Source organism: Cibotium barometz, chromosome 2 (genome assembly GCF_041138505.1).
Source record: "Cibotium barometz isolate CiBa-2024 chromosome 2, ASM4113850v1, whole genome shotgun sequence".
In the NCBI taxonomy this organism is placed as follows: Eukaryota; Viridiplantae; Streptophyta; class Polypodiopsida; order Cyatheales; family Cibotiaceae; genus Cibotium; species Cibotium barometz.
The window spans coordinates 64,201,468-64,273,556 of NC_141047.1; the positions used below are offsets into that span (position 1 = coordinate 64,201,468).

The following is a 72,089-nucleotide window of genomic DNA, read 5'->3' on the forward strand; positions in this document are numbered from 1 at the left end:
TGCCTAGACCTTCCTCAAATCAACCTTCTATGGCCTTTTCTTCAACCACACCACCTAATGATTCACACTGCCTCAATCCCAAGTGCTCAACAATGCCAAATCTCTTGTGCCACAAAGACTGCCCAACCCCATTGCAATTGTGGGCACATCTATGAGCAAGTTCCTTACCATGCCTCAACCAATCTAATGATCTTAGCTCCTTAAGAAAAGGGATGTCTAAACGAACAAAAATGATCTCCTTGTCACATCCATCCTAAGCAATATATCCCTGATATCAAATATAACTCTCTCTCTCTTTCTCTCTCTCTCTCTCCTTATATATATATATATATATATATATATATATATATATATATATATATATATATATATATACAGACACACACACACACACACACACACACACACACACAATATAAGGGCACTATATATAAAAGCAATCCAAAAACAAACAAAGACTGCACTTGCACATCTTCAGAAACATTCTCCAATCAAATGCTTCCTTCATTGCACAAAGATAGGTATAAATGTAGTCTCTTAAATTTGCAAAATGCCATTTACATTTAAATTCTTCGACATGCCATTTGCAAAACCTCCTTGTAGACAACATTGGTTGTGAAGAGTTCATTTGAACATGGTGTGCCACTTTCATATTCCACAATATGCTTTACACACACTTTCACTGCATTGGATGATCTAACATGTGACACAGCGATGTACAGTTGTCCATGTGTGAATACTTGCGTGGCGAGATAAAGTTCCAATACACTCAATGTTTATCCTTGGGACTTATTTATTGACATACCAAAAGCTAACCTGACAGGAAATTGCCTCCTTCTCATGTCAAATGGCAATTGAAGCATAGTAGGCACAAATGTTATCCTGGGAATAAAGACTCTGTCTCCAATGTTTGTACCTGTAATGATTTCTGCTTCTATCACCTTTGTACCATTACAAAGTCCCCATTCGAGGGTCCAAATTGCGGAGCAAAATGATAGGTGCATTAATCTTTAGAAGTAAGCGGTGAGGAGGGTAACCACCACCTAAGTTCAAACTATTCAAGTACTCAATTGGATATAATATTGCGTCATTCTCGCAAGAAACAACAGAATCTGCACTAAGGTATTCTCTTTCAAGACCAGGCAACGAGCTCAAGGCTAGTTCATTGATCTCATCAACCTTTAAATTTCGTGGTGCAAGAATAGCATGGTCTTTGAAGAAGCATGCAGATCTTTGTATACCCATTCTACTAAACTCAAAATAGAGTTGCCATGGATCAACATTTGCGATGGAATTACTACTCTACCTTCATTGTTTGGCTGACCTATAGTGCCATCCCCAATTTGTAATGTCCATTTGACAAATTCATGTTCTATACCACAGTAAGCACTCTGTCTAACCCGCATGTTTTGGGTGAGCTTTAAAACACTCACATATCTCCAAATATGTGACCGGTATAACGTTGCATCAACAATGTCTTCGCGCGATCCCTTTGGCACAACTGGTAAGATTTGCCTAAAGTCACCACCAAAAAGCATAACTTTTTCACCAAACACTATATCACTTTGCATAATGTCCCTCAATGTCCTGTCCAGTGCTTCATATGCGTACCTATGCATCATTGGAGCCTTGTCCCAAATGATTAACCTTGCAAGCTTCAACACCTCGGCCAATGGGCTATTAGCTTTGATTCCACATCTTCTCAAAACTCTTTACCATTGAGGAGTAATTAGAAAGCAAAGAAAGAGGGTTAAAGGGTGATTAACAATGAGATAAGGGTGGATTAAGTTTAAGTCAAGTTAGAGAATCTCTAGATTAGTTGACCTTTAACTTTAGCCTCTTCCCACCTACTTGTCATTCAGAGGGAATCTTAGTTGTCCCCCACTTAAAAATTAAAATCCCAAGCCACTCCCCAAGTTCAAAATCATGCACAAAAATTTTAGGCAAGTGTACAAATATACCGACCTAAGCGTATAAACTTACCTCTTAAAAAAAACCCCTAAAAAATATTAGCACTCATAAGCATACGAATGTACCTACCTGAAAAAAATTCTCAAATTTTTTTTTTAAAAAAGTCGAATGACCGTTCATCACACTGACAAAGCCACAGCCGTTTACTCACTAAGCCACGGTTGTTCTTTCATCAAGCCACGGCCATTCACTCATAAGCACGGTCGTTCAGTCCTAGATATACCTAACTAAGCATACAGACATACCTACCTAAGCATACGGACAGACGTACCTACCTAAGCGTACGGACGTACCTACCCAAAAAATAATAATCAAATGACCATTCACTTTGATAAATCCATGACCATTCACTCACTAAACCACATCTGTTCACTCACAAAGCCACGACCGTTCACTCACAAAGCCACGGCCGTTCACTCACTAAGCCACGGCCGTTCACTCACAAAGCCACGACCGTTCCTTCACAAAGCTATGGCTGTTCACTCATAAGCATATGGACTTACCTAAGTAAGCGTACGTACCTATCTACCTACCTAAGCATATGGACGTACCTATTTGAGAAAAAAAAACTCTTTTTTTTTATTTTTATTTTTTAAAATCTTTAGAGGTGCTTAAGGTCTACCTCCGTAACCCACTAGCGTGGTTTTTACACACACAAAACACCTAAAACGACCTTATTTCACCTTGCAAGAGCGTTCACGTGCAAGCAAAAAGACACCAAAAACTTATATTTTTTTAATTCGCACACGTACTGTTGAAGCTTTTCTAAGCCTCAACGCACACCATGGACACCTTTCGGTCATGGTTGCATGCCACGAGTACCCCCATTCCATTAGGTGACAACCCGAGCATTGTATATTCACATGTGGTTGACATGTTAAGCACATTTGCCCATGAGGGCAAAGCGATTTATGAAGAGCCCTCATCTAGTGGTGCACCAAGAGAGAGAGAAAAGAAGAAAAGAAGAAAGAGAGGAAAATAAAGAGAAAAGAAGCGAGAAAGAGAGAAAAGAAGAGAAGCGAGAAAGAAAGAGAGAGAGAGAGAGAAAAGAAGAGAAGAAGCGAGAGAGAGAGAGAGAGAGAGAGAGAGAGAGAGAGAGTAGTGGGCCCATGAAAACCTCCCCTAAGAAGAGAACTAGCAAGAAAGAAAGAGGGTGATAGTGGGCCCATGAAACCCCCCCCATAAGAAGAGAACCAGGAAGAGATTCTAAGTGGGGAGAAGAGCCAAAATCAAAGCTGGAAAAAGCCCAAGAATCAACCGGGCTTTGCATCTGAATCCCTCCAAGACACAAAACATGCCTATAACCATGCACAAAATGAGGTAGAGTTGCCTAGAGGTCACTATAAAGCCGCATCCCATGGTCAGCATTGTCTGGCAAGCCACTCATCGCTCAGAGTTTACCAATGTATATGCCATATTGTGTGTTCTAAATTCTTCCATTCTCATGGACAACCTAATGTTAGTTACACTAGCCCTATCGGTTAGCCTCATTATAAATTGACATTCAATCCCCAATCTAAAACCATGTGTAAGAGTTGAAGAAAGTAGACAAATAAGTATAAAGAAAATGGTATGTTGGAGATTTCATCAGAAGGAACTTCTACATGGGCCCACCTGTTGTCCAATGCCCATGTGTAAGAGTTGAAGAAAGTAGACAAATAAGTATGAAGAAAATGGTATGTTGGAGATTTCATCAGAAGGAACTTCTACATGGGCCCACCTTTTGTCCAATGCCGATGCACAACAATAGCTATCATATACACACGAGCTCTGCATCTAGTAGACACATCAATAAAGATTGATATCCCAAGCACCTACATAAAGCTTCATCGTTGATAGCCATCAGGGTACATTTTTAGATGGGGGGCATCCATTGATATAGATTACCTATATCCCTAATCCCTCAAGCCACAAAGGTCACCTTGCTCCATTATAGCTATATACGCAAAGCTAGTTGGTTGCCATGCATCAACAATTTAATGATCTTTGCTCACTAAGAAAAGGGATGTCGAGAAAATGTCGAAGAAAGCAACAAAGGGAGTTGAAGAAAGCAGTTGAGTTAGAGTACACACATAGGGACACACCTTTTTACCCATTGCCCATGCACATCACCTGCATATTTCACTACCAACAGTACATTTTTTTCATGTCTTCTTGCATCATCTCACAACACAGACAAACACATGCACTTGCGACTAACCTCATCAATAAAAACCATCCATGTACATCTCTGGATATGAGGGACCATGGTGGGCGCAAGCCTAGCCATGATACGACCAATCACTTGGAGAATGCTCCAAAGAGCTTTAATGCATGTAACCCTTTCTTTTGACTCCAATTCAACACCAAGAAAACCTTGCCCTTACCAATGTATTTGACATAAAACAGCCCAATCTCTAGGCATCATGCTATGAGCTCAAGGTATAATATCACGCCATGCCATCTACCCATGCAAATCATTCCTTGTTGGCCTTGGCACTCATTCCACCAATCATAGTGAGAAAGGTAAACTTTAAGTCAGCTTACACTCTCCTCAAATTACCTAGCCAAGGGATAGGCCAAGTTGCTCATTGTAGTCAATCAACCCAGTGTTCAAGTTAAGAGCTTACCTTAGCCTTGCCAAATCATGTGTAACTCCATGATTTGGGTGCACTAGCTTGTCCGTCACTCATCATCAATCCATTATCACACAATAATTCTCCTTTGCTAAAGGGGTAAAAGTAAAGCTCTCTAGGCCTAGATGGAGGAAAAAAGAGAATGTACTTCGTGGTGGTTTTCTCTCATAAAAGGCAAGGGAAGAAGAAGCTAATCAGAGGGAGCAACTTATAAGCAAACTTATTTAGCATACATGCAAGCAAGAATAGAGAAGAGAAGAGCTCACAAGTATTCTATTGTAAGGGAATGATTGTATATTGCTTAGTGTCAAAATTGACTTATATACAAATGAGTAGTTTTCATACTAGACCGGCTAAGACTGACTTATATGAAAGTGACTAGTTTTCACACTAGACTAACAAAAATTGACTTATATACTAGTGACTAGTTTTCATACTAGGTCAAACTTAAAAATGGTCACTAGTCTTAAGCAAGTATGTACACTAAGACCTACCTTATCAACATTAAGCTCATATTAATGCCACTTTATATGTTTTGCTTTATATGTTCCATCGATGTCTTATAAAAGATAAGTACCATGTTCAAGTAGTAAAATGGCAAAAAGCACTTTATTGGGCCAGGTTGGTGAAACCATATCCTCACGTCACCCGAGTCTGTGATGAAGTTGCTACTAGGGTGAAAAGGTGTTGATGGAGTCGCTACCAAGGTGAAAAGGTGTGGATGGGCTATATACCGTGAAGTAAGGTTAAGTGGTAAATTGGGACCAATCCAGCATAGCCGGATGTAGGGCCTTTTTGGTGATTGGTGATTGGTACTAGGTAACTCTAGTGGTAAAAGCAGCTTGTGGAGGCTACAAGCATGAAAGGTAGATGCAAAGTAAAAGATTTCATTTAAGGCCTCCTTCTATTATGGAAATGGCTTGGAACCTTCAAAATTCAGGTGCTTGTTAGAAGCGAACCATGCACAGTTTTTTGGTGGAATCAGCACTAGAACCACCAATGTAATTTGCATGGGTAGATGGTGGTGCACAGTTTTTTGGTGGAATCAGCACTAGAACCACCAATGTAATTTGCATGGGTAGATGGTGGTCCAGACCTTCTTGGACCTTATAGTGCGATACTTAGAGAGTGGGCTTCTTTGTGGTAAATACGCGAGTAGCTAGGGCAAGGTTGGGTTGTGTTGAATTAGATTCAAATCAAAGGTTACATGTATTCAAGATATTTGGAGATACTTGCAAGGTCGATGGTTTTCCATGTGATGTATCCACACCTATGTCCATTTCGATGGTCGATGTAAGCCAAGCCTATAATATAACCCATGGTACGATGACCACCACCTGGACCTTCCTCAAATCAGCAAGAGCCTTCCATGACACCTTCTTTGACCACCAATTATTGCTCCAAATAGTCTACATCCCCAATTCTCGATAATGCCAAATTAAGACGCCGCCTAGCTCCATTGTAGATATAGGCAAGTTTGCTGCTATGCATCAATATCTCACCGTCTTGAATCCTTACAAGGAGGAATGCCGAGTAAATGTCAAGAAAATATGTAAAGAGAGTTAAAGAAAGTAGTTAAGCATCTTTGAGTTTGGAGGAGTACACAAATAGGGCACACCTTCCACACATTTTCCATGCCCATTATCTTGACACTATGGGCATCACAATTTTTTTCATGACTCGCACCTCATGATACTACACATGAGCACATTCACCTATAACTAACCTCATCTATGCTAACCCTCTAGGTATATCTTTGGTTAGGGGGACCATTGTGGGTGCTAAAGGTGTGCCCGTGAAAAATATCCTTCTAGAAAAAACTCTAACAAAGTGCTTTCTTTGACTCTTTCTATGCAGCAACCTTGGTTAAGCATCTTGTACCAACTTTGGGCCCATAAATGATTGGAAAGTAGTGGATGGGGTTGGAATAGGGACTTACTAGCCCACATTTGTTCCAAAGGTACCACTAGTCTTATAGAAGGACGTGATGAAGGGCTTGTAGGAAAGCCAACGATTGAACTGCCATATGATATTAAAGGGTTTCTAAAATTTGGTATATGTCGTGTCTTCAAAATGGCTGTGTAAATATTTAACCATGCCATAAAGATCAATTTGATGGTGGAAGTTGGAACCTTCATCGAGTTTAAAGACCAAAAGTTCTTTGGTTATCCATTAGGTCTTGGGCACCTCCTCAAGGGTGAGGATGATGAGCTGGAAGAACTGACATGTGGCTACTATAGCAGGTTAGGGACCTTAATATAGTAGATTTCATAAAGTTCTTTGTTTGGAGCCACATCTCCATGGTGTGGGGGCATCAATGTATGGGAAGTTGTAGATGGGCCCTTTGCCTTCCATACACAAGAACTTGCACTGGGACCACCTTCTTTTGACTACCATAAAGTTGGGCTCAATGCGGACTTGTCTTGGAATGCAGCTATGTACTTTTGGTATGCATCCATAAAGTTGGGGTCAATGCGGACTTGTCTTGGAATGCAGCTATGTACTTTTGGTATGCATCCATGTACTCTTGGTATGCAGCCATGTACTCTTGCCATTTACTCTTGGTAGGGTGGTGCCTCATTGAGATCTAGGCAATGATGGAATGATTATATAATGGGAGGCTCATATATGCAATTGATGAGGTGGTTAATGGTCTAGGATATGTGCAATTTGTACACCTCACCCTCATGTCCGGGAACCTGAAAACCTTGAGGTTGTTCAACATACACCTCTTCATGTAAGTCACCATTAAGAAAGGGAGACTTGACATCCATTCGGTAAACCGGCTGCTTATGAGCAGAAAGAGCAAGAACTGTGCGGATGGTGGTGTATCTAGCTGGCAGCAAAAGTTTCCTCATAATTCACACCCTCAATCTGAGAGTACCCCTTCACAACCAATTTGGCTTTATGTTTGTCTAGAGATCCATTAGCATGAAACTTGGTCTTAAAGACCCACTTAACCCTAATAACTTGTCGATGTAGAGGCCATGGTCCATGATCTCCCATGTATGATTCCTCTCAATGGAATCAATCTTGGCCTCCATGGCTACCTGCCACTCAGGAAGAGCAAGAGCCTCTTTAGTTGTAGTAGGCTCATATTACTATATCACTGTACTCATTAGGGTGAGGTTACAAGAACGATGAAGATGCTATAATCTCCATGCCCGTGTCAAAGATTGTGCCGAGGAATCATCAGCAAGTTCCATATTAGAGAGATGAGAATCACGAACAATGGTTTCCAACCATCGTGGAATCTTGAGGGCAATCCTTCGTTGGACAAGAGCAGGAGGAGGAGGAGAAGCTAGCAAAGGAGGAAGTGGGGGTGGAGAGGTAGGGGTAAAGAAGGTGATGGTGGAGTTCGGGTGGCCGAGGAAGGAGGAGGAACCTTGATGCTAAGCTTGGGAGAGGTTCGAGATGAGAACAAGAATCATCTAATGAGGGTTCAACAAAGTGAACATCGCAAGAAATCACCAAGGATCGTGACTCTAGATCCCATAATCTGTAAGCTTTGGAATGAGAGCTATATCCAAGGAATTTGCACTTCCTAGACTTGCGATCAAATTTGGATCTTTCAGAATCAAGGATATGAACATAGGCATCACAACTAAAAACCTTGAAATGAGAGACGGAAGGTTTTCATCCAATAAAAGCCTCCTTTGAAGTCATATGAGAAACCACCTTTGTAGGAGAATGGTCGATGATGTAAACATCAGTGCTCACAACTTCTCCCCAGAAAGAGGAAGGAAGATTAGAAGAAGAAAGCATGGTATGTGCCATCTCGTGAATAGTCATATTCTTGCGTTCAACCACACCATTCTGTTGAGGAATGTGAGGTGTGGAAAATTGACGGCTTATACCTTTCTGTGAGAAAACATTATGGAAGCCTTTGGAGATGAAGGCAAGAGAAAGCTTAATATTTTTTTGCCAAGAGATAAACCTAAACTTTGCGTGAGTAATCATGAATAACAAGCATAAAGTACTTGGCTCCTTCTTGGGTAGTAGTCCACATGGGCCTACACAAGATCCATATGAATGAGCTCCAAAATATAAGAAGCCCAGTGAGTAGCCTCATGAGGAAAGGCATCTCGCTGTTGCTTGCCATGAAGATAAGCCACACAAGTGAAGTGTGAGGGTTTCAATGGTGGAAGGCCCTCGATTGTCTGTGCTAAGAAGATAGTAGCTGTAGAGAAGTATAATTCAGATGCCCATAGTGAGCATGTGACAAATCTATATCCACATGAGCTACCAAGGCATGATAGCTGTGAAGAAGTTAGCAGATGAGATTGGGACTCAGTCAAAGAGCCTCCAAAGTCCTTCAATTGATAAAGACCACCTTCTTGGTGGATACCTATGGTGGCAATAATCTGCAAGGTACTGGGGTCGATGATCTCGAGGAAGGAATTGTTGAAGTAGAAACCATATCCTTTCTCCTCAATCCAAAAAACTGAGAGGTGATTGCTGGGTGGAGAGCTTGGGAACATGAAGCACATCTCGACTAGCCTGGGGAGGAGTTAAGTCACACATTACCAACCGAAGAGGCCTCCAAGTTGGAAGCATCACCAATGGACACCGTCGAAGATCTGGGACAAATGCCATGAAGAATGTTCTTGTTAGGAGTCATGTGAGTAGTACACCCACTATCAACTTCCCAATCCGTAAGACATGAGGTGGAAGGAACATGAGAGTCAGAGGGAAGCTCCTCAATACCGATGAAGATAGTCTCCTTGGTGGAAGCGGATTTTTGAGTTTAGTTGGTGGGGATGAAGAGGTTTGATTGGGGGGTTTCTTAGCAGAACCACCTTCTCTCTTCTCCTTACGATAATCTGACTGAATGTGACCTTTGAGAGCATAATAACGACAAGTAAGCTCCTTGTGAGAGGATTGTTGGTATATTTGGATTCACCTTTGTTGCTTGTGGAAACCTTGGACTGCCATTTGCTTTTGCCTTTGCCTTAAGAAGGGTATCAGAAGTACCTTGGCTAGTCTTCTTTCTCATTGCCCTATTGTGAAGCATGCCAACAATGGCATGTAGAACAAGAGTAGAAGGAAGAAGTGATATACTATCACAAAAAGCAGAGAAAGTCCAGACGATTTGGTGAGGAGCCGATTGACAAAGTCCTCGTTCGATAGCTTTGCAAAGAGACCAATTGCTTCTAAATGGTTATGAACTACAAAATCCATGATGTTACCCATATGCTTTCTCTTTGCATGCATTCACCCATATCCTTTCTATTTGCATGCATTCACCCATATGCTTTCTCTTTGCATGCATTCACCCATATCCTTTCTATTTAAGGTTCACAATTCTCTATAAAAAGCCTCAAAGGGGAAACTCATCTTCTAAGGTTGTATTAATTAAATGCCACGTTAATATCAAATAATCTGTTTGAATAGGGCCCCAAAACCTTTTTTTTGGTTGGGATTAATTAATTAAATTGCGCAAATATCTCATTTGACAAATGTTTCTAAGCCTTGGGTAAGGTTGTACATATTTCTCAAAGGTTTGGTAGGGCGGGTAGATATTTAGTATGTTTTACCTTTCTTAGGAAATTCTCTCATGCTTTACAAGTGTTAATATCTAATCCTCTGTCTCTTTCAATGTGGCTGAAGATGTGGGTTCTGCTTTCTCTCTTAGCCGTAGTCTGCTTTTTTGAGGCACCTCAAGGCTCCCATCTATGCTCTCTCTCTCTCTCTCTCTCTCTCTCTCTCTCTCTCTCTCATGTCAATGTTTGCTCTATCTCAGAAGTGAGGCGCACTCATTTGTCTTGGAGATGAAGTCTTCTTAGCGATGGCACACTTGCAGGAAACGTACCTAGGTTGGCGGAGATGAGGTCTTTAGCTTTGATGGCACATTTGCAATAAACACACGCATGTGGGTGGAAGATTATGTAGCCAATTTTTATCCACTTGGACTCTGTTAGCAATAGAGGAAACTGCAACAAGCGATGGAGCTGTGAAGGAGTAGCCATGGAGGGGGAAGTTATGGTCGATGACACGACGACGAGCGATGGAGGGGGATAGATTTTGGCTTAGAAGCTAGAGGTACTAATTTTAAAACCATACCTTTCACCTTATATCATGCATTAATAAATTCCACTGACATAGGCTTACCTAAGGCGTGCCCCTAAATTAATTAATGCCCACGACAGTGGGCATTAATTAATTAGCACCTTGTGAATAATATGCACCAATGTTCACAGAAAACCCGCAAACCCTTACAACACACTTGCAAAATTCATGATCTCACTTGTAAAATTTAATTTAATAATTTTAAAAATATTTAAAAATAGTAAATTTATAATTATAATCATTTTAGTTATATTTTAATGGAAAAAAACTGTAAGTGTAACTTGTAAATTTTAGAATTGCAAGTTTTAAGATCTGAGAAGAAAAATATGCAAGTTTTACGGTCTGAGAAGAGCATTACCCGCAACGAAGGGTGCATATTTTTAATATTGTTTCTTTGCATATTTTTAATCAGATATCAAACGAATAAAAGAAACAATCGTTGCCACCGTAATCAACCCAAGTTTGCGATCTCGATTCCGTATGAGAATCCTGAAGCCACCAGCATCTCCAACACTGTGTAAGCTTCTCTTCTCTTTTCTCTAGAGCTAGGGTTAGGGTTTGCCGCCATGGCTGGACGTTGCTCTTCTTTGGAGTCTCTTTGAAAAACGTTTGGGTGCCCTTATCTCTTTAGACGCCGTGGCTGTGGGTGAGCTCAAAAGGGTGATGTCGTACCAGCCATTCAGCATCGTCCTTCTCCAATGCCTTCTATGTATCGCCCAGTGCTTGTATACATGGACTGTCATGTGGTGCTTTTATGAAGCCCTGCCTGTCTCCATCCCTTTGGCTGTTAAGACTTAGCGACCCGATTGGTGTTTTTCTGGTTAACTATGTGTCGTCTTATGCCCCACGTACCAGCATTGGGAAACTGGAATAAGAAAGCCTGACTGTTATCCTTTCTCTCATTGGTTGGGTCAAGCTGAAAACTTTGTGGGCCATTGCCCTACGTATACTTCATTGCATGAAAAATTGCACCATTTTAGAGAGTTGAGTCCCCAACTAGAACGATCAATAGATGTTTGAAATCAGGAACAAGGGAGAAATGCGTGGAAGAAATCTTACTTAGCCTCTACTTTGAGGAAGTTTTAGAGGCTGAAGAGAGAAAGGGTATGATGTGACTGTTGGCAGGCAGAAGGGAGAAGAATTGACAGGCTGGTCAGGATTCTGGACAGGCTTTTGCTTCTGAATTGTATTGATTCTGGTCATGCTGATTTGCGAAGCTTCCAGAAATTTTGTGGAAAATAAAACTTCCTGATTGTACAGTGCACCCAATTACGAAGAAAAAAACATCTGAGAAGGAAGTCTTTATACATATGTTAATTCTATGGGAGGACTTTGATGGTTTCGATTTTGATTTTGTACATTTTGCAGGCTTCTGCTGATATTTGATAGTTTGAAGTGCTATAGAAAGGCTTGGAGCAGATGGGAAAATGGCCTTCGAAGAACGCAAGCTTGTGTGGAAGGGTGCAATCCCTTTGCAGTTGCAGCTTCACAATTCAGAAGTTACAACAGTGCCACCACCTCCTCCTTCTTTGGTATTTCTTCTTCTTAGTCTAGCTTCATTGATTTCATGTCCATATTTGATGTTGCATGTGCTTTGGGCTTTGGAGAGTTGAAGCATTCAATGATCAGAAAAAGCAGTATCAAAATACCTTATTTCTGGTGTCCAAGCCACGCCACCGCCGACTCATGACGGTTGGGAACGGCTGCCCTTACCTTGTCTTGCCGGGAATTTTTGCCTCCTGTTCCTTACCTCATCATCCCTTTCTAAAAATGCTTGAACTCAATTTCAAAATGAGAGTTTGGGAGGCCCCCCTCCCCTTTTAAAGAGAGATTTTGTATTTCACGGATACCTATACAAAGCTTATTTTTCCATGATGCAGATACTTGCTCCACGTAATGGATATTTACCACTCCTTGTTCCATTAGTCAAGCCACAGTTTCGAGGCGCGTTACCAATTGGACAAGACACAGGCTGGTTTGAATATGAAGGTCTCCCTTTGAAATGGTAAGTTCTCAGTAGTTGGTCATAAAAATGGAGAAGTGTATTTGTTAGGTTTTGAAGGGCAAGTGGGATTTTGAAGTAGTGATTGATTGGAAGACTGTTATACTTGCAAAGCATAAGTATCATTAACCCAAATATGTAGATGTGTGGCCTTTTACCAAGGATCGGTCTTGGAAGAATCCTGCCACTTATCAGCGCAGGTGATGCAGGCTCTGAAATGAGTTCTTTTGAGATGAATCCTTGATACCCTCGTCTTCCCTACATCTGGGCATAGATCTGGTCCAAAAGTCTTTTCCAGCCATTGATTGTAGACAATCCATCTCAATCCTGATGAGCATGGGCACTCCTTAAGCTATATGTTCTGACCCAAGTGTGGTTAGAACTCCATGGGAGAAAGAAAGAAAGAAAGAAAGATTTTATTAACGTCTTCCAAAAGACCGAACTCGGCCTATGAGACAATTCATTGATTGGAACAGCTCTAATCAGCACTACTAAAATGTCCACAAAGAAAGTCTATCTGTGAAGTGTTTTTCTCATGTGATGCATTTTGTGCAACCGCAGCATGTGAGCGCTTATGAGCTGTACTGGAAATGTGAACAGGCATATTCCTATTGGAGTGCTTTTTGACCTTCTGTGCTTTGAGCCAACAAGGCCTTGGAATCTTATGGTATGCTCTTGAAACATGTTTCTTAAATTCTTCTTTCTTCTTTGTTTTGTTGTTGAATATTTCAAATTTGACACTTTACAACTCAATTACATCTGGACTTTACATCAGTCGGCTTCACGATATCACTGTTGTCTTCTTCCCGTGTTGGAACCTCTTTTTGCCTGGAGCTGCTGTCTTCATTTTGCCGTGTTGGAACCTCTTTGCCTTGAACTCTTGGGACTGAGCTGCCGAACACCTTTGGGAACTCCTGGAACTGGGCTGCCGAGCACCTTGGGACTGCTATCTCAAATTGTCACCTTCCTTGGTCTGAGGGCCGCCGGAGCCCTGGCTAGAACACGAACACTTTGGGCACAAGGCCCACCAAGACACGGTGCTGCTCAGGTGCCAGCAGATCTCGAAACCACCTCCTCTTCGCAGGTGTTTGTGACCCCTAACCACTGGGCTATTTCCCCATTGGCATTCTTTGCTCGTTTTGTAACAGTTGACGATAGAAAAATATCATAGATGGAGATTGACTTATTTTTCTCATCTAGGGGATGGTTTGTTTCTGAGTTGCTGGTGATGATAGAGGCAAGGCTGATGGTGGCAACTATTGAGAATGCAGGTAGAGGGCAGCTGCAGGGAAGGTTTCGTGTCCCATGCATCTGTCCTCAGATGCATCAGATGCATGTGCTAGGACATTTGAGGACACTTGTATAGGGTAGTTGTTGCTATTAGGGTTAGTGTTAGGGAAAATACCGCAGTAAATTAGTATGGAGTAGTATTGTTCAGTTTTGGGGCAGTTCTGGACCAGTTTTGGGCCCATTCTACATGTCTTTTGCAGTTTTTTGAAGAAGCGAGGAGAAAGAAAGAAAGTAATATCAACATCAAGACCTCAAGGGTCTCTGAGACAGTGAGACCACATGTGTAGAGTGAGATATGCCATGATCAGCTAATGACGATACACGCCTCGGCTAGAACTTATCTGGTGGTGGAGGGAATGTCAGTTCTCTGCAATGGGAGTGTTAGACATCATCCCCTACTTGCTGGCTTCCTATTTGGTGTCCTATTTTAGCCTCTAGGGCTGACCATGTTAGTCAGAGGGGCTGGTCACCCCTCACTCATATTTTACCCATATTTATTCCCCATTTATTGTTTTGGGTATTTTTCCCAGTCGGGGAGGTCTTTTGCTCCAGTCGGCTGCCTACATGTAGTAGTATATATAGCCGGCATGCCTCCCTCACATATTCATTGCTTGCCTAGCTTGTTTAGCTGCAGTCCCTCACTTACGAGGTTCTCCCCTCTTGCTCGGGACATGTATTCCTTTTGGTGATGATATTGAGAGCAGGTTCTCACCTGTGTTTCCTCTCCATCTCTCTCTCTCTCTCTCTCTCTCTCTCTCTCTCTCTCCCTCTCTCTCTCCTGTGTTTCCACTTTCCCTTCTTCCGCTGCACATTCTATCATGGTATCTGAAACCGATCCCGTCAAGTGGGAAGACTCCGTTGGACACCCACACGCGTAATAGCACAATGGAGGAGCAGAAACGTAGCCTGAACTGTGGCAGCCGCCTATGAGGATGGTGGGCAGCCCTGCAGGTAAAACAGGTGCAGCCTGTGAACTGTAGAAGGTGGGCAGCCTGCAGGTAACATAAGCGCAGCCTGTGAACTATAGACGGTGGGCAGCCTGCAGGTAACACAGGCGCAACACGTGCAATTTGGCAGCCGCTGTAGTTGGTGGGCAGCCCTGCAGCCTGTGGAGTTTGCAGCCGCCTGGAAGAGAGAGTCACGCAGCCTGTCAGCACCCGCCTTGGAGCAGAAGCGCATATAGTTCAGCAGCCGCCTGGGAGCATGGGGAGGTGCTTGGTTGCAGCCTGTAGTGCAGGGGGAGCAGTCGCCTGAGAGAGAAACATGCGCAAAAGAGATGGTCGCCGGCAGTTGATCTCCACGAAGATGGTGGAAGCGAATTGCCGAGTTGGTACTACGCCGAAGGTGAAAGCCCTTTTTTTATAAAAATTAAGGTGGAGTTAACACTTTGATTTGGCTGGCCCCCCCACGCTTGCATGTGGGTGGCCTAGTTCCCAAAGGGATGTGGTAGGTGCCCATGCACCCACCCCCACACACACTTAAGTGGGGCTCCCCACCTTGGCCCCTAAGTGGGTGTCCACTTTTAAATGAATGTGAACATTTAACCTTATAAAACAAAAGGTTAGAATATGAAATATTAAAATAACATGTGCCATATACTTACCACCTGTTCACATGCACTAAAACTCGTCAGAAGATAGAGCAGACTTCACGACTCACTGGTGGCAGGCGTCCCCGCTCAGTAAGTAACACGTCAAGCAGGCAAACACAAAAATACAAGTCATGCGAAAACAGTTTCAAACATGCAAATCATGTGTGCATGTGCAAATAGTAACATGGACATATCTCCCGTTCATGAAACAAGTACAAAATATCTGTCGGCACAAAACTGGCACGACATAAAATATAAAAACCTGGTCTTCCTATGGAGTGACAGTCCCATAGGTAAGACACAGTCCCAGGCACGAGTCTCCCTATGGTGTGACAGTCCCATAGGCAAAACACGGCAAGAATACTGGCTCTTCCATGGCGTGACAATCCCATGGGTCGAACACAGTCCAGGTCATACACGGGTGGCACCAGTCTGGCTCCCGTCCATACGACACCATCCTGCTAACACACGGGTGGCACCAGTCTGGCTCCCGTCCATGTCAGCAAAATACTGGCCTCTTCACATGAGACACCGGCCTGGCCTCAAGTGAACGAGACGCAAAATCTGGAGATGGACCAAATGATCGGCCAATTGGTGACATCCCCCCGGGCTTCTAAAGAGTTGTCCTCAACTGAAAAGCCTCAAGATATGCCTGCAACAATTGTGGGTAATCAACAAAATAATCCTCATTTACCCACTTAGCATCAATAGGCAGATAATTCTTAAACTTCACAAGGTATCTCTTGGAAAGCTTTCCTGCAGGTAGCTTTCGCTCCTTGTGAAAAACAATCTGTTCTGGCTGGAGGATCTCCTCAAGCTCTTCAATCTCTGGCGGATCTTCTGTGACAGGCTCATCAGGATCTGGCCCCACATATTTCCGAAATAGACTCAGATGAAAAGCATTGTGAATCTTCCAATTGACTAGGTAAAGCAAGCCTGTAGGACACTTCATTGATCTTGTGAATCACCTTGAAGGGTCCATAATAGCGAGGAGAAAGCTTAGGATATGATCCTTCTCGTCTTGGCCTCTTTCGAAGCCGAGCCTTCTCAAATTTCAGCAAAACCCAATCACTTTCTTTGACTTCCATGTCCCTTCTGTGCTTGTCAGTAGCCATTTTATGCTTACCCTGAGATCTTGCAATGGCTGTCCGCACCTGACCAGAGGCAACATCCAAGTCACGAACATATTCATCAGCTGCAAAAATCTCATCCTTTGTACGAAGGATGGGTGGCAAGACCACTCTGCCATAAATAATCTCAAAGGGAGCTTTTCCCGTGGAGGCATGGATTGTATTGTTGTAGGCAAACTCAACAAGTGGAAGATACTTCTCCCATGCAGTCTTTTGATCTGCCACATAACATTTCAACAAATCCAACACGGCTGAATTTGCAGCTTCACTTTGGCCATCCGTTTGGGGATGATAAGCTGATGAAAACTCAAGCTTAGTACCCATATTATCAAATAAAGCCCTCCAAAAGAGGCTTGTAGTCCTGGGATCTCTATCCCCAACAATGGATTTAGGCATACCATGATGCTTGAAAATATTAGCAAGAAAAAGCTTTACCATATGATCAGCTTTAAACGGGCAAGAAATGAGCTTGCTTGCTAAACCTGTCCACAATGGTCCAAATAGCATCATTCCCATGCTGGGATCTAGGCAAATCCATAATAAAATCCATAGTAATACTTTCCCAAGGTTGCGAGGGAATAGGCAATGGCTGAAGCAAACCTGGAGGTTTTTGCCTGTCAAATTTCACCTTTTGGCAAGTAATACATGCACGCACATAAGCCTCAATGTCTTTACGCATGCTCGGCCAAAAGAAATACCTCTGAATCATACGTGTAGTAGGCATAATACCTCGATGACCAGCATAAGGTGGAGCGTGACATTCGTCCGTAACCTTTGGATGCAAATCCTTCACCACACATAGGCAATTATCCTTCATAAGATAACCCTCGTTGATAACATAAGTGGCATGTGAATGACTAGCCATCAAATCAGTCCATATATGGCAAAAATCAGCATCCAAATGATACAAATCTCTCATAGCAGATAAGTCTCCATGAGAGGCCACTGAGACTGCAGCTACATAAGGCCTCCTAGATAGTGCATCGGCCACCACATTTTTCTTTCCTGGAGTATGCACAATCTGAAAATGAAACATGGAAAGAAAATTTGCCATTCTCATCTGCTTCTCCGAAAGCTTTGTTTGAGATAAAAAGTATCTTAAGCTTTGATGATCTGTCTTGACTACAAATTCAGTCCCAAGAAGATAATGTTTCCATATCTTTAAGGCGTGAATTACAGCTAAGAGCTCTTTCTCATAGATATCCATATGAAGCTCGGCATCATGCAAATGACGGCTGTCGTATGCAACTGCATGCCCTTCTTGATTTAGGACAGCTCCTATGCAATCACCACAAGCATCACATTCAACCACGAATGACTTGTGCAAGTCAAGAACAATCAATACTGGACCAGATATAATAGCATGCTTGAGCTGCAAGAAAGCATCCTGTTCCTTTGAAGTCCATTTGAAAGTGATTTTCTTCTTTGTGAGATCATGTAGAGGAGTGGCAATCATGGCAAAATGCCTTATGAAACGCCTGTAATACGAACATAATCCCAAAAAACTACGTACTTGATGTACGTTTTGCAATTCGGGCCAATCACAAATGGTCTCTATCTTTGCAGAATCCATTGTAACTCCATGCTTGGAAACAATATGACCCAAATAATGAATCTCTGAAAGGAAAAACTCACTTTTCTTGGCATTAATGAAAAGTTTATGCTTCCGAAACTCTTCGAACACTGTGACCAAATGAGTTCTGTGTTCCTGCTCATTCTTGGAGAAAACCAAGATATCATCAAAGAATACTCCTGTAAATTTGCGATGGGGTCGGAATATCTTATCCATCATACGATTAAAAGTAGCAGGAGCATTGGTGAGACCAAAAGGCATTACCAAGAATTCATATAGGCCGAAGGCTGTCCTGAAAGCAGTTTTATGGGCATCTTGTGGCACCACTCGTATTTGGTGATAACTACTCTTCAAATCAAGCCTGCTAAAACAAGCTGAGCCATCAAGCTTATCCAAAATATCATCAATTCGCGGAGTTGGGAATCTGTTCTTGATGGTAAGCTTGTTTAAAGCTCTATAGTCCACACACATACGGAATGATCCGTCCTTCTTTTGAACAAGAAGCACAGGAGAGCAGTAAGGTGAGGAACTGGGTTGAACCAAACCTTTCTCTAAAAGCTCGTTTACCTGCTTCATGATTTCTTCTTGTTGTGCAGCACTCACTCGGTATGCGGGTTTGTTAGGAGGAGAATTACTTGGCACAAGATCTATACGATGATCTTCAGGCCTTTGAGGAGGTAAATCACCTGGCAATGAATCAGCAAAACAGTCGTTGAATGCATTAAGAAAATTCAGCCTATCATTAGACATAGCATCCACATTTTGATGATTTGGCACAAGGCTATCACGAACAAAAACCAAGTACGTTGAAAGACTCTTTTTCATTGCTTTATTAATTTGGATGTGCCAGCATCAATAAAATGCATGTGGCCTTTATGCATAAAAGAAATCATATTGGACTTGTAGTCTTTGCGGGGCTCAAGCCTATGGTGCCACGGCTTGCCCAACAATACATCACATCCATTCAGTGGAGCAACTAGGAAATGTTCATTATCAAGGTAGCCCTGGATATGGATGCGCACTCAACCTCAATACCCAATGTAGCTGCCGTTTGCATAGAGATGAAGTTGTCAGTTGCACGGTCATCAAACATGAATAAGGCGGGCTGATCCTTGATTTTCCCCCAAGCCTTGCAAACCATTCGCTCTTTTGCATCATGACTTGTATTGCCTTGCACATCAGGAACTGCATGTACATTAGCCTTGGTGTGCTTGTCCTCGTGCTTTGGTTTGCGATCTGGGCATTGTCGGAACATGTGGTCTTTGCTACCACAAGAAAATCATTTTCCATCCTTGGCATATTGCTCTCTTTGCTCCGGGGTTAAGCCGAATTTGTTCTTCCTTGGGCCCTGATCTTTAGATGTGTTATTTTGAGCTTTACCACCCTTGTAGGTGTCCCGGAAGTTCTTTTTAGGTGGCTTTTCACCCTTTTGCTGATTTGGGACAGCCTTGTCTTTCCCCTTTGAACCTCCTTGATCCTGTTTAATCTTGAGCACCAATTGCTCCGTAGCAAGAGCAGAAGCTATGAGCTGTTGCAAAGTATGTTTCGGGTGCAATTCAATGCTCGAACGATATGCTGGTTGCAGTCTAGAACGAAACTTCCTCTTTCTTTCATCCTCAGTGATTTGCATAAAGGGAGTTACTTCCAGCAACACTTTCCAGAACTTATTAACATATTGTTGCACGCTTTCATTATCTCTTTGCTCCAACCTGTCCCACTTTTGAGTGAGAGTTTGCTCCGCATTTGGTGGCAAAAACTGAGCATAGACTCTGTCTTTAAATTCCTTCCAAGTGGAGATGGGATCCTTGGTGATCTTTTCAGTGATCCACCAATGAGCAGCAGTGCCTTTCAAAAACATGCTAGCATGGCGTACCTTTGACTTTTCAGTAAAGTCCTCATCACTAAAAGCAATGTCGAACTGTGCCACAAATGCTAACACTTTAGAAGCATCATGTTCACCATGAAAGACATCAGATTTAACAGATTTGTCACCTGCTTTGAATTCCTTGAGCTTTCTGGCATGAGGCTCATGGTCTTCTCTTTTTCTTTTCCCCTTATCCAACGGGGCAGCCCTATCTGCATGGGCTCCATGGGCCGTCATAGAAGTTTCATGAGGCACGGTGGCGTGTGCTCCACGAACTTGAAACTCAGATGCATGTGACTTACCTGCATAAGGTAGTGTCTCTTCATGAGACAACTCAGAAGGCAAAATTTTTCTGGCAGCAGACCTGTCACCCTTACCAAGAGATGCATGTCTTGAATGCATGTGACTTTCATGCCCTTATAGCATCAGGCTCTTGTTCAAGCATAACTGTCTTTCCTGGAGACAGTTGACCCTTTGATTCACTATCATTAACCCTTTCAAGGGGCTTGTGTCTTCCTCGCAAGGCATCAGACCCACGAGAGGCACTAGATGGACCCCTCGAATTTGGCACTTCCAAAGGGTTGCCTTGGCTGTCCATTGTGTTTAAAGTGTGCTAAAAGCGGGATGTCCAGTACACAGGTTCGTTTCCCCACTAGAAAGAGGGAAACAACCGTGCTCTGATACCAATGAAACCGATCCCGTCAAGTGGGAAGACTCCGTTGGACATCCACACGCGTAATAGCACAACTTTAAAACCACAATTTAATATGGACAACTTAAAACAACTTGAAATTGAAATGAAATGAAATGGAAAGATGGACACCAGCACTGGGGCCGGAACGGGCCGATCCCCCCCTCAATATATGATATATTTATTGGGAGTATTTAACAAATACAATGCTCCATGGGTTCCAAGAACCAGATGATGTCCATGTACATATGAAAACAGTACCAAACAAAATAGGCTTGAAGTCGACGTTCGAAGTAGATACTCGAAGCAGAACGATCACTAGCGTGGTCCAGTCTCTACGGTCCTGTGCTTTCACTGGACTCCGCGGAGAGCGCCTCACTGGTGTTCCGAGACCACGCACAAACAGGCGCTCTCGTACTAACGCCGCCTGGCTCTCCCGATCTCAGCACCTTTGGACCGAGGTTCTCCAATTGAGCTTGGACTACCCGGCATCGAACGGGTGTTACCGAGGGGAATGAATCCCTTATCAGATTTAACACAAAAATACTTTACTTAAATCTGAAATTCACTTACTTGTGGATGGCAGATAGAGGACCAATACCCGTGGTACGATGTAGACACCCAGGAGATGTGAAGTCCTCTTGTAGTCGCCAGTGGAGAAGATGTGCAACCTCTTTCAAAGTAGGAAATAGAGAGGTAGCCTTAGGAGAGATAACACCTTGTTGAAGAAGCAGCCACCTTGTTAGGATGGCACAGTCGCCTCGTGGTGAACTTAGCACAGCCACCAAGACAAGTACCACCGCAAAGACCACAGCCACCTGCTGTGAAAGAAGGAGTACCCACTTGCAAGGGAGGAGAGGCCTGGCTGCAGCGTGGAGAGAAGTTGGCGTGGAGGAGCAGAAACGTAGCCTGAACTGTGGCAGCCGCCTATGAGGATGGTGGGCAGCCCTGCAGGTAAAACAGGCGCAGCCTGTGAACTGTAGAAGGTGGGCAGCCTGCAGGTAACATAAGCGCAGCCTGTGAACTGTAGACGGTGGGCAGCCTGCAGGTAACACAGGCGCAACACGTGCAATTTGGCAGCCGCCTGTAGTTGGTGGGCAGCCCTGCAGCCTGTGGAGTTTGCAGCCGCCTGGAAGAGAGAGTCACGCAGCCTGTCAGCACCCGCCTTGGAGCAGAAGCGCATATAGTTCAGCAGCCGCCTGGGAGCATGGGGAGGTGCTTGGTTGCAGCCTGTAGTGCAGGGGGAGCAGTCGCCTGAGAGAGAAACATGCGCAAAAGAGATGGTCGCCGGCAGTTGATCTCCACGAAGATGGTGGAAGCGAATTGCCGAGTTGGTACTACGCCGAAGGTGAAAGCCCTTTTTTTATAAAAATTAAGGTGGAGTTAACACTTTGATTTGGCTGGCCCTCCCACGCTTGCATGTGGGTGGCCTAGTTCCCAAAGGGATGTGGTAGGTGCCCATGCACCCACCCCCACACACACTTAAGTGGGGCTCCCCACCTTGGCCCCTAAGTGGGTGCCCACTTTTAAATGAATGTGAACATTTAACCTTATAAAACAAAAGGTTAGAATATGAAATATTAAAATAACATGTGCCATATACTTACCACCTGTTCACATGCACTAAAACTCGTCAGAAGACAGAGCAGACTTCACGACTCACTGGCAGGCGTCTCCGCTCACTAAGTAACACGTCAAGCAGGCAAACACAAAAATACAAGTCATGCGAAAACAATTTCAAACATGCAAATCATGTGTGCATGTGCAAATAGTAACATGGACATATCTCCCGTTCATGGAACAAGTACAAAATATCTGTCGGCACAAAACTGGCACGACGTAAAATATAAAAACCTGGTCTTCCTATGGAGTGAGAGTCCCATAGGTAAGACACAGTTCCAGGCACGAGTCTCCCTATGGTGTGACAGTCCCATAGGCAAAACACGGCACGGATACTGGCTCTTCCATGGCGTGACAATCCCATGGGTCGAACACAGTCCAGGTCATACACGGGTGGCACCAGTCTGGCTCCCGTCCATACGACACCATCCTGCTAACACATGGGTGGCACCAGTCTGGCTCCCGTCCATGTCAGCAAAATACTGGCCTCTTCACATGAGACACCGGCCTGGCCTCAAGTGAACAAGACGCAAAATCTGGAGATGGACCAAATGGTCGGCCAATTGGTGACAGTATCAGAGCACCGGTGATTTTCAGCGTTGGATGCTCCCTCCTCTAGCACTTCATACCTGCGTTTTTCCGCCCATGGAGAGATCTGCGTTTTTTGTGTTCATGTGTTGAAGCTTGCGTTTCTTCAAGGGCTGATTGATTCCCATCGAGTGGGCTGCAATTTTCTCTCTTCAGGGCATTAGTTTGCAGCTTCTTGGTAACTTCCTCTTTCTTTCATCCTCAGTGATTTGCATAAAGGGAGTTACTTCCAGCAACACTTTCCAGAACTTATTAACATATTGTTGCACGCTTTCATTATCTCTTTGCTCCAACCTGTCCCACTTTTGAGTGAGAGTTTGCTCCGCATTTGGTGGCAAAAACTGAGCATAGACTCTGTCTTTAAATTCCTTCCAAGTGGAGATGGGATCCTTGGTGATCTTTTCAGTGATCCACCAATGAGCAGCAGTGCCTTTCAAAAACATGCTAGCATGGCGTACCTTTGACTTTTCAGTAAAGTCCTCATCACTAAAAGCAATGTCGAACTGTGCCACAAATGCTAACACTTTAGAAGCATCATGTTCACCATGAAAGACATCAGATTTAACAGATTTGTCACCTGCTTTGAATTCCTTGAGCTTTCTGGCATGAGGCTCATGGTCTTCTCTTTTTCTTTTCCCCTTATCCAACGGGGCAGCCCTATCTGCATGGGCTCCATGGGCCGTCATAGAAGTTTCATGAGGCACGGTGGCGTGTGCTCCACGAACTTGAAACTCAGATGCATGTGACTTACCTGCATAAGGTAGTGTCTCTTCATGAGACAACTCAGAAGGCAAAATTTTTCTGGCAGCAGACCTGTCACCCTTACCAAGAGATGCATGTCTTGAATGCATGTGACTTTCATGCCCTTATAGCATCAGGCTCTTGTTCAAGCATAACTGTCTTTCCTGGAGACAGTTGACCCTTTGATTCACTATCATTAACCCTTTCAAGGGGCTTGTGTCTTCCTCGCAGGGCATCAGACCCACGAGAGGCACTAGATGGACCCCTCGAATTTGGCACTTCCAAAGGGTTGCCTTGGCTGTCCATTGTGTTTACAGTGTGCTAAAAGCGGGATGTCCAGTACACAGGTTCGTTTCCCCACTAGAAAGAGGGAAACAACCGTGCTCTGATACCAATGAAACCAATCCCGTCAAGTGGGAAGACTCCGTTGGACATCCACACGCGTAATAGCACAACTTTAAAACCACAATTTAATATGGACAACTTAAAACAACTTGAAATTGAAATGAAATGAAATGGAAAGATGGACACCAGCACTGGGGCCGGAACGGGCCGATCCCCCCCTCAATATATGATATATTTATTGGGAGTATTTAACAAATACAATGCTCCATGGGTTCCAAGAACCAGATGATGTCCATGTACATATGAAAACAGTACCAAACAAAATAGGCTTGAAGTCGACGTTCGAAGTAGATACTCGAAGCAGAACGATCACTAGCGTGGTCCAGTCTCTACGGTCCTGTGCTTTCACTGGACTCCGCGGAGAGCGCCTCACTGTGTTCCGAGACCACGCACAAACAGGCGCTCTCGTACTAACGCCGCCTGGCTCTCCCGATCTCAGCACCTTTGGACCGAGGTTCTCCAATTGAGCTTGGACTACCCGGCACCGAACGGGTGTTACCGAGGGGAATGAATCCCTTATCAGATTTAACACAAAAATACTTTACTTAAATCTGAAATTCACTTACTTGTGGATGGCAGATAGAGGACCAATACCCGTGGTACGATGTAGACACCCAGGAGATGTGAAGTCCTCTTGTAGTCGCCAGTGGAGAAGATGTGCAACCTCTTTCAAAGTAGGAAATAGAGAGGTAGCCTTAGGAGAGATAACACCTTGTTGAAGAAGCAGCCACCTTGTTAGGATGGCACAGTCGCCTCGTGGTGAACTTAGCACAGCCACCAAGACAAGTACCACCGCAAAGACCACAGCCACCTGCTGTGAAAGAAGGAGTACCCACTTGCAAGGGAGGAGAGGCCTGGCTGCAGCGTGGAGAGAAGTTGGCGTGGAGGAGCAGAAACGTAGCCTGAACTGTGGCAGCCGCCTATGAGGATGGTGGGCAGCCCTGCAGGTAAAACAGGCGCAGCCTGTGAACTGTAGAAGGTGGGCAGCCTGCAGGTAACATAAGCGCAGCCTGTGAACTGTAGACGGTGGGCAGCCTGCAGGTAACACAGGCGCAACACGTGCAATTTGGCAGCCGCCTGTAGTTGGTGGGCAGCCCTGCAGCCTGTGGAGTTTGCAGCCGCCTGGAAGAGAGAGTCACGCAGCCTGTCAGCACCCGCCTTGGAGCAGAAGCGCATATAGTTCAGCAGCCGCCTGGGAGCATGGGGAGGTGCTTGGTTGCAGCCTGTAGTGCAGGGGGAGCAGTCGCCTGAGAGAGAAACATGCGCAAAAGAGATGGTCGCCGGCAGTTGATCTCCACGAAGATGGTGGAAGCGAATTGCCGAGCTGGTACTACGCCGAAGGTGAAAGCCCTTTTTTTATAAAAATTAAGGTGGAGTTAACACTTTGATTTGGCTGGCCCTCCCACGCTTGCATGTGGGTGGCCTAGTTCCCAAAGGGATGTGGTAGGTGCCCATGCACCCACCCCCACACACACTTAAGTGGGGCTCCCCACCTTGGCCCCTAAGTGGGTGCCCACTTTTAAATGAATGTGAACATTTAACCTTATAAAACAAAAGGTTAGAATATGAAATATTAAAATAACATGTGCCATATACTTACCACCTGTTCACATGCACTAAAACTCGTCAGAAGACAGAGCAGACTTCACGACTCACTGGCAGGCGTCTCCGCTCACTAAGTAACACGTCAAGCAGGCAAACACAAAAATACAAGTCATGCGAAAACAATTTCAAACATGCAAATCATGTGTGCATGTGCAAATAGTAACATGGACATATCTCCCGTTCATGGAACAAGTACAAAATATCTGTCGGCACAAAACTGGCACGACGTAAAATATAAAAACCTGGTCTTCCTATGGAGTGAGAGTCCCATAGGTAAGACACAGTTCCAGGCACGAGTCTCCCTATGGTGTGACAGTCCCATAGGCAAAACACGGCACGGATACTGGCTCTTCCATGGCGTGACAATCCCATGGGTCGAACACAGTCCACGGGTGGCACCAGTCTGGCTCCCGTCCATACGACACCATCCTGCTAACACACGGGTGGCACCAGTCTGGCTCCCGTCCATGTCAGCAAAATACTGGCCTCTTCACATGAGACACCGGCCTGGCCTCAAGTGAACGAGACGCAAAATCTGGAGATGGACCAAATGGTCGGCCAATTGGTGACAGTATCAGAGCACCGGTGATTTTCAGCGTTGGATGCTCCCTCCTCTAGCACTTCATACCTGCGTTTTTCCGCCCATGGAGAGATCTGCGTTTTTTGTGTTCATGTGTTGAAGCTTGCGTTTCTTCAAGGGCTGATTGATCCCCATCGAATGGGCTGCAATTTTCTCTCTTCAGGGCATTAGTTTGCAGCTTCTTGGTAACTTGACAAGGGTGTTTTTTCTGGAGAGAATACCTGTCCTCATACCTGTCCTTCTTGGTGGCACCTTCCAGGGGTTAACAGGCATTTTTTTTCAGGACTGGACAGCAACATAGCTGTCGCAAACAGGCTGTGTTTTTAGGCCTGTTTGGGCTTGCTTTCCCAGCCCTGATCTTGGAGCTCTATGGGCTCCCTTTTGTCTATCCTTTCTGGTTATCTTCTGCCATCCCTCCCACCCCCTGATTGTTCTCTGCAGCAGTTCTTGATCTGAGGCTTCAGCGTTTCCATATTCAGCCTATTCTACAGCCCCTTTTACCTCTGCGTTTTCAATTTGCAGCCATGGTTGCTGTGTTTTTCCGAACCAATCTTGCTGGTAGCTCTACCTTCACTTGGGCTTCATCTGTTGGACCCGAAGGTACCGTCTCTTCAGCGTTTTTCCTCATAGGAGGTGTGGACCCTGATTGGCCTGAATTTTTAGGATTGTAGCCCTTGTTTGGCTGTTTGGATTGTGGCTTTGGAGACAGTTTGGTACTTGAGGAGGATTCTGAATTTTTGATTTCAGTCAGCGTTTTGCTGATTTTGGAGCATCTATACCTGTGTTTTGTTCCTGGCCTACACGGTTTCCCGATTTCTACATGTTCCTTGCCTTCTGTTGGCAATGGAGTGATATTTTTGCTGGATAGCAGTGTTTTGGTTGTGTTTTGCTTCCCATAGGAGTTATCTACACTTAGAGGGGGCCTTTCTCCAGCTACTTCACTTGAGGATCAGTTTCGGGAGCTGTGTTGTATCTGTGGAGACTTTCTTCTTTGACAGGAGTTTACAGTTATTTGGAGGAGAGCAGTGATCTTTTCAGAGATCCTGAGCAGAGTTTATTTTGTCCGAGCTTGTGTTCTTTACAGTATTTGCAAAACAAGGAGGGTGTTTTGCCCTTTGCGGTGTGATCTTTTCACATGGATCTTTTATCTGTTGTTGATTCTTGGGATTTGGTTCTACTTCTGGAACAATCTTCTGCTATCTGTGAAGCTTTTGCGGACTTTGTTACCATTGCAGTTTATATTCCTGCTTCCCTTCCTCATTGTGAGAAGTCTATCTCTGCATCTCTTTGATGCTTCTGAGGATGCCCCTCCCCCTGCCAGTTTTGCTGGCTTGTTGTTTTGGAGGATGGTTTTTTGGACCCAGTGGGATGCTTTGGATCTGTGGTTGCTAACCGTGCCTGGTGCATAGTGGTACTTCTAGAGTTTTTTGGTTTTGGATCAGAATCAGGTTGGACTTATATCAATCCGACGATATCTTTTTTCAGAGGGGGATGTGGAGTCCTTTCATCTTGCGATGCCTACCTTAGTGGTGTGTACTTATGTACAACATTGGGCAACTCATGTTATGGAGTTTGAGCAGATGGACCCCATCTTTTCTACAGAGTCTTTACATCTTGCGATACCAACCTTTTCAGAGGATGCTTTTGTACAGCATTTGGCTACTCTTGGTACAGAGTTGGAGCAGATTGACTCTATTTCTTTTGAGGGTTCCAGTGAGGAGTAGTTTGCTTCTCCCAGGATTGATTATATATAGGATTTGATCTTGGTTGGTTATGAGGTTTTTCATACCTTCTCCAGGCTGGATACATGACATTCGACTTCAGGGAGTGTTCTTACACTTGGGTTTGGAACCATTATTTGGAGCAGCACGTCGCAGCCTATATAGTTGTTGTTTTCTTCTAGAGGAGCGGTGTACTTGGCAGCTTGTTCTATTTCTTTTGTAGCTGAGTTGCTGAGGAGATTGCTTGTGGAGCTTTCTTGATACCTGTTTTTGCAGTCTTTCATCTTTGATCGAGGAAGGCGTGTTTGGCTTCTTGGAATTCGCTCAGCATCCGGTGCTGAGAGGGGGTGTTAGACATCATCCCCTACTTACTGGCTTCCTATTTGGTGTCCTATTTTAGCCTCTAGGGCTGACCATGTTAGTCAGAGGGGTTGGTCACTCCTCACTCATATTTTATCCATATTTATTCCCCATTTATTGTCCTGGGTATTTTTCCGAGTCGTGGAGGTCTTTTGCTCCAGTCGGCTGCCTACATGTAGTAGTATATATAGCCGGCATGCCTCCCTCACATATTATTGCTTGCCTAGGCATCTCATACTGTATCACGTGTGTGATTGGGCCAAATTCCTCCGGGCAAAGGTAGTGGAATCTCCATTGTATCTTATAGTAGGTGGGGCAACTAATCATATAGTGTGCCTAATCTTCTTGGCTCGGCCAATCTCTACCATGTGTCGGTGTGAGCATACCTTTCACTGGCCAATCGTGATATGCATAGCGTGTGATGACATGTGTATCTGTATGTATCTTGGGATCTCAAGGAATCCATCCTCTGAGAGTCTCAAGAAGTGATCTCTGTAGAACTTACCTTTCTTACCAATCTCTGACGTGGACATCCATGTTTGATGTATGTGTAGTTCCAGTAGATCAAAGTGGTTAATCTGGTTGATCTCCTACCAAGAGAGGTCGAGGTAGGGGGGATCTAGGCTGAAGTGAAATGGGGGGGGGATGGTATTTGTATGCCGTGTGCATGAAACCACCGAACTACCTCTGGATACCATGCATGTGTAAGTAATGGTGGTGGCCATGTCAAGGAGGGGGGCAATCCAGCCTGTCTGACCTGCTCCCCCTCCCTCTCTTGATGTAATTGCATAGAGGACTCCAGTTCTATGCATGGGAGGTGATCTATGTCAAGAGTGTATATTTCCTGAATGTAAGTGAGCCAGTAGAAGAAACCCACGACTAGTGAAAAATACCTACGACTAGAGAAAAGTTGTTGGCATTATCATCTCCAGATTGGGCTTACATGTGCATATTTCATGCTGTATCTGGCCAGATTTATGAGGCCATGCATTCATCTTATTTTAGATATTTTTCTGCTATTTTTGTCTATTTTTTAAGACATTATTCTAGTATTTTTTGCATAGTCGGCCAGCCCACTGTTTTTATACTAGCCGACCAGCTCTTGTCCAACTATGGGGACACTTGTCAGCCTGTATGTGTACCCACCAAGCCCCTTAGGTGGCACTGGAGAAAGGCGCCTCCTTCAAGAGGCCACGAGGGCTGCCCGTAGGTGCATACAACCAATAGCAATAGCTGAATAATGATGTGCTAATGATGCAAACCCAAGCCACTTATACTACTTTAGCAGATAACAAGTTTTCTACTTCAGTTCTTTTGCACATGTGTTTCTTTGCAAGATCTATTTGCTGTTTTTCTGATTTACAGCCATTCTTTCATGGTATCTGAGCCCAGTGTTACAAAGGGACCAGCGTTATCTACATCTATTGCTGTAGGCAAAGATCCACCGCATCTACATCTACAAAGGACCTGCGTTTTCTACTGTGGACCTGTCTTCTGTTGTGGACTGAGTTTTCCATTGAGGAGCTGCGTTTTTCCACTGAGGAGCTGCGTTTTCTGTTGAGGACCTGCGTTTTCCACAGAGGTGCTGCGTTTTTAGCATGAGATATGCGTTTTGAGATCTCAGCTCCGTATTTTGGTGCTACAACAGGGTTTTAACCCAGGGGAGTCATTTCTTACCTCTCCTTTTGGTTTCCCACCCTCCCATCCCTTCTTCTCCTTTCTTTTCTCTTGGCTGCACTCAGTTTTAGAGGAGGAGTTTGCTGATTTTCTGATCAGCTTTGTTGAAGAGGAGGATTTTGCTGTGTTATCAGAGATATGGCTTCTGGTCATAGTCATTCTTCTCACTCGGGCTTGGCATCGTCTGAATCCAGCGTAATGCCTGATGGTCAGTGCGAACCTCGAAGTCACGGCCATACAGGAAATGTTTCCAATGTTTCAAGGCCTGTATAACTGCTAGGAGTTCACGATCGTAGACTGAGTAGTTCTTTTCGGCGGGCAGTAACTTACGAGACATGTAAGCTACCGGATGACCATTCTGTTGTAATACACCGCCAATTGCGATGTTACTCGCATCGGTGATCACGTGAAATGGTTCGTCCCATGAGGCAAGGGCTAAACAAGGCGCTTCTGACAAAGCCACCTTGAGGTTCTGGAATGCCTCCAACGCTCGTGGAGTCATTCGAATCTTTTGCCTTCTGGTTTTCACTCCCTTTAGCAGATCGGTGAGGTCTGCCGAGAGATCAGAAAACTTGTCAATGTGGGTGGAATATGCCTGGCATATACCCACAAATGATCTAATGTCATAAGCAGTCTGAGGTACTTCCCAGTTAACAATCTCGGCCACTTTAGCCGGATCAAGTCGAATGCCTTCGGCACTAATTATATATCCCAAGTAATGTACCTGGAACAGATAAAATTCTGACTTCTTTTCATTGACATAGAGCTCGTTGCTTTCCAGCAACTTAAGGACTTTCTCCACATCGATGTCATGCTGCTCAACTGTAGCTGAAAATATGAGTATGTCGTCCAGAAATATGAACACACACACTCCAATCAACTCCCGGAAAATACGCATCATCATGCGGTTAAATGTAGCTGGGGCGTTCGTCAATCCAAATGGCATAACCACAAATTCATAGTGGGCCCGTTCTGTACGGAAGGCTGTCTTGGGGATGTCTCCCTCTACAATCCGTACCTGGTGGTACCCACTCTTTAAATCTAATTTAGAGAACACCTTAGCTCCATTCAGCCTCTCGAGAATATAGTCAATTCGAGGCATCGGGAATCTGCTCTTGATAGTCAGCTTGTTGAGTGCACGATAATCGACACACAACCGAGAAGACCCATCTTTCTTCTTGACAAATAAGATCGGTGCTGCAAATGGCGACACGCTGGGGCGGATGAAGCCAGCTTGCAACAATTCTTGGAGTTGGCGGTCCAACTCCGATTCCATTGCCTTAGACAGGCGATACGGAAACTTGCTCGGGGGTTCCGAGCCTGGGAGGAGGTCAATCTTGTGATCCTCCCGGTCTGGACGGGGGAAGCTGGGGAGGTAGACTGTCCCGAAGAAAAATCTTCTGGAACTTTTCATGGAGAACCGAGTACTTCTCAGAAGCACTGGCCACCGTCTGGGCTGTCTGGATGTAAATCATCGCACACTGTGCGCCTTTCCTAACTGCTCGCTTAGCCTGCAAGTGGCTTATGAGCGGAAAGTTTGGAATACCTGGCTCACACTTAATGGTCACCGGGGTGTTTGACACATTCCGATCGATTTGGAACGTGTGCTTGTCCCACTTGACATCAGGAAGAAACTTGTGAAACCACTGGATACCCAAAATTATGTCTGCTCCTACAAGAGGGGCAACCATAAAATCACGCACAAACTCTATGCCCTGAATTACTAACTTAGCACCTAGAGCTTCATACTTGACGCTCGTTGTGATACCGGTGCTAAAACCCTCAACCTGTTTGTCCACCGGAGTCAGCTCGAAACGGGCACGCCTAGCGGCCTGTTCCGTGACCACATCCTCCGTGCTGCCGCTGTCAAACAAGACAACGACTCTCTGGCCACCTATGTAGCCAAAGGACTTGAGCAATTCGTTGCGCTCATACTCCTGGTCATGGGCGCCCTTCTGCTTATCTTCGAGCTCCCGGCTAATAATTGCTCCAACTGAAGCACCGGGGGTTGAAGAACTAGGGGTAGCCGCTGGGGTCTGTGTGGGAGCTGTGCTCACCACGGAAGCTGTGGAGGCGGCGGCGGCCTTTGGAGGTTTCTTCGGACAATCCCGAGAAGTATGTCCTTTTGTGTGACAAAAGAAACATCTACCCTCCTTCCTGTACTGAGCAAGCTCCTCAGCACTCAACTTGCCACCTGTCTTGCGTGTCTCCGCTTTTTGGTCTGGAGTAAGCTTAGACGCATTGTTCGAGTTCTTGGAGCCAGCGGGCTCTGTCCTGGGGAAGACCCCGTCTGGTTCTGGCTTTTGCCCCCCGAGGCGTTAGCCTTGGGAGAAGCCGGTTGGGAAGTCTTGGGCTTGCCACCATTGTGTTTCATTTCTGCACTTTGCGCAAGCGAGAGTGCGTCCTCAAAGGTGGCTGGCCTAAACATACGCACCTCCCATTGGATTTGCGTGTCCAGGCCATACAAAAACTGCCCTTTCTTGTCCGTATCAGATAAGCCTAATTGCAGACACAAGGTCGAAATTCTATTGGCAAACTGAAGGACTGGTTGCGCGTTCTGACGCGCTCCCCTGAACTCGTCTTCGAGTCGCTCAAGGTAGTGGGGCGGTAGAAACCGCTGCTTAAGGTCACGGACGAACTCGTCCCACACATAAGCTGCCATACCTGATCTGGTGTGGGCATGAGCCCACTGAGTCCACCAAGGGATGGCCTCACCTTCCAAGTACCAACTAGCTAAGATCACTTTGTCAGTATCTGTTTTCCTAACTGCGGCAAAGTAAGCTTCAAATTGATGTAACCATGAATAAAGAGTAGTGGGATCGAGTTTACCATTATACTTACTGAAATTCATTTTCTCGGAAAAATGACTCGAGGGCGCCGCCGGTGTCAATCTGGCGTCCAAAGCTCTGAGGTAACGCTCGTGTTCCACTCGTCGCATGGCGTCGTCTTCTCGTTGTCGAATCTCCAATGCACGCATCTGCATCTCAAGCAAGGAGCTTGGTTGCGGCTGTGACCCCGCGAGAGGGTCCCTGTGAGACGAGGATCTGGTATCTGGGGTACGGAAGGAGAGGGAGGAGGAGACGGAAAACGCGACGCTGGAGAGCGAGAACGCTCCTCCAGAGCCAAAATCCGCGCCTTCTGCTCATCCAACTTGGTTGTCTGGTCTGCGATTGCTCGCATCATCTGCTGGAACATGTCTTGTACACTCAAGCCGGGTGCCCTAGCTGGGCTGCCTGGTGCACTCTGGTCCCATGGTTCTGGTTCTCTCTCGTCGCCAAAGCTCGCCATAGCGGGAAAATGCAATTCCTTTCCGGAACGCAATCTGACCATCCACTATCTGTGTGGGAGACTTCCGGAGGCTTCCGGAGGCTAAAAACCAACCGTCCTTCGAGGGACAGGAGTCACTCCGAAAGGGTAGTCCACCGGTGTCTAAAAACCAACCACACGAGCGAAAAAATTTTCTGGTTTTCTTTGCTGAATCTTTGTCCTTGAAGTAGGCTCTGATACCACTGTAATATGCGGAAGCTTCGGAGAAGGATCTGTACTTCAAAACTCAGAAATCAGCACTCTTTTCGCGACGGAATTAACGCACAAACTGAAAGACGATGTGCAGAAAAATAGAGAGAGAAGGGGGAGATGGGGAGGACATAGTATTGGGTCCCAATTACCCTCTGTAGGGCCCCCACCACGGATGGTGTATTTGCTTTATTAGAATGATGTAAATCTGAAAACAAATACAAAGTACTTGACCTTTTCTTGGCTGGAAAACCTGCCCTTGACCTTCAGTCCTTCACCCCTTTGCTTTAGCAATGTTCTTGGCTGTCCTGGCCCTTGTTTGCTTGGAGCACTTGGTGAATTATGAGATAAATGAAATGATCTATGTCTTGGGTATTTATACCCTCTACTATATGCAGTCGGCCAGCTACTAAAGAGCCTCACGACTAGGTCTTTAGAAAAAGTGTAAATAAATGGTTTCACACCATTCAATGGGCTGGGCATCTTGCGCATGAACCAAGAAGAGTACCCCTGACTGCTGGACAGCCCTGCGCAAGGGTACTGTACTGCTGGGCAGCCCGTGTGGGCTGTCCCACACTTGGCTGACAGCCATTCTAGACCTTGTTGCCCAGTCGGCTGGCTGTCCCAAGGCCCTAAGGCTGGCCGACAGCCCCTTCCAGCCTGTCACATGGCTGGTGGGCACAGCCGGGGCCCTCCTGGCCCCTTGGGGGCGGGTCTACACCTCCCCCATGCCCACATCAATGGTCTTGGGGTAGCCCTTTGGGCTGGCCCCATCTCTACATGCAAAACTACATGCCTACAGAGGCCTGGCATCCAGTTGCAAACCAGATACACAGAACATCTGACATCATTCCAGAGGGAGACTCACACCGCGGACTGGCACTGCTTCATGTGCAGGACAGTGCACACCTGACCTTGGACTCATGTGCAGGATAATGCACACCTGACCTCGGACGACTGAGATGGATCCCTGGCTGACTCGTCCCGGACTGGGCTCACATGGGACCAGTTCACCATTCCAGGTCCTGCACCTTCTGTACAGAAATGTCTACGTGGCATCCAAGTGCGGGATGCACGTGACATCAAGGACCTCGGGAAGTTGGACTGGATTGCTCCCATCATAGAGCAAGCCACCGAGATTGTATCCTTCATTTACAGGCACACTTTCTTGCTCGCTAAGTTCAGGAAGAAGTCATCAAGAGATTTGCGCAAGTATTCAGACACTCGCTTCGGATACAACTTCCTCATGTTGGGGTCCCTTAACAAGTGTTCTAGTGCCCTAAAGCAGTTGATGGTGAGTGATGAGTATGAGAGGCATGCATTGTTTGGAACTGTTGTAGGGAAGGCATGTGCGTCAAATATTGGGAACCCTCTATGGTGGGAGTAGGTGAGACGCATCATAGCTTTGGGGAAGCCGATCATCCACTTGTTGAGGATGACAGATTCATTTCAGCCATGCATTGGAAAAATTTACTTACGAGGGGATGGACAAGATGGTGGAAAAGTTGGAGCACATTGAGCAAGATGAACAGAAATACCAGGTTTTAAGGAAGCTATGCCAAGATAGATGGAATATGTACCATTCACCTATGCATGCAGTAGGTTTTATGGTTGATCCCTAGTTTCAAACAGGCAATCAATACACAGATTTGGAGGTGGCAGATGGATGGGACATGATTTTGGAGAGACTTGAGCCTGACATTGCAAAGCAGAGAACTATCAAGGATCAACTGGTAGATTACAGGGCTTGCAAGAGGAGGTTTGGAAGAGCCAATGCTTTGGCAGATCGCTTCACCACTGATCCATGTGTTTGGTGGGAGGACTATGGGGCAGACACTCCAGAGTTGCAACAATTGGCTATCAAGATTCTGAGCCAGCAGGCTGTCAGTTCGTCTTGTTTGGAGCAACTATGGAGCTCATTTAGCCATATCGCTTCAAAGAAGCGAAACTGGCTTGGCACTCAAAAGACCAATGATCTAATTTTTGTGAGTGCCAATTTGCGTCTTCTTGAGGGAAATGAGAACCCCCAATCTTGGAAGCATTGGTCAGAGGAGGTGAAAAGGGTTCAGAGGCAGAGGAGCATGCCAGTTTACCAGGCGAAGCAGAGGATTGCGGCTCCAAGGACTTTCTAGATTATGATGATTTGGGCTCAGACGATGTGCATCTCTCGCAAGTTTGAGTCTACTCATGAGTTCCAAACTTGGTTGATGTATTTGTATTGTACTTTCTATTCTAAATCCAACAAGAAATTGACTTCATCTTGAGGTGTCCTTTATGCAAATTTGAGAAAGTCGCGCTGTTGAGTTTGTAATTACTCGTTTTTGGTTCTTTAGTTTAATTTATGAAGTATATGTGCCGTTTCCGTTTCCGTTTCCGAGGGGGGTGCCGTTTCTGTTTCCGTTTCCCGTTTCTGGTGACTATGCTTGTGCCCCCTTCCAGGGTCATCTTGCACAACCAGTCCATGACCAGCTTCAGGCTGCTACTTGACCTACATTTGCTGTTTGACCTGCCCAACCAGCATTCCGACCTGGTTAGTGATCTGTTTGCCGTGCCCAGTGTGTCCAAAATTGCCCTCCTTAGCCCGGAAGGCTGTCCAAGCTGCTTGGCATCTGTGTTTGGGCTGTCCAACTGCCTATAAATGCCATAAATTGTCCACGCTTGTGTTTGGCATTTGGCTTTTGGCCTTAAAATCCGCTTGAATTCTTGAGTTACATAATTGTGGGGGACAACGTACTGATTGACCTGATTGGGTCTATCCTGGTGGCAACTGGCAATTGGTTCATGAGTTAGGGCTCACAAAATGCTAAGTGTTTATCCCTAATCAAATGGTAACTGTGCACGTATGTATAGATACGCCCATGTTGCACCCTAGTGCAAGGGGGTCCATGCAACAGGAATTGTTTGGAGTTGTCTTGCTTTGGTGTACGTGTTTCAAATTTCAAAACCATTTTTTTTGCCCCACAAAGAGTGTGTGCTGGGTGTCGGTGTGGGTTGCTGCATGCGTGTATCGGGGTTTTGTGTGCATGCACACCTTTAAGAGTAGGTACAACAAAGGCTATTACAACAGGTGCCATTTTCTAAGTCACTTTTCCCCCCCCCCCCCCCCAGTTACTCTGCACATCTTCATGAACTTATGTATTTAGTTTGAATTTAACAGGTGCACTTTAGAGGTTTTCCTTCCGAACTCCTTCCGTATGAAGGAGACGATGCGATGAAATGGAGTTTCATTAATTCCCTCAAGGAGGTTGGTTCTTCAGCTAAGCTATCATCATGAGCTATATGTACACATTACAAGAATTATGTAAATACAAAATTGTTTATGAAGTCATGATGATTAAAGGTGTATTGCTGGGAGGTTGACAGCTGAATTTTGTGCTTTTCATCTTTTCTAAGAATTAGTAGAAAAAAATACATTGGAAAATTTTGATAAAATCACACTTCTACTGAGATGTGAATCCAGATAGGGAACGTGTGAGGGAACGTAATTCTTTATCATGATGCCACAACCAGAATGACCTTAGGGCTCTTGGTGTCAAGTGACTTGCAGGAACAAAAGTGTGCAAGTACAAAAGGTAGAGAAGCACGTGAACAGGAGAGATTGAACTTCACGATATGCTCAATTGAAAAGAAGCAACTTAGTTACATCAAAAGTTAGGGCTTATCCTAACTAGCCGAAGATTAAATCACGCGATGAGATGTGACAGCTAATGCAATGGTCATGATAAAAACTGTAACTATTGTCCCTAAGTGAATTCTTTTGCTCGGAGAATGTCATCAAACTTATGACCTAGAACCTAAAACACATTTCCAGTAACATCCCCCCTGTAATGGAAATGTGGATGCTGTTGAGAATCTAAGTGATCAAGCTTGGGTGGCTTTAACCCTAGAAGAAAATTCTAGTTGTGTAGCATAAATGTGATGGTGATGGTTCTCCTTGATTCAAGCAACACTTTTAGTAGGTTCTGATGCATGGTGGAAGACGGTGCCTTTGATCTAGGAAGATCGCCGATTTGTAAAGCTCTATAAGAGCATGAATTATCAAGTTCTCTGTGTGGCACGTTTAATAGGAAAAAAACCAACAAAATTGTACGTGGCCAATCTTGTGTTATCTCCGTATTTGCAGGCATCATATGTCATGTATGGAAGCACGAAGCATGTGATGAACCTATCCCAGTCTGACCAAGCAGACCTTTGGCGTTCTGTTGTTCAAGGTTTGATAGAGGAACTTATATGTAGTGAAATTCAGGAATTGCCACCTTGCATTTGCTAATATGTTTTTTTGGTTAAAGTCTCAACCTGATTCAGGCTGATGTGCAAATTCTACAGGTGACCTTGAGAGTTATGATCGCGTCTGTTTTAGGTTGGCACCTAGTTTGGGCACAAACTGTAGGCCGTCCTCAAAAAATTTGGGTGATTCAGAAGTCACTACCAGTAAACCACCAATTGGCGGTAATTGCTTACCTAGAAAGGATTTAATGATGGCTGAGACTTATATTTGAATGGACTGAACTAACAAGGGCCTTTTTTGGCAGTGGGGGAGACTTCACCACTCAAGTTACCATTCCGCCTTTATGTAAGAACCATAAAAGTTGGGGATGGGGACTTCCTCGAGGGACCTCCAGTCAAAAGCTGGGATGACATTGCATACATAACGAGACCTGTAGATGTGTGGAGGGAAGATGGTAAAGCTACACCCCAATAACTTTTAAGCATTTCGTTAGTGATTGAACCTGTACAACTCAATGCTCTGCTTGCAGGTGTTGCACTCACACTTTGGGAGGCCCTTGGAAAGATTGCACCACAGCTATTCAAACGTGCATCAGAGGTGCCAAGCAAGGACCAAAGCTTTCCATCTCCTTTGATTTGGGAAAGTGAATCCTTTGGCAATGTGGCCAACACTTATTCTAGTTTAGACAATGAACAACGAAGTTATCAAAGCATCAAAATGAAATATCCTCATCTGAGAGTACAGAAACCTCATTTCCTAAATGGAACCATTCGCATACAAGGCATCGAGCCCAGTCCAGATTTACCCATAGATTGGATAGCTCAAAATCTTTCCGGCCCAGATCATTTTGTACATGTTTGTATACTGATAGCAACTGATCAAAGGAAGAAAGAAGAAATATAAAATAGCCTTTTTGTATAAACGAAAAGAAAAGAATGATGGACATATAGCTTTTAGACGAGCAGCAGATTTTTTTGCGAATGCAAGTATGTGCATTATGCCCTGTTTCCTAGACAATTTTACATGAACACATTGGAACCAGAGCAGCAATTTGTTCATCATCTACAGAGCATTACAAGCTACATTTCCATGTTTTGGTGCCACCATCACAAGAATGGAAAGACCGACTGTAAAAAGTTTAATACAGATGCGAAACAAAACAGCATTCATTTACTGTAGTTGTTTCTACAGATATGGCATGCCTGCCCCCTGCAATGGATTCATCAGTTTTACTATCGACTATATGGCGACATGGCAGAGAGTTTCAATCTTTCTTTGTGGTATGCTTCTGACAGCAAGGCAAGATTTAATTAATATTTTTGGGTTGCACAAAACAGTTCAAGGAGAGTTTGGAGGTCTCGAACGTAATGCAGACAAGACAGATTAAGAAAATAAGTCTCTAAATGCTACATCATGATTGCAGTTGTCTTAGCAAGGTTATGTTAAGCCAGGAGTTTAATTGCAATGTGGGTGATGAAAAATAAGTCTCTAAATGCTTCATCATGATTGCAGTTGTCTTAGCAAGGTTATGTAAAGCCAGGAGTTTAATTGCAATGTGGGTGAGTGCCAAAGGTGGAAGGATGTACCAACATGTGTAGTTTTTGCATTATGGCTTGCATATCAACTATGGTGGGGGGTATGCTCCTATCTAAAAATTACATGGTTTCAACTTTGGTGCAGACAGCTGTGAACCTATTTATCATGTAATGGTGTATCACATTGCATGTTGACGAATTACTTAATAGCTCATGGAGAATCTCTTTTTCATGGTTTGTTTTATAGCTAGATAAGTGAGACTTGTATTTTGGTAGCATCTAGAGCACTTCCGTGCATATATTCTCAAGTATTTATCATATCATGGTGAAGTAAAATTGTTTTCTGCATTGGTGGAGCTCTATGACAACCATATGAAAGAAATTCCATGAGTGCCAAGATCATCTGCCATAATTAGAAGAGTTGAATCTTTAGTTGTTTTCTTGATGAAGACTCCAAATAAGAAAAAGAGAGCTATCTTGTCAAGAGGTATTGTATAAAGTTCTCTTTCTCTACTAGCGTAGTGTGAATTGGTTTTTTAATAAGAAGGTACGCCTGAATATTTGAAACCATGAAATTATTTATCAAACAGAAGATAGATGCAGGATTAAATCAAAACAAGAGTATAAAGCAGTTCAAGTGTTTCATAGAGAATAATATGGTCTACAAGCCTCTTTGGGCACAATTCGTAGAAGATGTTGTACAGGGCTGAACATTATAAGTAATAGAAAACTTTCTTTTTGGGAGGGGATGTTTTAGGCCTTTCTTGGTAAATAACAGCTTGTGAGAACTTTTTTCCCGAAATCCCTATTTTTAAAATACAATCCCCGCCCACCCCCCCCTCTCTCTCTCTCTCCCTCACACACACACACACACACACACACACACACACCCACACCCCAAACACTTGAGGTTAGCAGTATGGAATTGCAATGACACACTGTGGTTAGATCTAGGAGGTTAGAGCAAGATTCTCACAGTCATGGATGCCATTTTCTATATAGAGACTCATTAGAGCCTTGAGAGGGGTTTACCATACATAGCCGAGTATGAGTGGGAGTCGGCTTTACGAGGCGTGACCCACACATCAAGATGAAGTGGCTTGGGGGGATTAGCTGTCCTTTTTAGACCCCACCTTAGTTAGATTCTTATTATCGTCTGGGAGGACGAGAAAGCATGGTATCTTTGGGTGCAACTGTAGCTTATAGAGCACAAAGTCATCCACATTGTTGTGTGTTAGTTTGCAATGAGCCAGTCATCGTACTTACCATTATATGAGTGTACGCTAGGACTTCCTCACCTTCTTCCCTTTACTTGAGGTACTAGCTCTGTGGACTACTTGATGGATCTCCAGCTTTGGCACACCTCCTCAACTTCTCTATCCCACGACTCCCCTTTGAAGTTGACCATGCCCATCTCTCTTTCACTTTTACTTGCACACCACCCGTTTCCCCCCCTCCCCCCCCCACAGCTCACATTACACCCAGGTCCATTTTGATCAAGAGCTTGACCTTGTTTTACTTTGATCACATCTAGCGTCAACTCCAAGATGTGGATCCTAATATATCCCTCGACTAGCCCTCACATCACAGCTCACCACTATACTCCGCACATTTGTCACTTCTTTCATCTGCAAAGCGGTGGTCTATGGCCAAGCCCCCTTGCGGTTCCATGCCCAAGAATTGTTCGTATGATGACGAATGTCGAGCCACTCTCATCTTAGAAATGAAGTACGGATTTGACTAATCACGAAGCACCAAGCGCAACGGATTTCTTAATGCCTCGCCATATGTAAGAAACAAGAGTCCTACACTCCAAAAGAGGATGAGTTATACCATCTCTTCTTAGGGCCAAATTGCAAAAGAGGCTTGGAGTAAACTCTGAGAACATCACCCCCCACACCTGTCACCTACCCAGACACGTCACTTCTTTGCATGCTCCCTCTATCATATCCCCCATCAGCCACCTCTACCCCCACCACTAGATCCCTGCCCCACTACCTCCACCTTCTTCACAAAGGGCATGGTTCTCAAGGCCATTTGCATGCTCCCTCTATCATATCCCCCATCAGCCACCAGGGTACCCCCACCACTAGATCCCTGCCCCACCACCTCCACCTTCTTCACAAAGGGCATGGTTCTCAAGGCCATTCATAGACTATGTAATGGGCAGGCCCAAGATCACAAGGGACTCACTGCCGAGTACATCTCACATGCCGATGATACCCTAGTGCCTCTACTAGCCTACATGTTCAATATATGCTTTTGTGAAGGATTTTCATCTCTTGGTATGCTAACACCATCACCCCCATCCTTAATGCCGGAGATCCACTTGATCCTAATAATTATAGGACGATCATGATTGGCCACACATTGGCCAAACTTTATAGATCAATGCTAGAGGTGGAGCTCGGTTTCTTTGTAGAAAGACATGGATGCACAACCTGAGGATAGGTAGGCTTTCACAGAAGCTACTCTACCCTTGACCACGTCTTCACCCTCTGTGGCATCATCGAGGAGGGTAGAGCACAACATCAGAGGATTTAGTGCTACTTTGTGGATTTTTGCAAAGCTTTTGATACTGTACCCCAAGCTCCGTCTCTTATAGCATCTACAGGAGATGAGAGTCCCATTTGACATGGTTTGGAGAATGATCGCCTTCTATGAGTCCATCACACCAGACGAGTGAGAGTGTGGGACGTACATCACAAGAGATTTCCAGCACTATTATGGTGAAACAAGAGTGCCCTCTATCACCCACTCTTTTTGGCCTCTACATTGATGAGATCTGGAGCTTTATTGGTAGATTAGGTGGGGCTGGTCTTACACTGGTAGGCATCCCCTAGTACTTTATGTAGATGGCATCGTCCTCCTTTCACATTCAATCGAGGGGATTTAGAGACATTTGGATGCCTTCCAAGACTTTTGCACTTAGTGGTAATGGTGTTCATAACCTCTTGTCCCTTCACATTGAGATTGAGCTTCATATATGGAGGGGACCATGTCGAGATTTTCTCATCCTATGTCTACCATGGTGTAACTTTCAGTGGCCGATGCTTCACCATGCTTCTCGCAGCACATGCTAGAGTGACATGGGTTATGTAACCTTGAGCTTACTTGAGTGGAAGTACTTCTAGGCACATTTCCAAGAGCCCAAGACGAGGCTTTTTTACACCCTCGTCACACTAGCCTTGATGTATGGAGCAGCCTTCTCGGGGCTTGATTTCTGATGAGGATTGGCAGTGAGTTGAGAGGCCCCAGGTTATGATGTTCTCCTATATGATCTGTAACAAACCATCAGTCCCACACCAAATTGTTCGGGAAAAGTTTACTGTAGCATTGATGGTAGTGGTTGCATCTTCCGTCAAGGGTGCCAACCTTTTCCGTCTGCTCCTGTGTACAACTCTAAGTGCCTCGTAAGTAGCTGGCTCGACAGTGGGCATGCCCACCTCCTCTTCGTCGTACCACTTGTGTGCTACTTGCGATTGCCTTCTGATTAGCTAATGAGTGTACCCATTGCCACTACCACAGCACATGCCTTATCCTCCTCAAATCCATTGCCTAGTTGTTTCCTTGTGCAAGTCTCTGTGCTTCTTGCACATGTGACATCAACATCAAATTCGGAGCTTTTCAATAATGAGGTGAAAATCATCTTATTGAAACTCTCCATTCACCTAAGATTGAGGGCTTTTGTGAGGCCTCTGCAACACTCAAAATTTGGGGGTTCTGCAAAAAGTGAATCGTCTCCATCAAATTAAGGCTTCCGCGTATCCAAAATTTGGCGCTTTTCTAAGTTGAAGCCTCCTTCAACACACTGAAGACATTCTGGGTCTTATGCCTTGGCCCTCAAACCTAAAACGAATGGCCAAGCATTCAACACTTCACCAACTTCAAAAGTTTTTAAAGCCCCATAAAATGCTTATTTTATGTTTTCATGTGTGAGTGTCATGGGTCCTCTGCTTGGGTCGTCTCCCGAAAAAAATTTGTAAGAAGTGTTAGTCATGTCTCAGTTTTTAATGTGTTTGTACCACCTTATGTTACAAAAGGCTCCTCTATTATTCCAGTCTACCCCTATTCTGATCAAGGAGGGATTGATTTTCTGAGACACAAATGTAAGTCATGAGTGGTCAAGCTCTTTTGGCACCTCTTCCCTAGACCTCTGATTCTCTATGAGTCCATGCTTGTTAAGCCTTTGAGCCATGCTTGTTGAGCCTCTAAGCCTTTTGTGCCAAGCTCACTAGCCTCTGAACCACACTTACTAGCCTTTGAGTTTGTAGCAAGGGACATGTCTTCGATGGAGTATTAGAGTGCAGTATTAAGCCCAAATCACTGTGGCTATTGAAGGTTGACTTAAGTCACTCAACGCTTGTTCCGAAGGGAGGTTTCTCGGGTATTTTCGAGTCTCTCTTCCAAACAACCACATACCTCCAACGCATCAGTCACATACCTCCATCGCATCAATCACATGGATCCCCATAGGTACCTGAGGCTTGCCCTAGAGTCTTCGAAATAGCTTTCACTCAATGGTAGTGGCTGCACTCTTCCAAACAACCACATATCGCATTAGTCACATGGATCCCCATAGGTATCTGAGGCTTGCCCTAGGGTCTTCGAGATAGCTTTCACTCGAGGACCACTCTAGAGTATGTATGCCCGAGTTTCCACTTGGTTCTCGGGATATGGGCTCCGCATGGATCCCCTCCTACCCCTTCAGTATAGTTTGGACTCCCCTTTTCTCTAACTCTCTTATGAGGACACCAACCGGATTATCCGGTTAGATCCTTCTTAGCCTCTACACTACACCCACTGCACATGGATCACACCTTCGGAGCTCCCACCAAAGATGCACTTCTACAAAGATCACTTCCTCAGGCTCATTGAGGATTTATTTATCTAGCAGTCAAGCTACCTAAGTGTTCACATGTTCCATGAGATGTGGATTGTGATTGACTAGATTCGGGTTTCATTATACCACTTAGGGTGTGGCAGACCCACCTCACCTGAGAGGAGTTACCACGGACCAGGCCTCCACATTCCAATGTGCACCCCTTTGGATGTCAGCCACAATCTTCTCATCATCCCTAGATCCAGGACATGCTCCATCGCCCTCGAGCTACCTTTCCACGCGACGTAGCTGAGGGAGACCTCTCGGACATGCTCATTAGCCCCATGGTTGATATTTTGGAGAGTGGTATACCATCTATTGGGGGTTGATGCTCCTCTCATGCTTAATGTTCTTGGTATTCCATGATAAGATTTCCATGGAATCACTCCAGTGAGAGTTTTGATTTGTTTCGATTTTTTTTTCCGTTAAACGATGAGATGCTGTGGACATTATTTTGATTTGTTTCTAATTTAATTTTTCGTTCCATGATGAGGTATTCCATGGATATTATTGTATCACTTTGGTCTCATAGGTCCATTGGGTATATATATATATATATATATATATATACCCAATATATATATATATATATATATCTCAAACCATCCTAAATTACACAATCACTTTTCCATCTCTCTTCACAGCACTCAAATAAACCATGTTTAGCCGCTCATCCTAAATTAAACACAATCACTTTTCCATGTTCTTACAAAATCAATAATCATAGCCCCTTGCAAATCAATTAGGATATAACAAAGTTGGATAGCAACATTAAACTTGCCAAATTGAAATAGAGGCCAATTTAAATCCCAAAAGAAAAAGAGGCACCTTACAATCCTATCACTGCAGTCAAGATGACGGCGAGTGGAAGCCATAGAACATGAATGTGCATCATCCTGCATATGAAGGTTGCAAGGGAATTTACTTTGAGATTGTCTAACCATGCATGCTTGGAAAAAGAAGACATGCAATCAAAGTTACCACAAAATCTGGAGTCTGGGCAAGGCTACAAGTAGTGGGTGGGTACTTTAACCAAACTTTAGAGTTACGTTGTACTTTAATTGATGATTATTGGGGTTAAGCTACAAATAATCTCAGCATGTACATGTTCTGGATCTCTAGAGGATCAGAATTCGAGGCTTTGCTAGGTAGGGAGAGGATTAGGTAGGGATGGATCAGTTCCCAGCTCTTATGGCCAATGGGATTCGCACCACGTGCCCTTGATCACCTCTTAGAAAGAGGGCACCAAAACTGTATTCGCCAGTGGCAGGAGCAGCCACTCTCAGGACCACAGACAAGGCCGCCGATCCCCCTGCTTCTATTGTGAATGACTGTGGGGTGAGCTGCATGGATATGCCTGTTGGTTCCACGTATGATGATGCGTATGTCTCAGTGTTGTGGGCTACATTGGTGACCGTCCTTGTGATGGTTCTGGTGCCCAACAGATTGGCCATGGTGATGGATGGGGAGTTTAGATCTGCTGCTAGCCTAGCCTTAGTGTTGCAACTCGACCCTGTAGCATTCAGAACCTGTGTCTGGTCCACCTCTGACACTGCACATAGAAAGTCGATGTAATCTTCGTATCCTGGCACCGTAAACAAGTCGATTTCTCATCAGTATGTGGCCAAAAGATTTGCAGACATGGATGTGCAAGGCATTTAACAAGCAGAAAGCCAACTCCAAGCTTTAAGTTTAGCTTCCATTACTGACCAAGCCTCAAGGTGCCTCACATACCTGTGTCGAATACCAAGCCTGGATCAAGAGCAGCAGTTGCATTGATGGCACCACTTCCAATGTCAAATGGGGTAGCAGGATCTAGGGCGACAGCACCAGTAGCAGAGTAATGCTGAGCAAGGAGTGGTGTGCCTTTGTTATCAAGGACAGAGGCAGTTGTCATCATGGCTGATGCAATGGCTGCTGGGCTCCAATCAGGATGGAGTTGCCGTATCAGGGCGGCAACACCGGCAATGTGAGGTGTAGCCATACTTGTCCCAGACATCATGGCGAAGTCTTGACCTGATACCACCAAATGAATATGAAAGTCACCGCAAAGATGGAAAACCTTAGGATTTACCACTATCAATATGCTTGTTTTGGCTGAAAAACAGACACCTCAATGCCATAAACACATATATTTGACAGTTCAAAGCTGAGTTTACCTTGGAAATCAGGCTCATCTATACTAATGGGGGTCCAAGCACCCCATATGAGAGAACCAGGAGCCAGTATGTTGGGTTTGAGAATGTCAGCATCTTGAAGACTGTAGTCTTTAACACCTGGCCCTCTGGAGGAATAGAGAGCCACTTGTGGAGCTGCTCCTTGGAAGTCTGGACTCATCCCATTTCCTATCTTGGCTCGAGAGTCAGAACTCGTTGTTTTGTAGTAATTCAAAAGAGTCTGGAAGAATAATGGCAACAACTTAGCATTCATTAAAGCAAGGTGTTAAAAACATCATTTGCAATAGAGTTAATGAGGGTAATACATGAATGGATTAATCACATACAAGGGAGTCCTGGACATCTGTTATGACTATCCCAGGCATTGCAAGAGGGACTGGATTGAACTTGTTCCCAGGTAAGTCGGTTCTCGTGAACAAGACAAAGCCCACAGCACTCAGGTTTTTTGCAGTGTCTGAGACCCTCTTCACTGTTGAGGCTCCATATATGAAGGTGAAGGAGTATGTACACATGAGGATTTTGCCTTGAACTAGGGTCTTATTGAAGGCTCCAGGCTGTTGACAGTTTGAGGGGTTGAAAGAAAACCCGGTGTTGTTCAACAACGCATCCTCGGCCAGCACCAGGTTGTACATTTGATCCTTGGGGGTGGCAGCTGTAAAGATTAAAAAAACAATGTCAGTACAATGAGAGGTGATGACCATACTCTCTTTCCAACAAATGATAGCTGAAGGTGATGCCTCCACTATCATATGCTACGAAGATGATGCCTTATGTTCTTATGAACCTGATGCCTCCTCTATGATGGTCTTATGAAGATCATGCCGTCTCTATGATGTATGAAAATGATGAGAGCTCTGTAAAACATAACATGATGGTGCACGGCATCATGATGGGTCGACTTACGTGCGAGACCTGCCCCCACCAGCTTTGCCCCATTTCCCAGATACATCCAGTTTCCATAGTTCCTATCATCAAGCCCTGCAGCAACTGACATAATCCATGGGCTGAAAGAGGCCATGGTCCTTGGATAAGGCCCCCCATTCCCTGCAGCTTGCACTACAAATACTCCCGCCTTCACGGCTGACAGAAGAGCCACATCAAATGCATTCAAAAATGTGACATGCATGCTTGATGGGGGGCTGCTCTGGCCCACAGACAAGTTCAACACATCCACACCATCTTTAGCTGCCTGTTATTCCACACAAACACAAAGCCCCTAGAGGTCAGATCAGCTTAATCATGAAGTCATACATACATGTTAGATTCCTGCCTAGCTGGGATGCACTTGATTGATAGGCACTCCTGGGCTTACCTGATCAATTGCTGCAATGACGTCGGACACAAATCCTCCAAATTGTCTGTAAAGAGCTTTGTAAACAGATATTCTGTCATTTCAACCTAAGGTCAATCCTCTATATGAACAGATCACAAAGCCAACTCTAAACAAAATTCACGTCAAACACCAATAAAGAGGCAAATAGAAAATTATGAAAATTGAAGACACAAAATCCCATGGGTCTTAACAGCCTTCTACCTTGCACGAGGTGCCATTCCGCTTGCATCGCCGAAGTAAAAACCTTGATTGGTAACTAAAACACCATGGTTTCCAGCTGCTATTGAAGCAGTGTGGCTGAAACAACAAGTAGGCTGTTACTTGTCAGTTACTTTCACTTAAGGTGGCTTCATCATGTCTACCTATGCTGTCTGTGCATAAATCTGCTTTATACCTTCCATGGCCATCTCCATCAAGTGGAGAAGCAAAATCATTGGATGAGTTGAAGGCCCCAGCCGCTTGAGCAGCTGCTGCGAAATGCTGTGCTGCAATAATCTTGCCATTGCAAAAGAGATCATTGGTATCAGTGGTCTCCTCACACTTTCCGTGAAAGCCCTCGAGAGGTTGGTAAGGGATGGACCCAGCAGCAGAAAAGCTTGGATGATTGGGGTGAATGCCAGTGTCTACGATACCGATGATCACGCCTTCGCCTGCCCCTGTGGGTCCCCCCTCGATGGGCCAGACCCCAGCTGAGAGCCCCAAGAATTCAGGTGTATGGGTAGTGAATTTTTCCACTGCCCAATCTCTTTCCAGTCGCCGTATACCTGGCAAGTTCCTCAAGGCATCTGCCTTTTGAAATTATGGAAAATCACAGGTCAAATCTGTTCTACAACATTGGGGCAAGGAGCACAATGGTTCAAGAAAGAGGGTACCTGCTCAGCAGAGAGCTGCACTGCAAACCCATTGAGGACATGGCTGTAGCTGTAGAGCTTCTTGTAAGAATCCCGCTCAAAACTGCTGCTCAATAGCTTATCATGCTGAGCTTCTAGCTGTGCACAGTAGGATCGAGCTGCTGGACTGTATATTTACACAAACAGCAAGGAGACAACTTTAGATTAAATTGTTGCATTTAGCCAAAACCCAAAAAACCGCATTTCCATGGCCATACCAAATCGTGAACTTGTGTGCATTTTGCTGCATAGCTCACATTTTCAAACAGCAAAATTTCCATAGCCCACAATTCCATGCGCATAATTGGAGCTACTCAAACTGAAAATCTGAGTGTTTTTCTACAAAACCCACATTTTTCATGAAGCCAAACAAAAAACTGGGGCTACACCAGAAGAAGAAACCCCCCAGTAAACAGTTGTCTCGATGTAACCCACAGTTTACTAAGCAAAGCGAGAGCTGCGGGACTTTATCCAAACAAGAACACCCATTGCGGACCCAAATTATTAAAATTGCGTGTATTATTGGATTACCCACTTTTCAAAAGGCAAAATGCGTGTGTGCGTGCGTCTGTGTAGATAGAGAGAGAGAGAGAGAGAGAGAGAGAACCTTGTAGTGAAAGGCCTGGCATTGGTAGTTGTAGCTTCTTTAGGAAATTTGTGAACAGCAGGAGTGCCATCTAGTGTAACTATGAACACTTCATCTCTGGCGTAGACACAGAGAAGGCAAACAAGAAAAAAGAAAACCCAAAAGGATAGCTTTGTGAGTGCCATTGCAAAGGAGCGAAATTATCTTTTAATCTCCATTTCTCTTAGCCCAATGCAGCACCACAGTGGGTTACTGGCTAGCTTAATTAATCAATAGGGTTTGATCTAATAATCAAACCCCCAAAGTAAGTGTAATGATCTGACCAGAAGGGATCTTGAGCGACAGGATCAAGCTTAAACCTTTCCTTGTACTGGGCTCTCCGATTGTGCAAGATTGATGATCAGTCAGTAAGAACTTAGAAGATTGCACAATGTGAGTTCACACGTGTACGCAGCACTTATGGTTTATATGATGGTATTATGGTAAGGTGTGTGGAGAGTAGGACTTTGGGAGAGCATTCGATTTAACTGTCAAAGAAACAGGGACCGAGGCAACGTGTGTAGAGAGGAGATTGTGTTGGGCACAATTGCAATGTTGTGTCTGCAACCATCAATTATGCCATACTGAAAACAGTCCTAACTGCTCTCCATCCCCCCACTCCCCTCTCTCTTAAATAGGGTTCACACCCATAAACAATGCTCCAAAAAAATGTTTTTTTTCAACCCTTAAAATTAAAGGCAATGCTTAGGCTTAACTAGGATTTGGGCTTGAAAATCACTAGAAATCGTACAATTGCCAGGATCTATAACTTAAATGTACAAATTTCAACCCTTAAACTTAAAGGCAATGTTGAATCCCGACTCAGATTTCTAAATTTCGGCCGATAAAGTTACACTACGAACTGGGTTATGTGAGCATTGCCCATAAACCAACACCACACACACTAGCACCAGAACACATGCGTGCACACACACATACACACACTCTTTTCCCTGTCTTTCTCTTAATAGGGTTAAGAGAAAGAGTTCGAAATCTTCTTGACCCATCAGCTATGCTCAATAGCAATCTTGATGATTATCCACCTAACGTTAAAAACGACCACGCTCAATAGCGGTCGTGGTTATCCACCTAATGTTAAAAACGACTACGCTCAATAGTGGTAGTGGTTATCCACCCGACTACGAGAAAAGGTTTTACAGTCCGCAACTATACTAGTGCTATCAAATTTGCACGCTAGATTTGTAAGTGTTACCAAGCGTGCATACACACACTCTCTCTCACCAATAGAGAGCTCTATGGGTAGTAAAGTACTCATGAAAGATCCATTATAAAGTCATTTTAAGGTGAATGATGACGCTCTCTCTCTCTCTCTCTCTCTCTCTCAATTGTGGTGATTGGTTAGCTCATGGAGTCTTGTGTAATGTCATGCTTATAAGAGCACTTGATCACAATGAACTGAATGATGAACAAAGGTTGCTAAACTAGTTTATAGATAGTGCCCAAGGTCACCATGTTGGCCAAGACTTGGTCCAGAATGACCAACTGACCATATGGCATATTAGACTACAACATAAACCTATTTGAGAACTTGTGCAACTCCCATGGCTATCCACCAAGGTCATCTAGACCGTCAAATGAACCCTACAATGTGAGAATAATGTGTCCTCAGTTTGTTGTGTCCAACACTCACAAATACGCTCACATAGTCCGCACATCCTAGTTGACAATTTGTCAAGTGTACATAAGCTATCTCCTAACAATCTTGCCACATTTGGTGATCATCTAACCATCCAATGTCTAAACTGGGAACTGTCAGGTGCTCGGGTGCTCACCACAATGGCTACTCCTCATATAGGGGGCCTTACAAAATACATCACATCATCACCCGCACAAAGACAACACAAGGGTGGAGCATTGACCAAAACCCCCCTCAATATCCACCCATAGGTGAACTACCTCTTCAATCCAATGCCTAATATCAATGAAAATGTCGCTTCAGCAAATCTCCTCTAAGAGACTCTACACAATTCTCTATTCTCTGCTCCACCTCTCCATCCATCAGAAGGTTATGCACATAATGATACTGTATCTCAATGTGCTTCGTGCAAGCATGAAACACTGAGTTCTTCAATCACTAAGTAACTTTGATTTGTCACGCACAACAACACTATTGCTCCTCTTTGAGCAGCACCCATGTCTCCCAAAATCCTTCTCAACTAGATTGCTTCACAAGAAGCAAAGTATAATGCCATGTAGTTAGCCTCTATAGAAGAACGTGCCATTGTAGGAGGCTGCTTCTTTTTACTGATTTAGATGTAATTCTAGACCTAATAAAAATAGTAACTAGAAAAATATTTTTTACTATCACAATCTCTTGCCAATCATCTGAGAGTCATAAAAACTAGTCAAGGTATAGCCCATTGTGTAAGTGACACCATACCCAATGGTACCTTTGATGTACTTCAATACTTGCATCCTTGCCTTCTAGTGGCTCTCTTGGGATTGATTTGAGAACCCACTAAAGACACCAACTGCAAAGTTGATGTCAAGTTGTGTATTGCATAGAAGATCAAAATCCCCACCCATTTTATGTACTCCTTCATATTCATGAGTGGCATCTTCCATAGATAGCTTTATATCAATGTTAATGGGTGTAACCATTGACTTGCACTCAGCCATGCCAAATTCCTTCAAAATTTCTTTTGTATACTTTTGTTGAGAAATGAAGATTTCATCTGACCTTTACCAAACCCCAAAAAGAAATGCATAAGCCTAAGGTCTGTCAGTTTAAACACTAAACTGAACAACTCCTTTGTCTACTGGATCTCCTCTTCATAGTTTCTCATGTCATCCACATATATGACAATGATCGTGTTGTTGGAATTAGGGTTGCAGGAATGCACACACAACTTCAAGAAGATGAGGAAGCTTGAGCACAACACAGTAGTGTATTATGAGTGCCAAAAATGAAAGATTACAAGCCCTAGAAGATAATGGGCGTATATACAATGCACGGGGGAAAAAACCTCCTAGTGAGGGAAAAAGTGCCCCGGCGGTCCTAAGTGTGTTCACACACATCACTACTATAATATGGTAACAAATCCCCCCTGGAGTGATGCGGTGAACAAGAGCTAGCACTCATGTATAGGGAAGTGTCTAGCTATGTGGACGAATCCACAAAAGGGAGTAAGCCCAAAGCTTTGCGAAAAGCTTCGAACTTCTCACGAGGCAGAGCCTTTGTGAAAAGGTCTGCAAGGTTATCCTGTGTTGGCACATAAGCCAAACTGATCTCTCCTGCAGAGAGTCTCTCCCTGACATAATGGTAGTGCACCTCAATGTGCTTCGTACGAGCATGGAACACTGGGTTCCGCGCAACTGCCAATGCGCTCTGACTGTCAGTGAAGATGGTGGTGGCAGATGGCTGCCCAACACCCAAATCAGCCATAAGGCGTCTGAGCCACACACACTCAACCGTAGCTGTGAAAGCTGCCCTGTACTCAGCTTCACAACTAGAAGTGGCCACAGTAGGCTGCTTCTTGCTCAACCATGATATGCATGAGCTTCCAAGCATGAAGCAAAAACCACTCGTGGACACGCGTGTGTCATAACAACCAGCCCAGTCAGAATCTGAAAAAGCATGTAAATCTGGCGGCAATGATCCCCCCTTGGGATAAAACAACCCAAGATGCCGAGTACCACTCAAATAGCGAAAGATACGCTTCACTGCCTGCCAATGCTTAATGCCTGGGCTATGCATAAATCTGCTCACCTGTGAGACTGCAAACTGAATGTCTGGCCTCGTAATGCATACATAAATGAGGCAACCAACAGCTGTCTGATAGAGTGTGACATCAAAGTGATCTCCAGCATCATGAAGACTCAACTTCAAACCTGTCTCCATTGGAGTAGCAATAGGCTTGCAGTCTTCAAGGCCAAATCTCCGCAACAATGTTTCAATATACTTTGTCTGACACAAAGCAATACCTCCATCACACTGCTTAAATTGCACCCCCAAATAATGATGCAAATGCCCCAAATCTGACATCTCAAAAGAGGCATTCAAATCAGCCTTAAAATCAGCAATATGACTCTCATTTGGTCCTGTGAGCAGCATGTCATCGACATAGAGAGCAATGATTAGATGTACACCATCCACACGTTTAGCATACAAAGTGCTTTCTGTTGGACTATTCTGAAACCCATGTGCAGTCAAATATGCATGTATTTTTTCATACCAAGCTCGTGGAGCTTGCTTTAAACCATATAAAGCCTTTTTTAACCTGCACACTTTGTTTTCCTGCCTTCTTTGAACAAAACCACGAGGCTGCGATACATACACCTCCTCATGCAAATCTCCATTTAAGAACGCAGTCTTTATGTCCAGCTGATGTACATTCCAACCATTATGAGCTGCTAATGCACAGATGCTACGAACAGTGGTCATACGACATGTGGGAGCAAAAGTCTCATCAAAATCAATGCCCTTCTCTTGAGCATAACCTTTTGCAACAAGCCTAGCCTTATGGCGATCCACTGTGCCATCAGGCTTACGCTTCAATTTGTATACCCACTTAGTGCCAATGGCCTTCTTGCCAGGGGGCAAGTCACATAAAGACCATGTACTATTCTTCATAATAGCATCGTATTCTGCTTGCATAGCAGCCATCCAATTTTCTGAACTTTGTGCCTCATCAAACGAAACAGGCTCACTTTCATCGCACATACTAGAAACAGCCAATGCATAACAATCTGACGCATAAGAGGCACCATGAGAGCCAGAACGAGTGCGACTAGACAAAGGGGCATCCAACTTGCTGTCACGCAAAGTCTGCACCAGCCATCTAGGCATATTCCTAGAGCCCTCAATCTCTTGTCTCTCATCCTCAAGTGCATCATGCACATCTGCATCAGATATAGGCTGATCTGTGCCATCATTTAAAACCTGCATAGGCTGAAAAACTGCCTCATGAGGTATTGCACTTGACTGTGCACCACTGAAAAGAGGCAACAATGTATCATAGACATCACGTGAGCTGATATCTGTCTCCTTAGTACATGAAACCAAGGGCTGAACTGCATCTTCCACAAATACAACATCACGGCTAACCAAAATGCACTTTGTCTGTGGATGATACAAACGATAGCCTTTGCTCTCAGCACTATATCCAACAAAAATACATTTGACAGCTTTGTCATCCAATTTTCTGCGATGTTGCACAGGCACTAATGCATATGCCAGGCAACCAAAAACACGTAAATGGCCAACAGATGGCTTGCGGCCATGCCAAGCCTCATATGGAGTGACAACCTGTAATGCTTTGGTGGGACACCTGTTTAGTACATAAGTGGCACACATGACAGCCTCAAGCCAAAAACCATGTGGTAGACTTTGACTCTTAACCATACATCTTGCCATTTCCATGAGAGACCTGTTTTTTCTCTCAGCCACACCATTTTGCTGTGGTGTATACGGCACTGTACATTGGTGTTTTATCCCACGCTCAGCCAGAAATGCATTAAATTCTGAAGACATATACTCCCCCCCTCGATCTGAACGGAGGGTGCCCATTTTACTTTCTGACACATTTTCAGCCATAACCAAAAACTGTTTGAAGCACAAAAACACTTCGGACTTTGCCTTCAAAGGATATACCCATGCATGCCTGGTAAAATCATCAATGAAAGTCACGAAGTAAAGGTAGTTTCCAAATGATGGAGTTTGCATGGGACCACAAACATCACTGTGAACAAGCTGCAATCTGCGTTCAGCTCTCACTGATCCATCTTTGGGAAAGGAAGCACGCTGCATTTTACCCAATATGCAGCCCTCACAAACATGCTTGACAGGTGCCTCAAGCTTAGGCAAAGAAGACACCATTTCAGATTTCTGCAGGCGCAGCAAACTTGCAAAATTCAGATGACCAAAACGTGCATGCCACAGTTTTGCATTTGAAATAGCCTGCGTATCCATAATAGCACATGCTGAATCCTCTACACATTTGCCATCCATATTGAGCTTATACAGCCCTCGACATAGTGAACCAGATGCTACAATGATGTCACCACAAGAGAGATCATGAACAGTACATCTGTCATCCACAAATTTTACAACCAAACCTGTTTTGGCAAATGCGGAGACTGACAGCAGATTCTTTTTGATCCCTGGCACATACAATGCATCAAAAAGTGTAAAGGTGTTGCCATTTGCAACATTCAGCACAATCTGTCCAACTCCTTTAACGGGATAAGAGGAGTTATTGGCACAAGTGACAGTATTCCCTGTGGGAGCAGACTCAAGGAAAGTGAATAAACTGCGCTGCGAGGTTATATGCTTAGTGGCACCACTGTCAAAGTACCATACATCTGAATCTACTGCAGACATACATGTGTCATGCAAAGATGGGTCATAACTGCACTGCGCATTGAATGCCCATTCTGTATCTAGCACAACATTAGCAGATTCATTGTTAGAAGGAGAGGCATCTGCAACAGCCATACCAGCCTCTTTCTTCTTAGCCTCTTTCGCAGCCAGCTTAGGACACGCTTTGATGACATGATCATTTCCCTTACAGTACTTGCAAAATGTCTTCTGTTTGTCACCCTTCTTCTCATCTTTGTCTTCCTTCTTTGGTTGCGCAGCATTTGCAGATTTCTGCTTACTAGAAGAAAAGCCAGCTTTACCTTTCCCGCTTCTCTGACTAGCAACGAAAGCTTGATCTGCGACACGCATAATATTCCTGTTTTGCCTTGACTGGTCTTCTTGCAACAAAACAGAAACTAACTCCTCAAATGATAAGGCATTGGGATTGCCTTTCATCATCAAGCGAAGAGTGGAAGCAAAACCCTGATAAGAATCTGGTAGACCATTCAAAACAGTCTGCACAAGTGAACTGTCTGACAGGATTTCATCTGCAGAAATGAGCTGCTCTTTGAAATCCTTGATCTTTGTCAAAAAGCTATCCATAGAATCACCTTCGTTCATATGCTCACTCTCCAACTGTTTTCGGAGGTAAGCAACACGAGCCTCATTTCTTGCCTGATACAATGTGGCAAGTACATCCCAAGCATCCTTAGAAGTCCTGCAGGAGCGAATATGTGGGATAATGGTACGTTTGACAGACAGCGCAATCAAGGCATGAGCCTGCGCATCTCTACCATCCCAACGAATCTGCTCTGCTGAAAGTGGTGGTTCTCGAACAGCTGCTACAGCACTTGTGCCTGCACCATCATCAACAGTACCTGTTTCTGATGTGTTTGCAGCATTCCCAGCCACAATAGGACGTGCATCAATACCCTGCACAATGTTCCATAACCCCTTTGCTACCAATACATGTCGCATCATATATGCCCACAATGGATAGTTGGTGCCATCCAACTTATCCTCAGCAGCCAACATGCGGAATACATCATTGTTGTCAGCCATGGCCAATGACTGTACTACTAGATGTAAATGCTGTCTGTAAGAGGAAAACCTGTATAAAATTGACCTGTGCTATGTAGCACAGCCCAAAACAGACGAATGGGAACCTGTCCTGCAGATTTCAATCTTGACAGAAAATCTGCACAGTAGGACGATTTTGCCTGCGCAGTACTTGGAACGCAAAAACGGAGGGCGAAATGACCTCAGATCAAAATTCTGAAACGACCGAGCCCTACGGGCTCGCCCACGGCATATACTAACCTGCAGACGCTCGTGAAATCTCGTCGCAATCGGAGGAGATGAAGCGGCAGGTGCCGGTGATGCTGCCCGGGAGGAGGAAGCCTGCTCTGATACCAATTGTTGGAATTAGGGTTGCAGGAATGCACACACAACTTCAAGAAGATGAGGAAGCTTGAGCACAACACAGTAGTGTATTATGAGTGCCAAAAATGAAAGATTACAAGCCCTAGAAGATAATGGGCGTATATACAATGCACGGGGGAAAAAACCTCCTAGTGAGGGAAAAAGTGCCCCGGCGGTCCTAAGTGTGTTCACACACATCACTACTATAATATGGTAACACGTGTTATTGGAATTAGGGTAACAGTTGCAATACTGCACACACATAAGATAGAGAAGCTTGAGAGCACACAAACTCACTAGATTAGAATGAACAAATGTGTGCCAGATACAAAAGATAAGTACAAATCCCCCCTAGAGTGATGATGTGAACATATATAGGGTATGGCTGATCAATCCTGAAAAAGCAATACGCCCAAAGCTTTACGAAAAGCTTCGAACTTTTCACGAGAAAGAGCCTTCATAAATCTGCCATGTTGTCATGTGTAGGCACATAGACCAAGCTTATCTCTGATGTAGAGAGTCTTTCCCTGACATAATGGTAATGCACCTCAATGTGCTTAGTGCGAGCATGAAACATTGGGTTCCTTGCAACTACGAATGCACTCTGGTTGTCAGTGAAAATTGTAGTGCTAGACGATTGTCCAACACCCAAATCAGCCACCATAAGACGTCTGAGCCACACACACTCAACTGTAGCTGTAAAAGCTGCTCTATACTCAGCTTCATAGCTAGAAGTGGCCACTGTAGGCTGCTTCTTACTGAGCCATGATATACATGAATCACCAAGGCAAAAGCCAAACCCACTAGTGGACACTCGTGTGTCATAACATCCAGCCCAATCTGAATCACTGAAAGCATGTAGCTGTGACTCAATAATCCAAAATACTGAGTGTCCTGTAAATAGCAAAAAACTTGCTTAATAGCCTGCCAATGCTTCGTACCTGGGTTATGCATAAATCTGCTTAACTGTGACACCACATAATGTATATCTAGCATCATGTTGCACACATAAAGAAGGGATCCACTAGCCTGCTGATACAAACTAGCATCAAAAGAGTCTCCTGCATCTTGAAGACTAAGTTGAGTACCTGTCTCTATAGGTCTAGCCATAGGTTTACAATCTTTAAGATTAAACCTCTTCAATAGCTTATGTATATACTTAGACTGCAGCATAACAATGCCATCATTGCGCTGCATAAACTAAATTCCCAAATAGTAATGCAAGGGTCCCAAATATGACATCTCAAATGATGACTGCAAATCAGCCTTAAAGACTAAAATCTGATCTATATCGGGTCCCGTGAGTAGCATGTCATCAACGTATAGAACGATGACCAAAAATATTCCTTATTCTTCACATAGAGGATACTCTCTGTTGGACTCTTGCAAAAATCAGTTGCAAAACCAAGTATGCATGAATCTTTTCATACCATGCTCTAGGAGCCTGCTTAAGGCCATAAAGAGCCTTTTTCAACCTACATACTTTAGACTCTTCTCCTTTCATAGCAAAACCAGGAGGCTGCGATACATACACCTCCTCATGTAAATCACCATTTAAGAATGCAGTCTTAATGTCCAACTGATGTACATTCTACCCATGATGTGCTGCCAAAGTAATGAGACACCTAATGGTAGTCATACGAGATGTGGGTGCAAAGGTCTCATCATAATCAATGCCCTTTTGCTTGGCATACCCCTTTGCAACAAGTTTGGCCTTATAGCGATCAATGCTACCATCTACTTTGCGTTTTAGCTTGTAAACCCACTTAGTACCAATGACTTTCTTGCCATGAGGTAGATATGTCAAATACTAGGTGTCATTTTTGAGTATAGAGTTATACTCATCCTACATAGCAGCATGCATCCAATGATCATCATCCTGTACTTCCTCAAAGCAAAAAGGTTCCTCCTCATTACAAAAAGAAGAAATGAGAACATGATCCACATGAGAATAATTTGCATGATGAGAACTTGCACGAGTTCTGTTAGGTAAAGGAGCTACCAACTTACTATCCCTCAATGTCTGTACAAGCCATTTTGGCATACGCCTAGATTCTTATATGGCTGCTCTCTCCTTATCCACTGCATCCTCAATAATTGCCTCATATCAAAAGGCTGATTTGCAGGCTAATTTTGCACCTGAACAAAGGCTGAATTTCAGCACTTGGTTGAGCATTTAATTGCTCTACAAATGGCTGCTCTCCATTAAACAAAGGTAGGAGCGAATCAAACATTTCCAATGAGCATACATTTTGCTGTTTTTTGCATGAAAGCATGGGCTGAATTGAGTTTTTGATTGACAAAAAACAACATCTCTACTTACCAAAATCCGCTTTGAGGCCAGATGGTAGAGTCTATATCCCTTGCTTTTTGAACTGTATCTCCCACAAATATACATTTAATTGCCTTATCATCAAGCTTACTGCATTGTTGCTCAGGCACAAGAGCATAAGCAAGATAACCAAAAACATGCAAATGAGCCACAGAAGGCTTCCTGCCATGCTAAGCTTCATAAGGAGTTTTAAACTGCAAGGCCTTGGTAGGGCATTTGTTCAACACATAGTTTGCGCACATAGTTGCCTCTAACCAAAAACCATGAGTGATTTCGCTCCTCAGTCGACTACGCATCCTTTAACCAACCAAGCCATGCCACCTTAGCTGCCCATCATCTTGTTGTTATTGTGTGCTTGGTGCTTTTCTTGCAGGCGGCAACCTCCATCTCTACTCTGAAAACACAGCGCAACAGGAATTGTGACTGCACAAGCAACCTCTGTTTTTTACGTGGTACCGTTTTCTCGCCACCACAATTGTTACAAACCTTAATATTTAAGCAATAGTGAGAGCATCACGTCCACATTAGCAACAATAGCACCATCATCATAATCACCACCAAAAACGGCAATTTCAAAGAAAATTTAGGGTATTCAAAATCAGACCTTAAAGCTTTATATGGTTCTAAACAAGTTTCCAAAGCTTGATACTAGAAGATTCATACCTATTTGATTGGACATGGATTTTTAAATAGTCATACAAAAAGCACTTTATATGTGATAAGGATTGGACATGGATTTTTAAATAGTCATCCTTATATGTGATAAGGATTGGACATGGATTTTTAAATAGTCATCCTTATATGTGATAAGGATAAGTAGGATTTTTCTTGTTGTCATTCCTTATGTATTAACACGCTAGTGGCACACTCTTTAGCCTCTAGGCATTTTTGGGATTTATAGCATTCATTTCTATTTTTGGGATTTATAGCATTCATTTCCATTTTTTCCTATTTACACACATTTTTGGGTGGAGGAAGAAAGGGTGGAGGAACTTTCCTATATATATGAGGCATTGTAGTTCATTTCTAATCAAGTTGGCTAGTGGTTCATTGATGAGTTCTTGAGTACATTGTCTCTTCTCTCATCTCTTCTTTCTCACACTCTCTACCATTTGCAATACTGCTCTGAGAAGCTCAATCTCAACTCTCACCTCCTAGAGATCCCATGTGAATCTCTCACTTGTAGATGTGGGACTCTATGTACAAAAATCAACCACCATTAATTTAAAAAATTTAAAAATACATATAATGTTGCCATATATATAGGCAGTGATGTGTGTGAACACACTTAGGACCTCCGGGGTACTTTTTCCCTCTTTAGGAGGTTTTTTTCCCCGGCGTGTATATACGCCCATCATTCTAGGGCTAACTTATCTTTTGTACATTGACACAATCTAAATACATAGTGTATTATGTGCATTCTTGCTTCTTCTTCTCCAAGCTTTGTGTGCTTTCCTGCAACCCTAATTCCAACAATTGGTATCAGAGCAAGCATCGGCTCCCAGGGCTACGCCGCCGGCACCCTCCGACTCACGTTCTTTGATTGAGGTGAGCTTTCACGAGCGCTTACAGGTCCCTATACTCTGCAAAGCATCCTGTAGGGCTGGGCATTCTCAGAAATCCCATCTGAGGTCGTTTCGGGCTCCGTTTTTGCATTGCAAGTTCTGCACAGGTGTTTTCGTCATTTTCTCCAAAAATTTCGACAGTGCAATTTTTTGCAAAACAAGCATACGTATTCTATTGTGGACCATGATACATAGCACGATTTGTTCTCTGTTCAATCTTTGCTTCATTTTTGCAGGTAGCTTTTGCATCAGTTTCAGTCAGTGGCCATGGCTGATAACAGCAATGATGTATTTCGCATGTTGTCTGCTGAAGACAAACTGGATGGAGAGAGCAACTACCCACTTTGGGCATACATGATGCAGCATGTTTTGGTTGCAAAAGGAGTGTGGAACATTGTGCAGGGTATGGATGTACGTCCAGGTTCTATGGATGTAAGATCTGTTGAGGATGTTGCAGGTTCTAGCAGCTCTACTGTTGCTACTGTTTTACCCACTGCTGAACAAGCTCGTTGGGATGGTAAAGATGCGCAGGCTCATGCCTTGATTGCACTTTCTGTCAAACGTAACATCACTCCACATATTCGTTCAGCTAAAACAACAAAACAGGCTTGGGAAATTCTAGTTGGTTTGTATGCAGGTCGTTACGAGGCAAAAATCTCTTACCTGCATAAAGAGCTGGAATCGAAGATTATGCAGGAAGATGATGACATGAATGTTTTTCTTGCTGAGATTAAAGATCTCAAGGAACAATTGATTTCTGCAGGTGAGATTATTCCTGATCATTCTCTTGTGCAGACTGTTCTTGATGCTTTACCAGAGTCATATCAGACTTTTGCTTCCACGTGGAGACTTGTTTTACTGAGGACAGACCTGATGTGGTCAAGTATGATACTTTAGTCAACAGTTTCAGATGCAAAACTATGGCATGCTCGTTTTGGTCATCTGAACTTTGCTATTTTGCTGCGTTTGCAGAAATTCGATATGGTTGCTTCATTGCCCCCTCTTGAGGCACCATTGAAACATGTTTGTGAAGGTTGTATTTTGGGCAAAATGGCATTCTACGTTTCCAAAGGATGGTTCTGTGCGGGCCACTCGCAAATTGCAACTTGTACATAATAGTGATGTATGTGGGCCTATGCAAACTCCATCATTTGGTAAACACTTGTACTTCGTGACTTTCATTGATGATTACTCAAGGCATGCATGGGTATATCCACTGAAGGCAAAGTCCGAAGTGTTTTTATGCTTCAAACAGTTTTTGCTTATGGTTGAAAATGTATCCAATTGTAATGTGGGCACCCTCCGTTCTGATCGAGGGGGGGAGTACATGTCTAAAGAGTTTGATGCATTTCTGGCTAGTCGTGGGATAAAACACCAATGTACAGTGCCGTATACCCCTCAGCAAAATGGTGTTGCTGAGAGAAAAAACAGGTCACTTATGGAGATGGCACGATGTATGGTCAAGAGCCAAGCTTTGCCACATGCATTTTGGCTTGAGGCTGTCATGTGTGCTGCATATGTACTCAACAGGTGTCCCACTAAGGCCTTGCAGTCTATTACTCCATACAAAGCTTGGCATGGCAGGAAGCCTTTTATTGGTCACTTGCGTGTCTTTGGTTGCTTGGCCTATGCTTTAGTGCCTATGCAACAACGCAGAAAATTGGATGATAAGGCTGTCAAATGCATTTTTGTTGGTTACGGTGCTGAGAGCAAGGGTTACAGATTGTATCATCCGTAGTCAAAGCGTATCTTGATTAGTCGAGATGTTGTTTTTATGGAAGATGTTGTACAGCCTTTGTTATCATGTACCAAAGAGACAGGTGTGAGCTCACGGGATGTATTTGATACGCTGTTGCCTCTGTCTACAGGTGGGAATTCAAATGTAAGTCCTAATGAGGCAAATACTTAGCCTATGCAGATTTCAAACGACATCAAAGATCAACCTATTTCTGATGCAGATTTACAGGATATAATCTATGAGGATAGGGCTGAAAATGAGCAGGCTAGAGGTATGCCTAAATGGCTAGTGCAAACCTTGCGTGATAGTAAAATTGATGCACCTATGTCTAGTCGTACTCGTTCAGGTTTTCAGCATGCCTCTTATGCATCAGATTGTTATGCTTTGGCTGTGTCTAGTATGTGTGAAGAGGAAGAACCTCTTTTATTTGATGAGGCACAAAAATCAGAAATTGGTTGGCTGCAATGCAAAGTGAATATGATGCTATAATGAAGAATGGTACATGGTCTTTGTGTGATTTGCCTATTGGTAAAAAGGCCATTGGATGTAAGTGGGTTTTTAAGTTGAAACGAACGCCAAATGGCAGTGTTGATCGCTATAAAGCTAGACTTGTTGCAAAGGGTTATGCTCAAGAAAAGGGCATTGATTTTGATGAGACCTTTGCTCCCACTTGTCGTATGACTACCATTCGTAGCATTTGTGCATTGGCAGCTCATAATGGGGAATGTACATCAGTTGGACATAAAGACTGCATTCTTGAATGGAGATTTGCATGAGGAGGTGTATGTATCGCAGCCTCGTGGTTTTGTTCAAAAAGGGTAGGAAAACAAAGTGTGCAGGTTGAAAAAGGCTCTATATGGTTTAAAGCAAGCTCCACGAGCTTGGTATGAAAAGATACATGCATATTTGACTGCACATGGTTTTCAGAATAGTCCAACAAAAAGCACTTTGTATGTTAAACGTGTGGATGATGTACATCTAATCATTGCTCTCTATGTCGATGACATGCTGCTCACAGGACCAAATGAGAGTCATATTGCTAATTTTAAGGCTGATTTGAATGCTTCTTTTGAGATGTCAGATTTGGGGCATTTGCATCGAGATATTGGGCTTTTGGCTTGAGGAACCACACATCATGTTGTGAGTGCTCTAAATATCTTGATTGAGGTATCCCACTGACTTTGCTTGCGTTGGGTGTCCTATTTTCCTTGAGAACAAAAGTGATCATCATTACTATGCATCCACCTTGGATAAGGCGAGCATTGATTTGGTGGTGGGCATAGCTAAATGTGTTCCTCTCCATGCAATAGACGTGCAATCACCCATCCGAGAGGATGAAGCTGATCTGGGGATAATAGCGACCACATAAAAGATCACATGCAAGTAGCTCCCAACTTATACAGACACACACAAAAACTATACTAAGAACATAAATATCACATTAATCCCATTTCAATAATGTACATATCATATGGATTGTACATAATAGTAAGAACAATACCACCACATAAATATCACATCCAACACTCCACATCAATTGATCCAAACATAATTCTAGAAGAGAAGTTCATAGGATAAAAGCCGAATGTGGCAAACTTGAAAATATTTGCATGCTTATTCTATCCACATATACCAAATAAGACATAAATAAAGGTTGAGACAAAATTGGAATTGATTTACAAAAGGGTGTCTACAAATGCTATGATCCTATAAACAAAAAGATGTATGTCAACACATACATGTTGACTTTGATGAGATGCAAGGATGGTATGACAAGAATGAAGAGATCATTGTTAAATATGAGCCAAGTGAGGTTAAAACTTTACATAAAGATGCAAAAGCGGAGAAGATGTCTTTATTGAAAGGAGGCCCTTCCACCATCACTAGTGAACTAAACAGATAGTGGTACTCAAGAGTTGATTCCTCAAATCAATCAAGGGCGTGAAGATGGGGAAGAAATTTAACCTCAAAGATCTACAAGGGTAAGACATCCTGTTCAAAGGTTTACCTATGACTCTTTTATGGTTAAACATTGTGCTTATAAGATAAAGGTGATAGATATCCAGTTCAAAGGTTAACCTATGACTCTTTTATGGTTAAACATTATACTTATATGATAATTGGAAAACCCAAAAATGTTTGAGGTTGCTACACAAAGCCACTATACAAAGATGACATGAAGGTTATTGGATGCAGATGAGTTTATATGATCAACAAATACAACTCAACTGGAAGTGTAAACAGGTTCGAGGAAAGACTTGTTGCCAAAGGATATGCGCAACCTTATGGAGTAGACTATGAAGAAACCTTCTCACCCATTCCAAAGATTGCAATGATGAGAACCGTCATTGCTTTAGGAGTAAATCAAGGTTGGATATTTATCAAATGGATTTGAAAAATGCCTTTCTCAATGATTACTTGAAGGAAGAGATTTACATGGAACAACCTCAAGGGTATAAATACCTACATCATGGAGCAACCTCAAGGGTATAAAGACGTACTTAAAGGAATAGGTAAAAAAAACTGTGAAGAAACCTTCTCACCGATTCCAAAGATGGCAAAACAATGAGAATCATAATTGCTTTAGGAGTAAATCAAGGTTGTATATTTCATCAAATGTATTTGAAAAATGCCTTTCTCAACACGATTGCTTAAAGGAAGAGGTTTATATGGAACAACCTCAAGGGTATAAATACCTACATCATCTAACACATGTGTACAAGTTAAAGAAAGCTTTACATGGATTAAAGCAAGCACCTTGAGCATGGTTTGATAGGTTCTCAAATTATTTGAGAATTATTAGCTTTAATAATAGTTATGCAGATCCTTCACTCTTTGTAAAGATAGAAGGAGATAACATTATAATTTGGTACTTTATATGGATGATCTTATTTTAACAGGGAATGATGGAGAAGGGGGTGCAGGTGCGAAACCATAACTTTGTGAAGAATTCAACATGAAGGACTTGGGAGAGCTAAGATATTTCCCTGGAGTGGAAATAATCAAATGATGAAAAGCATATATGCTTTCACAAAGAAAGTATGCCATGGACATGTTGGAACAAGATGGTTTGAGAAATTGTAAACCTTCTGCTATACCTTTATTGGAGGTAAATGTGAAAATTGAAGCAAACAAAGGATAAATATTTGAGGATGAAATCTTATATAGATAGCTTGGGGGGGGGGGGGGGAACCCATTTATCTCACAATTACAAGGCCAGATATTGCTCATGCAGTTAGAGTAGTAAGCCGATTTATGCAAAGCCGAAGCGTCACATGGATGGAGTGAGAAGAATCTTGAGATATGTCAAAAGCATGATAAGTCATGGAATTCACTATTGGTGTGAAGATGAATTCAAACTTCATACATTTTGTGATGTAGATTAACCAAGCGATCGATTAACAAAAAGAAGCACAAGGATGTGACATATATGTTTGTAGTGTGGGTTGGTTTAGGATATCATAGTAGATATGCCATTAAACCTCCGAAATTAGGGAATCTATGATACGTGGGTGGTTTCTTTTCTTCAAGAATGCACCATCATGCATTTGAGTTTTCCTCACTCAAAAACAGTTGTTGGTAAAACTCCTCCTCACATTTGACTAAGGACACGCATTTTCTTTTTTCTAGTAAGGCAGTGGGAGGCTCTTTGCATTTCTCATATAAGGTTCATTCCCATGCCTACTCTTATAGGTATGGGAATATAAGATTCATTCCCATGCCTACTCTTGTAGCAGGTGAAGCTGCGTGTTCTTGCATTCATCAAACCAACCATTTTGTGAATGCGAGACCACTAGGTGTGGGATAATGGAGGAAATTGGATTGGGCTAATTCATGGATGATGGAGGAGAGTCAATATGAGAGGATAAACATGGTGGATGTGAGATTAAGATAAAAAAGGATGCGGATAATCCTCATAGACAAAGCTAAGGTCATGGTTGAGAAGAATGGGCATAAAAGTGATTTTGAGGGATGGGTGGCATGGATTGGCAAGAAATGGTGAAAGAAGTACGTGTAATCCCCAATAATAAGGGGTGGTAGTATGGTAAAGAGATGCATGTGGTGTCACATAAGATCATCAAGTAGTCCATGGCGCTAGAGCCCTTTCCATATGAAAAGCATGTAAGGTTTTTCGATGTGGGCCAATGAGGCATCCTGCTAAGAATCAGTACTTATGCATGGCTCCCATATCTAAAAAAAACATGAAAAAACATACTTATGCACCTTCCTTGTAGTTGTCCATGCATCTGCATCTTGAGATGTCCACATGGGATTTATCTCTAAAAGCATAACTACATTTGCAAGGAAAAACATACTTATGCACCTTCCTGGTAGTTGTCCATGCAATGAAGTCACCCAACAAGAGGATGTTAACTTGTTTAGAGAGGAATCCACGATGCAAGGGGCAGTATAGAGATTGCATGCCCTATGTCTCATGTGCAAAGGCATATTTCTCAGGTGGAAAATAATAAATTGCTATATGCACAATTTGAAGCTAGGCCTAGCTAATCACACATCCACATGAATTGGGCCGCCTCCTCATCATGTTTGACTAGAGTGAGCATACATGAGGCCTAAATAGACATGCCACACCACTTGAGCTATGCCCCCCCCTCGCCCCCCCAAACAACTTAGAGGTATGATTTTGGCCCTTAAAAGCCACATATGCCAACTAATTGGGCAGCCCTCTCTTAAGGCTCTGATGAGTCTCTCCATGTAGAAGATAGTGTCTCTCTTGGGAGTGTGAGGCCTAAATAGACATGTCACACCACTTGAGCTATGCCCCCCGAGGTATGATTCTGACCCTTGAAAGCTATTACCCATACATATCTTGACAAATCGGGTAGCCCTCTCTCAAGGCTATGAAGAGTCCTTATGTCTCCATGTAGAAGGCAATGTCTCTCCCACCAATGCAGCTCTCAATAAAGCCATGTGGGTTGGACCATAATGTCCTATTATGATTCCATGTGGCTATGGGAAGCACATCTATGGTCTCATAGACCCCGCACCATAATGTGGGGTGCCACTTAGTAATGAGATGACACAATCATCTTTATAAACAACCCATTTACTATGCATCCATGACCTAAACCATCATGAGTTTTTGTTGCTCAACTTGCAATGGTGTGTCTTTGTGGTTCATAGGGCCACCTTTTTTCCTGATAAGGCTACCCATGATTCTTGATCCTTGAACAACTTGAGGAGGAGGGATTATACCATTGTCATGTCTCCTGATAAGGCTACCCATGATTCTTGATCCTTGAACTTGAGGAGGAGGGATTATACCATTGTCATGTCTCCCCATGCATTGTCGAATGAGGTTTTTGTAATTGCTACTTTGTCCTCTTTTGAGAGAGAGAGAGAGAGAGAGAGAGAGAGAGAGAGAGAGAGAGAGAGAGAGAGAGAGAGAGAGATTTGGTGAAGGATTTGCTAGGTTTACTAAAAACTAGCTATAAAATTCTTGGTAAAGTCTTTTTATTCAAAAGGTAGTGAAGATTATGGGATTTCATAAGGTAGTGAAGAGATTATGGGATTGTATATAAGGATTCACTAGTATAAAAATCTTCAATTATTAATGTTTAAATTTTTAATCACAAATAGTGAGTTTAAGGGTTACGTTTCTTCTCCCCATTCATCAATCACTAAGTTGGTGAGAGCATCTTAGTGTGTGCTTCATTCACACTTGCACTATGGATGAGTGTCTATTAAAAAAATGGTTACATTAATCACTAAGTTGGTGAGAGCATCTTGGTGTGTGCTTCGTTCACACTTGCACTATGGGTGAGTTGCTATTTTTTTTTAAAAGTTTACATTAAGGGTTTGTAAGATATGATTATTGTGAATATCCCACAGGGCAAAGAAATTAATTGAGTAAGATGAGCATCAAGACAAGGATGTTATTTAAATACACCTTGATTTATGGAGGTGTTAATATTTTAGGATCTAACAATCTTTATCAATTGAGATTTTGGTATTATCAACAATATTAATCATTTGAGATTTGGTGTTAATAGCTTAGGAGCCAACAATCTTAATCAATTGAGATTTGACATTAGCAACAAAGTGGCTATGCTCTATGAACAGTTAAAGACATTCATTGGATGGAAGAGACATGCAGGCACTCAAATTTTTGATATCATCGATACTTTATGAAAAGCACTTAGTAAGTTTTGTGGATTGTATTAGGTTAGTAGTTTATAGAACATTTTCTTAATAATAGGGTGTTATTTCTTTGTGGATTCAAATTATCTTATGGATCAACATGAAGCAATCGATGGAAAAAGACCACTTGTTGTTTAATTTCTCATGATGTGATGAACTCTTAATCAGTGTGATGTTTGGAGGTGGTCTTCTACTCAATATTATAGGGTTGTGGAGGACTACTGCCCAATGTTAGCACCCGTGCCTCCCTTGAAGGGGGTATTGGGTTCGAATCTACCTTAATTGCATCTACTTCATTTAACAAAAACATGGATTGTGAGTCTAGGATTTTGGATCACCATGTTTGAGGATGCTAAGTTGGCATATGCTTTATTTTGATGTAGACTAGTTGGACTCACATAGACTAGTTGGAGTTGCACCTCTATATCTCTTCTCTATATTATCTAAAGGAAGAGTTTCACAAAGTTGCCATGTGGCAAGAGTTTGGAGGTTCGGGAAGAGGAGGTTGGATTCACGTATACTAGTTGAAAGAGTTTCACAAAGCTGCCACGTGGCAAGAAACGTGAGGTTCAAGAAGAGAAGGAGGAGGTTCGAGGAGGGTGGGGTAAAATTGGAATTTAGATGTTTGAAGAGACGTGCGAAGCACGGGTCAGCCCATTAGTACGCACTAAAGTGGGGGTAGGTAAGAGATTGTTTTGGCAAGAGTAGAGTGTAGTAGCCTACAATAATGCACGCTTGTAGTCTCTCCACAGACATTGCGTCGGATGTGATGGGGAGATACACTTTTTTGTTTTGGTTTTCAATAATTAAAATATATAATTTTTTTTAAAAAAAGACTTTGGGCGGGGCAGGTCTCTCTCCATCTTTTCTCGCTAGGAAAGTGGTAGGCTAGAGTTCTGATGAGGATTGAGCACGTGTTGAGGGACATCATTGCAATGTGGCCGCCCAATAAAGTAGAAACACCGCACCAAATCTGCACATGGCCCATGGCCGCCGTGGGCGAACTCCCAAGCAGCGACGCCGGCCGGCCAGCAAGCGGCGCGCGGGGGGGGGGGGGGGGGCGCACCTCCCTCTTTTCCGTTATCTCACAGGAAGGTACGGTAGAAGAAGAAAGGGAAAGCTAGGCGCGCGCGGTGCAAATTTTATTTATTTATTTGGTTTGGGGGACCAGCACCACCTGCGCGCCTTTTCTTTGGAAAAAGCTGAAAATGGCGCGCCCTTCAACAACCAACAAAATTTTAGTTTCCACATGGTGTGCTGCCACACTCCACTCATTGCCGCGTACTTCCTTTTCTGCTTCAAGCGTACCATGCAAATGCGCGACGGGCGGCCAACTTGACTAATGTGGCCAAAAGATGGCGAGTTCGAATCCCCTCGTTCCACACGTGCGTACAAATAAATAAATAAATAACATATGCAAATGCCTAGATTCTCTCTCTCTCTCTCTCTCTCTCTCTCTCACACACTCTCTCTATGGGGTGGTCTAAGTTAAAAATAAATAAAAATTAAAAACATGCAAATGCCTAGACTCTCTCTCTCTCTCTCTCTCTCTCTCACACACACACACACACACACACACACTCTGTCCAAGAGGCAGAAAGGAGAGACCTTCTAGTGCAATCACTCATATACTACTTATCGGTCAAATTCAACATAGGATGTAGGAACGGATGTAGCAAGACAAGGCATTGTTGAATTGATAAAATGATGATATACATGAGTTCAAAAGAAGTCTAGACCTCCTAGTGCAATCACTCATATACTACTTATTGGTCAAATTCAACATTTGATGTAGTAACTATATGTAGCAAGACAAGGCATTATTGAATTGATAAAATGATGATATACATGCGTTCAAAAGAATTGGTCTGTTTTGTTATCCTAGGCCTACCCATCATTTTTCATCCAATTACCATCAAATAACCATGTCCCCTCGAATACATAACTCGCAAAAGTGTGAAACTTTCCTAATCTTATGCATGGTCTTATTTGGTTTATGCACATGTAAGAATGCGAAGAAATGTTACAAAAGTCTTTTATTGTAGTATTTAAAACTCCCTTCGATACATCAATCATCAAAGCCCTTATTTCCTTTTGCTTGTAAGCTTTCCTTTTTGTAACCTACTGAATTGATGTGTTGAATTTTGGGTTTGGACTAAATTTTATGCCTTCTATGCGCATGCATGGCTTAAAAAATGCTTGAGAGTTCAAAGAAAAGATTTGCTTGTCACCCTCATCAAAAGGAGATAATTCTACATATAAATTTTAAAAGAGAAATATCTTGAAGCTTACAAAAACATCCATCTTGAAAGTTGGAAGGCTTCAAAAAAGTCAAATGTTCTCTGCTCATCTTTCCACTTGATATTCTAAGGCTTCTCCCCACTCACATTTTCCAATGTCTCTACCACATGATCTTTGCCTAATATTGTGCTTTCATTTTTTTTCCTTCTTTTTCTTATGTTAATGATTATGGTCATGCGCCAAGGTCAAGGATACTTCCATCCACTTAACGAAGAAGCAACAAGACCAACTAAAATGGAGGTAAAAACAACTTCAAAGCTTCTCATTTGTTTAATTTTTGACACACTTCCCACATATCTTTGGATAAGCTTCATGAATAGAGTATTTTTAATGCTAATATATATTAAAAGTTATACAATAGTTGAAAATGAAGGTTGTCTCAATATGAAATCTATGTTATTAGCATATGGAGCAGTCCATGTGGACATCCTATAAATTTTTAGTAAGGCACATTTTCATGGTGACAACTAGACATAAGTGGAGATAGAAAGAGTTTTAAGCTTCTTATTACCTAATAGACAAGTGCACTTTCAATGATACAAATTAAAGTTTCACCATCTCCTTCAAATTTGCACCATTAATAGTGTAAGGTTCTAGGAAAGGTAATGCAAAACTTAGAGATTGATCTAACATGAAAACTATAAAAAAATATCTCGATAGGATATACATGTGTCACATAAGGCCAACTATGAAGAGAAGGCTTTCACACATAACATTTGACTTAGTCCTTGAATATGATTAATCCTTGTGTTTTTTTATAGGTACCTTGAATGCTGATAAAAAATGTTTTTCATGTAAAGCAATCCAATGTTACCAAAGGGAGTAACTCTATTAAGAGAGCCTTGTTTGGAACTTTTTTTAAGGAAGAAGGATGTGTGTGTGTGTGTGTGTGTGTGTGTGTGTGTGTGTGTGTGAGAGAGAGAGAGAGAGAGAGAGAGAGAGAGAGAGAGAGAGAGAGTCTTATATTT

The 72,089-nt window shown here is 43.4% G+C and overlaps 2 protein-coding genes across 4 annotated transcripts; one reads left to right on the plus strand and one right to left on the minus strand.

Moving 5' to 3' along the window:
• Positions 1-10,982: 10,982 nt before the first annotated feature.
• Positions 10,983-39,074, plus strand: APG5 (autophagy protein Apg5 family). The gene is made up of 9 exons (XM_086820767.1): positions 10,983-11,172; positions 12,024-12,187; positions 12,536-12,660; positions 13,258-13,324; positions 36,767-36,853; positions 37,733-37,820; positions 37,936-38,058; positions 38,142-38,291; positions 38,367-39,074. The coding sequence occupies exons 2-9, from the start codon at positions 12,083-12,085 to the stop codon at positions 38,738-38,740; spliced, it is 1,119 nt and encodes a 372-aa protein (XP_086676893.1). The 5' UTR covers positions 10,983-11,172; positions 12,024-12,082; the 3' UTR covers positions 38,741-39,074.
• Positions 39,075-45,209: 6,135 nt separating this feature from the next.
• LOC147641355 (subtilisin-like protease SBT2.6) lies at positions 45,210-49,942 on the minus strand. Of its 3 annotated transcripts, none has more exons than XM_086820808.1 (10): positions 49,262-49,942; positions 48,637-48,781; positions 48,159-48,553; positions 47,966-48,061; positions 47,744-47,816; positions 47,335-47,620; positions 46,758-47,083; positions 46,414-46,651; positions 45,989-46,270; positions 45,210-45,839 (listed from the first exon to the last, which is right to left on the minus strand). In XM_086820808.1, the coding sequence occupies exons 1-10, from the start codon at positions 49,423-49,425 to the stop codon at positions 45,430-45,432; spliced, it is 2,415 nt and encodes an 804-aa protein (XP_086676934.1). In that variant the 5' UTR covers positions 49,426-49,942; the 3' UTR covers positions 45,210-45,429. The 3 variants fall into 3 exon arrangements, with proteins under 3 accessions (XP_086676934.1, XP_086676939.1, XP_086676944.1); XM_086820813.1 differs by having other exon boundaries at positions 45,210-45,806; positions 49,262-49,941; XM_086820818.1 differs by lacking the exon at positions 49,262-49,942 and adding an exon at positions 48,873-49,100.
• Between the last annotated feature and the right edge of the window lie 22,147 nt (positions 49,943-72,089).

Coding starts and splice junctions, on each gene's coding strand:
- LOC147641355 (XM_086820808.1), bottom strand. CDS start 49,425: ATGGCACTCACAAAGCTATCCTTTTGGGTTTTCTTTTTTCTTGTTTGC. Junction 47,817..47,965: donor GGAATGGCACCTCGTGCAAG/GTAGAAGGCTGT, acceptor TTGAAATGACAG/AATATCTGTTTACAAAGCTC. Junction 47,084..47,334: donor GGTGGGGGCAGGTCTCGCAC/GTAAGTCGACCC, acceptor TAATCTTTACAG/CTGCCACCCCCAAGGATCAA.
- APG5 (XM_086820767.1), top strand. CDS start 12,083: ATGGCCTTCGAAGAACGCAAGCTTGTGTGGAAGGGTGCAATCCCTTTG. Junction 13,325..36,766: donor CAAGGCCTTGGAATCTTATG/GTATGCTCTTGA, acceptor TGAATTTAACAG/GTGCACTTTAGAGGTTTTCC. Junction 36,854..37,732: donor TCATTAATTCCCTCAAGGAG/GTTGGTTCTTCA, acceptor CCGTATTTGCAG/GCATCATATGTCATGTATGG.